The sequence below is a fragment of the Miscanthus floridulus genome, chromosome 4, assembly GCF_019320115.1.
Source record: "Miscanthus floridulus cultivar M001 chromosome 4, ASM1932011v1, whole genome shotgun sequence".
Lineage (NCBI taxonomy): Eukaryota > Viridiplantae > Streptophyta > Magnoliopsida > Poales > Poaceae > Miscanthus > Miscanthus floridulus.
In genome coordinates, this window is record NC_089583.1 from 71,929,949 (window position 1) to 71,983,660 (window position 53,712).

The window sequence follows — 53,712 nt, forward strand, 5'->3', positions numbered from 1 at the left end:
TGACCATTTTCTTCCATGGACTCCTCCTCGGATTCTTCTATCTCTTTGGGCTCCTCAAACATGGGCCCCTCTTCATCTCTTCGTCCATGGGCTCATCTTCCATCATGTCCTCCAAAGGTTCCCCCATGGGCACCTCCACAGGCGATTCCTCCTCCATGCTCCTCAGGGCTTCCACCAGATGTGCAGGAACGCGCTTGCCCAATGTGAATCTTGTGGGGTGTCAGCTTGGTGCAGGCCATCTATAAGATTGAAAAGGTTGAGTATTAGAATAAGATAATTTTTGCAATAGATAAAGGATAGAATATAAGTAAAAATTTTATAGTAAATTAAAGGTAGCAAAATAAATATAATGTGATCCCAAAAACGTCCATTTCTAACTAGGTTGATCGTCCTACAGTCAGTTATAGCTCTGATACCAATTTGTCGCACTCAGTTTTGAAAAGCAAAATCAAGTACTCATATATGTGCGCCCAGGATGTCCAAACACACACATATATCACAAATTGTAATAATATCAAAGTAAAGTACTTTATTACATCGCATATCTCATCATACTGTTATTACATAGTCTTCCTCATTGGCAACATTATTACACACACAGCAGAATAACTAGACCCAATCTGCCACAGGGACTCCAACTGGTGAACATCATCCTAGTAGTCCTACACATCCTCTAAAAACTCCTCATACACATTATATGTTACCCATCCAGGATTTTCATTGAATGTAAAGCAAGTGTAAGCTCACCATGCTTAGCAAGTATATCGAAGGGATCTATGAGGCTCAAAGGCTAGACACAGTTTGACTGTGGTTCACAATTTTAGTTGTTCAAGTTTTAGCATCATGAATCACTACTTTAGTGAATGACCCCAAATCCCAAGTGATATTAATATATAATCAAGATTATATCAATTCCCTACCATCTATAGTAACCACTAATCATGAAGGATCTAGATTGCTCATATCCGTGAGCACGACTGTTATGATAGGTTAAATATTTCTACAGAAATTGTACAACTTTACCCACCGAGCCATGATTCCCAATGCCGGTGTTTGCAAAGCCCACAACACCACTACCTAGGAAGTGTGGTAGGGTTTCACTACATAACCCTTTGCTAGTCGCACTAACAAGTCATAGCTGCTAAGGTTTCAACCATCTAGCCATATGTGGCCCTCCTCTAGGAGTGGCACGCATGGTCACGGCATGGTACACACACCCTAGCAGGAAAGGAAACATACCAACTAGTCCCCCCTCTTCCCCTTATGGAAAGCTACAGACAAGCTAGTATAATCTAGTTAACAGGTTGAAGTTAGAGCTATATGACACTCGAGGTTGTACGAAACCTCCTGGGTGGCCGCTTCAGGATTAAGTCCTTATGGAGAGGCACTAGAGTACTCAACCCCATACTCTAGCCCCCTAATTGTTGCTAAAAAGCTCCATTTTATCACATTGCATAATGCCTTTAGTCATGTTTAACAATTATTTTATGTTAAGCGTTGCAGCATCTATCCAAAATGCATACCCAAACCCTAGGTAACAAGGATATGTGGTATAAGTAATAACCTAGGTAAAGTCTTTAAGGTATTTCAAATTAGACACATGCATGAATATGAATTGTAAAGTTCATAGGTACAAGGGGCCTTTTCTACACTTGCCTTCCTAAAAGTTCTCTTCTGGGTACTTGAAAGCTCTAGTTTGGTTTTGGTTAATTGATAAAACCCTAAGTGCTAACCTAGTTTATCAAAGTGATCATGAGATAGGTAGCACTATTCCAAGTAATGAAGCAATGACGAAGATCATAACAATGGTGATGGCATGATTATGATCAAAAGCTTGAGCTTGGAAAAGAAGAAAGAGAAAAACAAAAGGCTCAAGGCAAAGATATAAAATGTAGGAGCCATTTTGTTTTAGTGATCAAGACACTTAGTGAGTGTGATCACATTTAGGATAGATAGTCGTACTATTAAGAGGAGTGAAACTCGTATCGAAATGCGGTTATCAAAGTGCCACTAGATGCTCTAATTCATTGCATATGCATTTAGGATCTAGTGGAGTACTAACACCCTTGAAAATATTTGTGAAAATATGCTAACACATGTGCACAAGGTGATACACTTGGTGGTTGGCACATTTGAGCAAGGGTGAAGAAGATAGAGATGATAGAGGGTTAGTCTCGCTGTTTTACAATTGACCGGACGCTGGTCTCAGGGGGACCGGCGCGTCCGATCAGGCATGGCAGTGATAACCTGGTGTCGACCATGTGACCGGACGTTGGGCCTCTGACTGACCAGACACTAGAAGGATGCATCCGGTCAGAGCTGACATAGCTGCACAGATGTTAGGGTAACTGACCGGACATTGGATGTGTCCGATCAAGGTTGACCGAACATGTCCGGTCAAGTTTTGCCGTCTTTGGGAGCTTACTAGAAATGACCAGACTCTGAGTGTTCAGCGTCCGGTCACTTATGGCAGAGCATCCGATCATGTCATGACCATTGAGATCAGATGATTCCTATTGAACACAGGATGACACGTGGCCGCCATCGGGCGACCGGACGCTGAGCCCTGCGTTTGGTCAGTAGGACCGGAGCATCTGGTCACCTCGATCAGTGCCCAGTGAAGGGGTACAATGGCTTTATTTCATGGGGGCTTCTATTTAAGCCACATGGCCGGCTCTAGCTCACTCTCTTGCACATTTTCATTGACATAGCAACCTTGTGAGCTTAGTCAAAGCTCTCTCACTCATCTCCATCATTGATCTATCATCTTTGTGAGATTGGGAGAGAATCCAAGTGCATTGCTTGAGTGATTGCATCTAGAGGCACTTTGTATTCGTGTTGCGTTGTAGATTTCTCTTGTTACTCTTGGTGGTTGCCACCACCTAGACGACTTGGTGTAGCGGTGGAGGATCAGCATGAGTTGGTGATTGTTTGTGGCCGTCTCCGGTGATTGTGAGGGGAGTTGTACCTTCCCCGGTGGAGTGCCAAAAGGTAACTCTAGTAAATTGCTCATGTCATTGAGTTACCTCACTTGTGGGTAGGTTCTTGCGGTGTCCAATCGTGTGGACGAGGTTTGTGCAACACCTCTTAGCTACGAACCCACCAAGTGTTGGTCGACACAACAGGGACATAGCGTGTTGGCAAGCACATGAACCTCAGGCGAAAATCGGTTGTCTCTTGTCATTTGTATTCTCCCGGTGATTGACGTAATATTCATCTTGTGATTGGTTCACTCCTCTACACAGCAGTATAATCACCCTACTCACTCATTTATATTCTTGCAAACTAGTTGTGGCAAGCTCTTTAGTGTAATTATAATTGAGAGCTTGCTTTGTTATTTTATGTTCTTCTAGTGGAGCTCTTTAGAGTAGCAAGTTTGAGAGCTCTTAGTGAGTAGTAACATTGCAAGTTGTATGACTAGTAATCATTGCAACTAGAATTGTTGGATAGGTGGCTTGCAACCCTTGTAGAGCTAGAGCAAGTTTGCATTTTGCTATTTGTCATACTAATCAAATTGCTCTAGTTGATTTGTAGATTTTTAAATAGGCTATTCACCCCCCTCTAGCCATATTAGGACATTTCAAGTGGTATCAGAGCCATGGTCACCATTTGATTGAAGGCTTAACAACCTCGATGTCAAATTATGGCTCAAGTTGTGTTCAACCATGTGGGGGGCAAACCACCTTTCTTTGATGGCACATCCTATGGTTATTGGAAGAGAAAGATGAGAATGTATCTTGGTTCAATAAATGATCAAGTATGGGATGTGACCGAGAATGACTATGCTATCATTGATCCCGATGATCCCACCAACCAAGACAAGATCAACAAGCAATGTAACACAATGGCTCTCAACACCATATACAATGCTATTGATTCCAAGGTGTTTGAGCAAATCAAAGATTGTGAAAGAGCAAATGAGGTGTGGAGGAGATTGGAGGAAACATATGAGGGCACACCGGTGGTAAAGAGTGCCAAGTTGTACATCCTCAAGGACAAGTTGACAAGTTTCAAGATGAAGGATGATGAGAGCATTCTAGAGATGTTCCATCGATTGCAAGTCATTGTCAACGACTTGAAGGTATTGGGAGAGAAGATCAAGGATGATGATGTCTCTCATCGATTCTTGATGTGCTTACCTCCAAGATTTGAGATGTTGAGATTGCTCATCATAAGAGGAGGATTGAAGGACATTACCCCCAACCAAGTACTAGGTGATGTCATGACATAAGAGACATGCCGTGTGGAAAGGGAGGGGGATGACAAGGAGGACAAGAAGGAAGAAGAGGACAAGAAGAAGAAGAGTGTAGCATTTAAGGCTAGCTCATCATCATCCAAGAACAAGGGCAAGTCTAAGAAAGAATCAAGTGATGATGATGATATTAGTGATATTGAAGCTATGGCTCTCTTTGTCTGTAAGATGGGAAAATTCATGAAGAAGAAGGGCTATGGTGCAAGAAAGAGAAGAGATCACACCAAGAGCAAAGTGTATGTGAGAAGATGCTACAATTGCAAGAGCCCCAATCATGTTGTAGCAAATTGTCCCTACAATAGTGATAATGATGAAGATGAGAAGAAGAAGCACAAGAAAGATAAAAATGAAAAGAAGGAGAAGAAGGAGAAGAGAATGACCTTCCAAAACAAGAAGAAGGGTGGAGGCTATGTAGTCACTTGGGATAGTGATGGTTCCTCGGATGGTGATAGCTCTAGTGATGATGACAAGAAATCTATCAAGAGAGCACTAGCAAGTATCGCCATCAACAAGAAGCTCTCCATCTTCGACACTCCATCGACATGCCTCATGGCAAAGCCTACCAAGGTAAAGTATGATGTGAGTGATGATGATGAATGTGAAAGTGACTCCTATAGGAATGATAATGATGATGAGGATGAGGATGAGGAGTACACCAAGGAGGAGCTCTTGGACATGTGTGAGCAAGTGCACGCTTGTAATGAGATGAAGAGAAAGGAGTGCAAAGAATTGCGCAAGAAAGTTAAATTTCTTGAGCAATCCTTTGATGAGCTCAATGCCACTCATGAGAGGCTAATGGAAGCCCATGAGAAGCTTGGCAAAGCTCACTTCAAGCTTAAAAAGGCTCACTCCTCTCTCATTGAGCAAGTCAAGGTGGAGGAAGCCAAGAAGGAGCAAGTGATCATATCATATGATGTGGGACTAACATATGATCTTATTGATGAATCTATTTTTGTTGCTCCCACTAACACTTCTTGTAGCACTACCACTTCTACTTCACCTTTGAATGATGGTCTCACTTGTGAAACCTCACTAATGGTGGAAAATAAGACCCTCAAGAAGGAGGTGAATGAGCTCACTCGTGCCTTAGGCAATGCCTATGGTGGAGATGCCCGCTTGCTAAAGTGCTTGGGTAGCCAAAGGTTTTCTCTCAACAAAGAGGGATTAGGCTATACCCCCAAGAAAGGCAAGGCGGCCTTTGTCACTCCCAAAGTTAGCTTTGTGAAGGGCATGGTCGGTTTTGCAATAGATGCAAGCAAGTTGGGCATATAGAGCAAAATTGCACGACTAACAAGAACAAGCTACCTAATATATCCTCAATCAAATTTGATTCTTGTTACATGCTTTATAAGGGTGCTAATGGTGTGAATATTAAGTTCATTGGTACACTAATTGTGGGCCCAAAGAAGAAGGCCATTTGGGTACCAAAGACCTTGGTAACTAACCTTCAAGGACCCAAGCAAGTTTGGGTACCTAAAAGGAATTGATCTTCTTTTGTAGGTCAATTATAAAGCCGGAGGAAGGCATTGGGTGCTTGATAGTGGGTGCACACAACACATGACTGGTGATCCAAGAATGTTCAATTCAATCAATGAAAACAAGAGCAATGGATTTGATAGTATCACATTTGGTGACAATGGCAAAGGCAAGGTCAAAGGGCTTGGTAAGATTGCAATATCCAATGACTTGAGCATTTCCAATGTGCTACTAGTAGAGAGCTTGAACTTTAACCTTTTGTTGGTAGCTCAATTGTGTGATCTTGGCTTCAAGTGCATATTTGGTGTGGATGATGTAGAGATCATAAGTGTAGATGGCTCTAACTTGATATTCAAAGGATTTAGATATGAGAATCTATACTTAGTTGATTTCAATGCTAGAGAAGCTCAATTGACAACATGTTTGATCACTAAGTCTAGCATGGGTTGGCTATGGCATAGAAGGCTTGGTCATGTTGGAATGAAACAATTGAACAAGTTGATTAAGCATAACTTAGTTAGAGGTTTGAAAGATGTCACATTTGAGAAGGATAAGCTATGTAGTGCATGTTAAGCCGGAAAACAAGTTGGTAACACACATCCTAAGAAGAGCATGATGAGCACATCTAAGGCATTTGAGTTGATGCACATGGACTTGTTTGGACCAACCACATACACTAGCATTGGTGGAAACAAATATGGATTTGTAATTGTGGATGATTTCACTAGATATACATGGGTCTTCTTTCTTGTTGACAAGAGTGATGTGTTTGCAATATTCAAATCTTTTGTCAAGGGTATTCACAATGAGTTTGAAACAACAATCAAAAAAGTTAGAAGTGACAATGGAAGTGAGTTCAAGAACACAAGAATTGATGAGTTGTGTGATGAATTTGGAATTAGACATCAATTCTCGGCCAAGTACACTCCTCAATCAAATGAGTTAATTGAAAGGAAGAATAGAACTTTGATTGACATGGCAAGATCAATGTTGAGTGAGTACAATGTGAGTCATTCATTTTGGGCCGAAGCAATCAACACGGCTTGCTACTATAGCAACCGACTCTATTGTCACCCCATGATGGAGAAGACACCTTATGAGCTTTTGAATGGAAGAAAGCCAAACATAGCATACTTTCAAGTATTTGGTTGTAAATGTTATATATTGAAGAAATGCACTAGATTGAGCAAGTTTGAAAAGAAATGTGATGAAGGTTTCTTGCTTGGTTACTCCACAACTAGCAAGGCCTATAGAGTTTGGAATTTAGCTAGTGGTACTCTTGAAGAGGTTCATGATGTGGAGTTTGATGAAACAAATGGTTCCTAAGAAGAAGATGAGAATCTAGATGATGTGAAAGGCACTCAATTGGTCAAGGCAATGAAAAACATGGATATTGATGAGTTAAGGCCTAGAGTGGTGATTGATGTTGAAGATGACAAGAATCAAGTGCTCTCTAACTCAAATGTGCAAGCTAGTGGTTCTCATGATCAAATCCAAGCAAGCACTAGTGATGGCAATGTGCAAGATCAACAAGTGGCTAGTTCATCATCTCAACCAAGTGATCAATCAAATGCTAGCAATCAAGTGCAAGTGCTTCAACCAACCAATGTTGCAAGAGATCATCCATTGGACACTATCATTGGTGATATTTTAAGAGGAGTGCAAACAAGATCAAGATTGGCTTCATTTTGTGAGCATTTCTCATTTGTGTCATCCATTGAACCTAAGAAGATAGATGAAGCTTTGAAGGATATCGATTGGGTCAATGCTATGCATGAAGAGCTAAATAACTTTACAAGAAACCAAGTATGGAAGTTAGTTGAGAGGCCTAAGGATCATAATGTGATTGGAACCAAGTGGGTCTTTCGAAACAAGCAAGATCAAGATGGGATAGTAATAAGGAACAAAGCAAGATTAGTGGCTCAAGGTTAAACTCAAGTTGAAGGTCTTGACTTTGGAGAAACATATGCCCCGGTTACAAGATTGGAAGCAATTAGGATCTTGCTAGCCTATGCTTGTGCCCACAACATCAAGTTGTACCAAATGGATGTGAAGAGTGCATTTCTCAATGGGTACATCAATGAGCTTGTATATGTTGAGCAACCTCCTGGTTTTGAAGATGAGAAGAAACCCAACCATGTTTACAAGTTGAGAAAGGCTTTGTATGGATTGAAACAAGCACCAAGAGCATGGTATGAGAGATTGAGGGATTTCCTACTCTCTAAGGGATTCAAGATGGGAAAGGTTGACACCACTCTCTACACCAAGAAGCTTGGAAATGATTTGTTTGTAATGTAAATCTATGTTGATGATATCATATTTAGGTCAACAAATCAAGATTTTTGTGAGGAATTTGGCAAGATGATGGCAAGTGAGTTTGAGATGTCTATGATTGGAGAGCTAAGTTACTTCCTTGGTCTTCAAATCAAGCAATGAAGAATGGCACATTTGTGAGTCAAGGCAAGTATATCAAGGACATGCTCAAGAAGTTTGGAATGGATGATAGTAAAGCTATTAGTACACCAATGGGGACAAGTGGAAGCTTGGATAGTGATGCTGGTGGCAATATGGTGGATCAAAAGATGTATCAGTCTATGATTGGAAGCCTACTCTATGTGACCGCATCAAGGCCGGATGTGATGTTTAGTGTATGCATGTGTGCTAGATTCCAAGCCTCACCTAGAGAAAGTCATTTGAAAGCAACAAAGAGAATATTGAGGTACTTGAAGCATACACAACATGTTGGATTATGGTATCCCAAAGGAGCAAGATTTGAGTTGATTGGATATTCGGACTCTAATTATGCGGGATGCAAAGTTGAGAGAAAGAGCACATCGGGCACATGTCAACTATTGGGAAGATCACTTGTATCTTGGTCATCAAAGAAGCAAAATAGTGTAGCACTTTCAACCGCCTAAGCGGAGTACATTTCAGTCGGTAGTTGTTGTGCTCAATTACTTTGGATGAAGGCTACTTTGAGTGATTTTGGAATTAAAATCAAGCAAGTGCCATTGCTATGTGACAATGAAAGTGCCATCAAACTCACAAACAACCCGGTTCAACACTCAAGAACAAAGCATATAGATGTCCGTCATCACCTCATACGAGATCACCAACAAAAAGGGGACATTTACATAGAGAGTGTGGGCACCGAAGATCAACTTGCTGACATATTCACCAAGCCACTTGATGAGAAGAGGTTTTGCAAGCTAAGGAATGAATTGAACATACTTGACTTCACCAATATGTGTTGATGCACCCCCAATTTATATGACATGCCTCTCCTTTGAGCAATTCAAGGTAAAAGTTGATTGGCATAGCATACATCCTTGCTAAGGACATGTTTAGTGCATCTAGATATATTTCACATTTGAATAGGCTCATTCATAAAAATAAATGAATTTGATGCTTGTGTGGTACCACTATTGCTTGTATGCTTAAAATGATCTAGTGGTAGCATATGACATGTTTGTGGGCTTATAAACCTAGTGTTTGATCTAGAAAATAAGCTATAAGTGTTTAACTCAACATGGTACAAGATAACCCTTATTTGGAGGTGTGAAGAAGCTTGTCCTTGGATCAAACCGAGTTAAATATCTTTTGCAAGTGATCTAGATTGAACCAAATTGAAAAATGATCCTCATTTCACATGGTTTCTCCCCAACCTATCTATAATTTGAACCTATCTACACTTTAAGCCTTTGTGGTCATTGATGACAAAGGGAGAGAGAAACAAAGATAAGTGATAGGGGGAGAAATAGTGTAGAGAGATAAGATATGACAAAGGAAGGGGATCCATTAATTAATTTTGAGCATACAAATAGGGGGAGCAAGCTCATGGACTTGTATGGTGCATTTGAATGTGCATTTCATATGTTTGCTTGCATGGCACAAGTTTAAAATTTCAATATCCATGCTTGTGTGGTGTGTGTGCTAGTTGTAGGTTTGAATGATAAAATGAAAAACTAGCATGCATAGGATATCTAATGATTTCATTTCCAAGTATTTACAAGTGGTATCTAGCTATCAAGTGGTATCTAGCTAAAGTAACTAGACTCATGTTCATTCTATGGAAACTAGACCCTTACTTGTAATGTTGATTTCATGGGGTATTCTAGTTTTTGTGTATGTCTAGTTACTAATGGTGCTAAGGATGGTATAATGGTGCACTCCGATTGGTATCATGCTTCAAAGGTCCATCTCTTATACCTTAGCATCATTTGGTAGAAATTGTATCCTATATTTCCTATCTAAGCATATGTGCAAAGCTACAATCCAAACTCTTAGCACATATGTAGGGGGAGCAATTGCTACCATATGGACTTCATGAAACTTGTCCATATCCTTTACACATGGTAAATATGCTTGGGCAAGCAACAAGGATTCAAATGAACTTTAATCCATATCTTTGTATAAGGGTTGTCATCAATTACCAAAAAGGGGGAGATTGAAAGCTCTAGTTTGGTTTTGGTTAATTAATGAAACCCTAAGTGCTAACCTAGTTTATCAAAGTGATCATGAGATAGGTAGCACTATTCCAAGTAATGAAGCAATGACGAAGATCATGACAATGGTGATGGCATGATTATGATCAAAAGCTTGAGCTTGGAAAAGAAGAAAGAGAAAAACAAAAGGCTCAAGGCAAAGGTATAAAATGTAGGAGCCATTTTGTTTTAGTGATCAAGACACTTAGTGAGTGTGATCACATTTAGGATAGATAGTCATACTATTAAGAGGAGTGAAACTCGTATCGAAATGCGGTTATCAAAGTGCCACTAGATGCTCTAATTCATTGCATATGCATTTAGGATCTAGTGGAGTACTAACAACCTTCAAAATATTTGTGAAAATATGCTAACACATGTGCACAAGGTGATACACTTGGTGGTTGGCACATTTGAGCAAGGGTGAAGAAGATAAAGATGATAGAGGATCAGTCTCGCTGTTTTACAACTGATAGGACGCTGGTCTTAGGGGGACCGGCACGTCCAGTCAGGCGTGGCAGTGATAACCTGGCATTAGTCATGTGACCGGATGCTAGGCCTCTGACTGACCGGACGCTGGAAGGATGCATCCGGTCAGAGCTGACGTAGCTACACAGATGTTAGGGTAACTGACCGGACGCTGGATGTGTCTGGTCAAGGTTGACTGGACGCGTCCGGTCAAGTTTTGCCATCTTTGGGAGCTTGCTGGAAATGATCGGACTCTGAGTGTTCGGCGTCCGGTCACTTATGGTAGAGTGTCTGGTCATGTCATGACCGTTGAGATCAAACGACTCCTGTTGAACACAGGATGACACGTGGCCGCCATCGGGCGACTAGACGCTGAGCCCTACGTCCAGTCAGTAGGACCAGAGCGTCCAGTCACCCCGATCAATGCCCAGTGAAGGGGTACAACGGCTCTATTTCATGGAGGCTTCTATTTAAGCCCCATGGCCAGCTCTAGCTCACTCTCTTGCACATTTTCATTGACATAGCAACCTTGTGAGCTTAGTCAAAGCCCTCCCACTCATCTCCATCATTGATCCATCATCTTTGTGAGATTGGGAGAGAATCTAAGTGCATTGCTTGAGTGATTGCATCTAGAGGCACTTTGCATTCGTGTTGCGCTATGGATTTCGCTTGTTACTCTTGGTGGTTGCCACCACCTAGATGGCTTGGTGCAGCGGTGGAGGATCAGCACGAGTTGGTGATTGTTCGTGGCCATCTCCGGTGATTGTGAGGGGAGTTGTACCTTCTTCGGCGGAGTGCCGAAAGGTAACTCTAGTAAATTGCTCATGTCATTGAGTTACCTCACTTGTGGGTAGGTTCTTGTGGTATCCAATCGTGTGGATGAGGTTTGTGCAACACCAATTAGCCGCCGAACCACCAAGTGTTGGTCGACACAACAGGGACGTAGCGTGTTGGCAAGCACGTGAACCTCGGGAGAAAATCGGTTGTCTCTTGTCATTTGCATTCTCCTGGTGATTGACGTAATATGCATCTTGTGATTGGTTCACTCCTCTACATGGTGTTATAATCACCCTACTCATTCATTTATATTCTTGCAAACTAGTTGTGGCAAGCTCTTTAGTGTAATTAGAATTTAGAGCTTGCTTTGTTATTTTAAGTTCTTCTAGTGGAGCTCTTTAGAGTAGCAAGTTTGAGAGCTCTTAGTGAGTAGTAACATTGCAAGTTGTGTGACTAGTAATCATTGCAACTAGAATTGTTGGATAGGTGGCTTGCAACCCTTGTAGAGCTAGAGCAAGTTTGCATTTCGCTATTTGTCATACTAATCAAATTGCTCTAGTTGATTTGTAGAATTTTAAATAGGCTATTCACCCCCCCTCTAGCCATATTAGGACCTTTTAGTACTGCTGATCCTCTTGCTGGTCCTCAGTCACCATGAACTGCTCACCCTCTAAACGTGTTCCAATTCACCAATCAAGCATCCAATCCAATCATTACATGCATACAAATAGACTTCTATTAGAACAGTACACCAAATAGTAGAAATATAGATTAAAAAGCTTATAAATCTATTCTACGTACTGCTACGAACACGTGAGTGAAAGAATCACTCAAATCGGACTTAAAACGCAAAAGTTATGCATGAAATAAGGTTCAATGGCATTTCTGTAAATAAACTAAACTCAAATTTGAATTTAAACTAATAAAATCTGAATTTGAATGATTTATGGATGGCGCGCATTATTACCGAAAACTATAGGGTCTAAAATGAATAAAAATAGGACTGAAAAACAATTCATTTGAACTGAACTAGACCGCGGGTTGATTCTCTGGAAACCGAGGGGCTAATCTGCAAAATGTGCACGACTGACCGTGGGTGGACTACGTGGTTGCTGACTGGACAGCCATGTGTCAGCGTGTGAGTGGCGTGGTGCACCACGTGTGTGTGGGCGCGCGCTGACGCGGCGCTGTGGACTGAGTCCACGTTCTGCGGTGGACCGGTTACACACCGAAGCAGTGCATTTTAATCCTGGCCATTCATCCAAGATCTGATGGTGAGGAGTGAACGGGATACCTCCCGTCACCTGCTCTATGCCTCCGGCGAGCCCACCATGGCCAGCGGCGAGCCGTGCGCCACGGCGAACGCCGATACGGCATTACGGACCTCCCCGAGTCAAACCGAGCACACAGACGTGTAGCGCGAGGTCTCACGGACTCAACAGAGCACAAATCTAGGGTGGGGAATGTGTCGGAGCGACGGTCCTGGGGCAGCGCCATGGCCGGCGTGACTGGAACTCACCGATACGGTGTTCCCGGGCATCATTCAACGAACAGAGAGCACAGGTATGTGGAGGAGCTCATTACGAGGTGGAAGGAAGTGGTCGCGGCATCTGGGAGGGCACCAAAGGTATGGGTCGACGGCGGCGGCGACTGGAGAGAGAAGATGGGTGCGAGTTAGGGAAATCCGAGCGACGGTTGACCAAAATGAGGAATTTGGGGTACCTACGGACGTGGGGGAGTACGGCGGAGCTCCAGGAGGCGTCGACGACGGCGATTGAGCTTGGGAACGGTGGATTGCACATCGGCGGTGAGAGCTTGAGCACGGACGGGAAAAGGAGAGAGGGAGGGGTCTGGCTTGGGGTTTTATAGGCGAGCGGGGCGCTGCAGTAGAAGGAAGGGAGCGGGAGGCGGGCGATTTTGGATGCCATCTAGGCGGGCGCGGTGACCCAGCGAGAGCGGCTGCCTCTGATGGCAAGCACACCATCACCGGTGAGACGGGGAACAAAGGTAGCATGGGTGGCTAACAGGTGGGTCATGTGTCGCAGCGAGAGGAAGGGAGAGAGCGGGCATGGGCATGACGCGGGGCAGGCCGATGCAGGCCGCAACGCTGAGCTGGGCCGCACGATGAGCAGCAGGCCAGGCTGGTTGCCAACGTGCGGGAGGAGAAGGAAGGGAGGGGAGGCATTGGCTGGGCCACCAGCAGGCCAGGCTAGTTGCCAATGCGGGAAAAGAAAAAGAAGGACTAGGCCGGTTCCGGAGTTGGGCTAGAAAGAAAGTTTTTCAAAATCAAATCCTTTTATATTTCTAGTTTTCAAATCCAAGCCAAATTCAAATGAAATTTGAATTCAACTTCAAACAACCTAGCCCTACACTAAACCAAAAATAGTATGCTTCGGCATGAATGCAACAAACATATTTTTAGACATTATAGTTAATTTTAATTAACCAAAATTTCTTATTTGGCCTAGGTTAAAAATACATAGAAAATCAAATAAATGCTCAAAGTTAATTACTAATTTGCAAATGATATTTTAGGGTGTTACATTGTTTTGGAGAAGCACTTCTTTAGCTGCGGTGGGATTCTCCGGATCGGCTATCTCAATTTTGGTCTCCACCACCTTTCACACTCTTCTATTGATTGACTTGATATGAGTGGTCATCTTTGACTTCCAATATGGATAATTTGTGCCATCAAATTCGGGTGGCTTCATGGTGTTGTTGATTTGAGTCATTTTGACACCGAAGGTTGTTAAGACTCAAATCACGGTGACCACGGCTCCGATACCACTTGAAAGGTCCTAATGGCTAGAGAGGGGTGAATAGCCTATAAAAGTTTCTACAATAACACTATGCAAAGCGGTTAGACAAATATGAGACAAAGCGAATGTTGCGCTAGCCTACTAAGAATGCAAGCCACCTACCATAATTCTAGTTGCTATTGTCTATAAGCACTCAACGGCTATGTCACTACACTAAATTAGTGAGCTCTCAAAGACTAACTAAAGAGCCTCACTAACCACTAGACACGACCCTTGCTTGCCCTCGAAACTAGCTACACCAAAGGGCCAAGCTACACTAAGAAATGTAAATGCGCGGGAAGGATGGAGTATTATACCGCCGTGTAGAGGAATGAGCCAATCAATCACAAGAATGAATACCAATGTGGATCAATCACCTCGAAATCAAATGATGACACAATATTTTTTTACCAAGGTTCACTTGCATGCCGGGAAGCTAGTCCTCATTGTGGTGATTCACTCACTTGGAGGTTCACACGCTAATTAGCATCACACGCCAAACCCTTAATAGGGTGCCGCACAACCAACACAAGAAGAGGATCACACAAGCCACGTGCAATCCACTAGAGTTGCCTTTTGTGATCTTCCATGAGGAAGGCACAAGAACCCCTCACAATGTGGACAATCGGAGTCGACAACAATCACCATTAGCCACTCAACGATCCATCAATCACTGGGCCATCTAGGTGTCAGCAAACACCAAGAGTAACAAGAACTCCACTAGCCCAAATCGCCCAACTAGTGCCACAAGATGCTAGAACACTAAGCAATGCACTAGAGGCTCTCCAATCTCACTCAAGATGATGAAATCAAGTGTGCAAGTGAGTGGAGTGGTGTGCTCAGCTCTCAAAGGGTGTATGAAGTTGTTAGAAGTGCCAAGAGAGTGGCCAAGGCTGGCCACTATCTCTATTTATAAGCTCACAAGCAAATAGAGCCATTACCTCTTTGAGTCAGCTTCTGCGGGGTCATCGGACATATCAGTGTGGCACCAGACATGGGGCGGCGGTGCCCCTCCAACGGTCATTGGGGAACCGGATAGGCGGCGGTGGCACCGAACAGGGGGTGGCGGTGCCACCTCGGCCAACACCCCGAAAACCATGCTCTCTGGAAAAATGGGGCGGTGCACTGCCATGGGGTGGCGGTGACTGTGGCGGTGCCCAATTCTAGAACCCTTGCTCTCTGTTGAAAAGGGGTGGTGCCACCGAACAGGGGTGGCGGTGCCCCCGATGGTGCACCGTCGCACCTGGGGCGGTGTACACCGTCACTGGCGGTGCCAGCCCCAGCTCCATCCCTTCTTAGCCACGTCCAGGTGGGCACTGCCCTAGGGGTGGCGGTGCCACCGGACAAGGGGTGGCAGTGCCCCCAGAACACCTCCCTCTTGGCCTCCTTTGCCAGTCACCACCACAGGGGTGGTGGTGCACCGTCACAAGGGTGGCGGTGCCCTCGGGGCAGCAACACAAGCCCGGCTACGCCTCCTTTTCTTCACCTTTTTCAACACCTTTGCAAATGTGCTAACACTCCAAGTGTTTTACCGTAACGTGCAAGTGTGTTAGCATTTTCACAAATATTTTTCAAAGGTTAATCACTTCTCACCGAATGTGCACTAGGCCTAAAATACAACGCAAGTATTTCAACACCTAGTGGCACTAGATGATCGAGTTGTTCGATAAGAGCTCCCCTCTTAATAGTTCGACCATCTATCCTAAATGTGATCTCACTCGCTAAGTGTCTCAATCACTAAACCAAAAAACTCCTATTAAGTTTCACCTTTGCCTTGAGCTTTTTTTCTTTCTTCTTTTCCAAGTCCAAGCACTTGATCATCATGGTCACCACACCATCATCATGATCTTCACCATTGCTCCATCATTTAGAATAGTGCTACCTATCTCATGATCACTTTGATAAACTAGGTTAGCATTTAGGGTTTCATCAATTCACCAAAACCAAACTAGGGCTTTCACGGCCGTTTCCCGCATGCGCTTGCATAGCCTGCCCCCTATCCGCTAATATGCCCCGTCCGCCTCTATTCGACCCGCCCCCATCTGTTTGCCCCACACTGCAGGCGCACCCCGCCCTGTCGTGCCCCTGACCGCCAGCCCCCAACGCGCTGCGCACCATATCCGCTGGCTCGCCGCACCCCATTCCCCGGTGTCCGTGCAGTGCCACCATCACTCTCCGCGCCCCTTGACTCTCCAAACAACATGAAACACGTGCAACATGAAAACACTTGAATGCAACATGCATCTGAAACAAATAAAACATCTGGAACATACACTTGCAACATATGTGTGAAAACATATGCAACATCTAAATAGAACACTTGCAACTTGCAATATGAAAACACTTACTGCAATGGAAGACTGGAACAGATGAAACATTTGAAATATATTATTGCAACATATGTGTCAAGCATATGCAACATGCAGATCAAAATGCTTGCAACATAGGTGTGGAACAGAGAAACATTTTGAACAAACTCTTGCAACATGTCTCTAAAACACTTGCAACATTGCAACATGTGCAACATCCCCGATCTACGTTTGCAACATCCATATGAAAGAACTGCAACATACCTCTGAAACGTTCGAAACACTTGAAACATATATTTGCAACAAAGGGGAGGAGGAACGCCTGTGCTAGTCAATTCCGACCGTCGGGGTGGGGGCCGATGGCTAGTGGCGGCGCGCGAGCACCACTAGCATCCAGCACCAGTGGCGCGCGAGCACCACCGCCACCAGCACCAGGCTTAGCTCGGCCCGGGCGGGTGACGCACGTGACGGGCGGAGCGAGCACTACAAAGCACCAAAGCGCGCGATGGGGCGCGAGCTAGCGGTGGCAAATGGGGCGCGCGGCAGTAGCGAGGGGGGGTGTCGGCGTCTAGACGGGGCAGCCGCAAGGCGCTGCAACAGGAGAGGAGGAAGCGAAAGGGATAAGGTTGGGTGATTTTTTTTTAATAAACTCGTTGGCAGAGCGAGCGGCGGGGTAAAAGCGCAAGCAACGAGACGGTGAGCCTGTGGGAGCGTCCGACGATTTGCTCATGTCAGACGTAAGAGGCGTAGCATTACCATTTGAAAAGTAACTTTTGGAAGTCTTCGCCCAAACAAACAAGCCTATGCATGTGAGCAGTGAACTCCGCTCAGCTGGGTGACAAATCACAAATACAAATGCATTACTAGGAAATTCTTGATTTTAAAATCTCTCCTTAATTAATCTCAAATGGAATTTTCGGTCCCAAACAGAGCCCTTATTGTTTGGTATCCACATTTTGTTTATTACGAAATGCATTTCGCATTTGCAGACCAAAGTACATACATTCCTATCGCAAAGAGTAGTTACTACTAGTAGTAACTATATAAGCCTGTACAAGTATCATGATCATGAGAGCATCCCTTTTTAACAATTCGTTTCATCAATCAACCAAACAAAAGCTGCAGACCAGCTACAATTGCAATCCAGCAGCTGCACTGCATGCGCCCCGTCTCAAAACCCATGCGCGGTTTGCACCCTCCAGATCGGACATTCCGATTCTGAGCGAGAGAGTGATCGATATCATCATATCTTCATGTTGGCGTACATGATGAACTGGAGCTCCTTGACGCAGTCCTGCATGGCGGGGCGGCCGGCGCTGTCGAAGCAGACGCAGCGCGCGGCGAGCGCGGCGAACATGGACACGGACTCCACCGTGTAGGAGCCCTTGGGCATGTCCCGGTCCACCACCTTGCGCAGCTTCTTGCGGTCGCCCACCACCTGGTGGATCCCCACGATGAGGTTCTGCTCCTGCGGCCCCTGGCTGAGGTCGATGGCTCGCCGCCCCGTCAGCAGCTCCAGCAGCACCACGCCGAAGGCGTACACGTCGCTCTGCAGCGTCAGCTTCCCTGTCTGGAAAGGAAAGAAACTCTCATTTGCAGTGGCATGGCAATGGCATGCAGGAACCTGATGAGCGTAATGTGAAGGATCATTCTTGATTCATGACCGAGTACTATACCAGCGCGTATTCGGGGTCGAAGTAGCCGAACGTGCCCAGCACCCTGGTGGTCGTGTGCAGGTCCTGGTCCTGCTGCAGCAGCTTGGCGAGCCCGAAATCCGAGATCTGTATCCGGCCGCCGGCGTGCAGTGAAATGCAGAGCAGAGGTGGTGAGCTTTCATGGTTCCGTTTGAGCAGCAGAGCAGAGCAGAGATTGCCGTGTCCGGAACTGCTACGTGTCTACGTACCTTTGCCTCGTAGTGCTCGGTGAGGAGGATGTTGCTGGACTTGAAGTCCCTGTGGACGACGGGGACGCCGACGGCCGTGCTGGAGTGCAGGTAGGCCAGCGCCCGCGCTGCGCCCAGCGCGATCCGCAGGCGCAGCGGCCAGTCCATCCTCACCTCCCCAATGCCTGAAGAAAAAGAATGTCGTCAGACTCAGAGTGTCACCTCTGAACATCAATCATCCTGGCACACCTCTGAATACTGTGGATGGTGTCACCGTACCATTGAGGATGTCCTGGAGGTTGCCTCTGGGCATGAACTCGTAGACGACGAACCGGTGCTTGCCGTCGGCGCAGTAGCCGATGAGCGTGACCAGGTTGGGGTGATCTAGCCTGCTCAGGATGTCGATCTCCACCCGGAACTCGCGCTCGCCGTCGGCCTGCTTCGAAGTGGGCAGGTCCATCTTCTTGATGGCAACGATCTTCACGTTGAGCACAGCAGAGTTCAATCATATACGGTCGTCAGATGCAACTTCATGCATGTAATTCATGAATTACTGAAACTAGTGAACTAAGACGATCTCAAAACTGGTGTATTGTTTGTTGGTCATATGCTCAGAACTTCAGTTTCAAGTTTTGTCTCGAGAAGAATCAAATGATGAGTGACACAATTTGACCGATGGTTGCCACATTGTTTTCTTCATAAGTGGATGTTAAGACGAAATATCACACCACTCTGATAGCCTGATCTTCGCTACCTGCTGACGTATCACATCCAGGTCAGCTGACTATCTATCGCCTTCAAAATTTAATGATATGCCAACAAATACATGCAATGCAACAACAAGAAAGAGCTTCTCTTCCAAACTTGAATCATTGGACAAAAACTCAATTATCTGAAATGCTTCTCATCAAAGCTAGTACAGTTCTAAAGGACACATTGACATCAACACCGGAGCTTAACCAAACAAGTACGTTAGCGTGCGTCTGAGAATAAGCCCGCGCCGACAAGAGAGAGAGAGAGAGAGAGAGAGAGAGAGAGAGAGAGAGAGAGAGAGAGAGAGAAGGATTGGTGAAAAGCAAGCAAGCAAGCACCTGGCCATCCTTGAGGACGCCTCTGTAAACCCGGCCGAAGCCGCCCTTGCCGACGAGGTTGCGGTCGCTGAACATGTTGGTGGCCTCCTCCATCTCCTTGAGCGTGAACACCATCGTGCAGCTGCGTTTCTTGGGCGGTGGCTGATGCTCCTTCGCCTGCCATAGCTCGGCCGGCTTGTACACCCCTGCAGAGTGCAGAGGAGGTCCGTTCAGATCACCAGAATTCGATGTAGGCCACAGGGCAGGGCATCAACTAGTAGTCAAGTGAAATTATTATATTCCGATCTTTCGAAAAAAAATGATTATATTCCTGCATGCTTTGCTTGCTAATGCTAACTCATATCATCATAGGAGAAACGATAGGAAACTCAGAAGGGCTAATTAATTCGATTAAACGAGAGAAAAAGAAGAGTTGTGCTCACAGGGATTTAACTGATCCAGTGATCTGCTTCTTCGCCTCTTGTTCCACGATGAAACTATGTTGAACATCTTAAAGCCTCCTAGCTCCATTTGAGCTGAAGGCTAATGATGGAACTACGGACGCCAAGCAACCTTTCGTGTTTCGTCACACTTTCTGACGATGCATCTATCCAGTTCTTCTTCTTCTTCCAAGATACCTTCCCGTGATGAACAACCGAGATATATTCCTTGCTCTGGCCGTTGGCACGCACAGAGGACTAGTACACTTTATGAGCAAAGCACATGTCCTGGAGGAACTGGAAACACCACTGCAAGTATCACGGCACGGGACCCAGTTGGCGATTCAGTTGGAGATCAAAAAAGAAGAACACAGGATGAACGAGCAAAGATCAGAAGGCTGACCTGATCTGATTGAGAAGCCACGGTGCGAAGCCGGCAAGCCGCCGCGTCGTCTACGGCCGGAGAATCTGGTCTGAACAGTGGATGGACAGGATCACAAGCAAGGATGGATGAATGTTGAGAGAGGACGTACAGGAACGCACGGAGGTTCAGTACAGCACAGGCATGCAGGCAGCGAGCGATGGGATCAAGGGTAAAGAAGGCCAGAAGGGGACGGTCTCTTGGGAGGCAAGGACGACGACGAGACGCGCCACCTAAGGCGTTGGCCAAGAAGTAAAGGGAGGACAAGGCGAAGCGAGCAGGCGTGGGCGACCAAGGCATTGGCAACTAGCAAGGCATGAGTGGATACGGAGGCATGGAGCGTGCTTTGGGGCCAAGAAATGCCCAAACAGACGACAGGTTATTGCAGTTGGAGCAAATTAACAAGCTTGTAGCTTTGCGAGAAGCGGAAATGCATTGAGTTTGAATGACAAGTGGGAGGGAGATGAAGCCTGTTTGGTTGGTGCTGTGGGATAGGTTTTTGGGCACAAATTCTGCCGAAATGGTGCGTGGCGACGTAGACGTCTGGAGGGAGAGAAATGGACGCGGTGATAGCGACAAGGAATGAGAAAGAGGAGGAAGGAGCGGTGGCGGTGGTTGCAATGTAGCCGTTATCAGGAAGCTGTCAAGCTCCAGTAATGATGAATTTCTTTTGTGCCGAACCAACCCCACAATTAATCCAGGTGATCGATCTCTTCTTTGGTTTTCAATCCGTCCACGACTTTTCAAATGAAACCGCGAACCGGCCAACGGAAGGAGATGAAGATGATACACATTAGTTAATAAAGAATATATATACATATACCTACAGCTTCAAGGGTAATTAATCAGAAGAATATATTGTGATAGGGTCAACATCTAGATAATGATCTGACATCCGATCAGTGTTGCAACGGGAGAGGCGAGCGGTTGATGGGATAATCCAAATCCAGGCTGATTTTGACGCGGTGAAGTGAAACGGACGATCAGTCGTCTTTAGTGGGGCAAGTTTGTTTCGCAAGCGTTTCTTTGGTTGGAGATCGGTCCTCTGACTCTGAAGTTTTGTGATGGCGACTGGTTAGTTCGAGATTGCAGGGGGGCGGTGAAGTTGTAGGTGAGGTGGTTGCTTCTGCCTTCTGCGTGTAGGTCGGTCTGGCTGACGAACAAATGACCAAACTCGCCACTCGTTAAGGTTGCAGTGTGAGGATTGAGGGGAGGACCTGTTATTAACACAACCGGAGTAGCTACATTACGCACAAGGTGCACGTTCGTATGCCCAGAATTCAAAAGCATCAGATCTGGCCTATGTCACCAGATTGGACTTATTGTTGGGCCCGGCATCTTCGGCACGGGTGAGCCGACCGATCACCGTCATTGCCGACCACACACACTACAGCTGGAGGTAGAAGAAGGAAAGGAGAACAGAGCGCGCACACACAGTACAAGTATCAGCATTGGCCGGAGCTCTGCAGAGGAGATGGCAAAACTAAATTCGTTCACTTTACTGAGTTACAGTGGGAAACTATATATACAACTCTACCCATCTAATCCTAGTACACAGATATTCTAGGCTGTCAAGCAGCTACAGTGACTAGATGTGACAGCATGGCTGACTTTTGCGCCCGCCCCTGCTGTGGCTATAGTACGGCAAGGAGCCTTTCGGCGCCTGCCACAGCAGCGGCTACAGTGCAGCAGCAGGAAGCCTTTCGACGTCTGCCCCTGCTGTGCGTTCACACAGGGGAGCAGTAGATTATTTAACAATTATTCCCCTAATCCTGCTGCTAACCCTAGAACTCCCTTCATGTCGATCATCTTCTTCAGCTCCGTGAACCGAAGACGGCCGAGCGGCATGGTGAGGACGTCTGGGAGTTGCTGACCAGTTTCGACGAACTCGATGACGATCTACTCTCCATCGACACAGTTCCTGAGGAAGTGGAACTTATCGTCGATGTGCTTGCTCTGGTCGTGGAGAACCGGATTTTTCGCGAGGGCGATGGTGGGCGGATTGTCTACCATCAGTGCTGGTGGGTGAGCTTCCACATCGGTCAGCTCGCCCAGCAGCCGGCGTAGCCACACAGCTTGGCACGCCGCTGTGGCCGCCGCCACGTACTCTGCCTCGCACGTGGACAACGCCACCACCTTCTATTTCAGCGATAGCCATGAGATTGGAGCCAACCCGAGGAAGACGAGCATGCCAGAGGTGCTGCGCCGTCCGTCGATGTCCCCCACCATGTCTGCATCGCTGAACACAGTGAGCCACAGCCAACTTCCGCTGATCTTGGGGAAGACGATCCTCTGATCCACCGTCCCCTTGACGTAGTGCAGCAGCCGCTTCACCGCAGCCCAGTGATCCTCTCGGGAATCCTCCATGAAGCGGCTGACGTAGCCCACAGCGAACGCAATGTCCAGCCTCGTGTGGACTAGAAAGCAGACCGTCGATGATGCTTCGGTAGAGTGTTGCATCTACCTTCACCGCGGTACTGGCCTTCGTCAGCTCCAGCCACTCCTCCATCGGAGTCACGCACGGCTTGCACTCAGCCAAGCCGCTCCACTCCAATAGCTTCAAGGCATACGCACTCTTACTGAGCGTGAGCGTCTCCTTCCCCTGTCTCACATCGATGTTGGGTAGTAGGAGAGCGCGACGAGATCGCTCATTCGAAAACAAACTGCCATCTCACGCTTAAAGCTATCAATGTCCTCCGTACGCGCGCTGGTGACGATCAAGTTGTCCACATATGCGCCAACAACGAGCTCCTCCTTCCCCCGTCGCCGCGTGTAGAGCGTGTCCTCGGTTGCACACCGCGTGAACCCAAGCTCGCCCAGCGTGGCGTCAAGCTTGGCGTTCCACGCTCGCGAGGCCTACCGTAGCCCATAGAGCACCTCGCGCAGTCGGAACACCCTGTGCTCCGCTCCCTTGATGGCGAAACCCGAGGTTGCCCAACGAAAACCGTCTCCGTCAGGTCACCATTGAGGAAGGTCGATTTTACGTCCAGGTGATGGACGCGCCAGTCCTTCGCTGCTGCCAAAGCTAGCAACAGTCGGATAGACTCCATGCACGCTACCGGCTTAAAGACTTCCTCCAAGTCGATGCCCTCACGCTGGACAAAGCCTCGGGCGACGAGGCGTGCCTTATGCTTGACAATGGCGCCGTGCTCGTCCTGCTTAATCTTGTACACCCACTTCAGGCCGATCGGACGGCATCCTGGAGGTGGATCGACTACCTCCCAAGTCTCGTTTTCCTCTATCGCCTTCATCTCCTCCAGCATCGCCTGTCGCCAATTTGCATCGCGTTCGGCTAGCGCGAATGTGGGTGGTTCCTCTACACTAACGAGAAGCAGCTCTAGGTCATTAAGCAGCCGACCCACCAGGACTGAGGACCCTGTACCACCGACGATGTCATCCAGCCTGTGGAACTGCACCTCCTCACCATCCTGGAAGGCATCCACGAACTCAGTGATGTCGCTTGGAGGTGAGGCGAACTCGATTGGCGTCGATGGAGTCCCATGTTCGGCTAGAGTGGTCAACACAGCACATGGAGGGCTCGGCACCCCGGCTGCAGTGCTCAGCACTACTCCTGGACCGCTCGTCATCACTCCTACAGTGGTCAGCACCCCTCTCAGAGTGCTCGGCACTCGTCTTGGAGTGGTCGGCACCACAGCAAGACCTCTTGGCTTCGCTACGGGAGCATTCGGCACCCGTCCTAGAGTGGTCGACACCATTGCAGGACTGCTCGGCACCACTCCTAAAGTGCTCAGCACCCCTCCCTGTCGTAGAACCGACCAATTTATAAGAGCACAAATACAATGGCAGCCCGCAAGCGGTCGCACTGTCATACTTGAGCCCATATAAACCCGGTAGTCTGTTGAGTATCACGACGGATCTCGATAAACGATCCACAAACAACCAAGATCGTACATGATTCAATATACATGTCACATATTACATAAAGTTCATAGATACATTTCCATCATCAGAGTATGAAATAGAGTTATTACAAACTAAGTTTGATAGATAATAGCGGAAGCAAATTAAGTTCGAAAGCAGCATTTACCAACATAGTTTAATACCGTGCCAACGTATGATCACAGTCCACAAAAGCATATAGAGGGATTAGTGAAGAAGGCTACCCAAGGCTTACTCATCATCCACAGCGGGATAGAAGCAACTCTTGCAATATCCATGATATACTGTGCCATCTGCAACAAGGGGAATATAACCCTGAGTACGAGAAGGTACTCAGCTAGACTTACCCGTCACAAACCAGAAATAAATTGACTCCAAGGATTATGCAAGGCTGTATAAGTGGAGATAGCTTGACAACATTTTACATGAAAAGCGCTTAACTCAGTTATACAATTATAATTCTGTTAACAAGTTAGTTATAACTATCCATCTCTAAATCAGCAACTATCATGTGCCAAACATGTGATACATCATTTTAAGAGCATACAATAGTAACCATAGCAGGTATAGTAATTCCATGTTTATTCGAACCATTATATTCCATAATACAATTACTACAATGTTGGGGCTAGCTAAGTTTCTCACTATCCGGGAGAGACGGCGATTCGAATCGATTTCAACCAGCTGAGAACTTATCCCTAACACAAACCTAGGTGGATCAGATCAATGGTCACCTTAGGTCACCTTTGGTACAACTCAAGTACCTATATCTCACATGTGACAGAAAAGCACCCGACTTCTACCGGTCTAAGCATGGCTAAGCATATATTCGATCCTGGACCTACACCGGGTTAAAGGAGTATTTCTGGACAAGGAAATTATATGCATCAAGTGTTTCCAATCAACTCTTATAACCTAATGCATCAATCATAAAGGACTCGAGTAATATTTTATAAAATATTGGGAGACTTAGAATGCTCTGGGGCTTGCCTTTCAGAAAAGAAGTGGGGCGGTGGTCAGGGCACTCCGGAAGCTCTTCTAGGGTCTGCTCCTCTTCTTCGGGAGCTATGGCTTGAGGAATCTCCTGCTGGTCCTTTTCCTCTCCTTCGTTGAACTCCAGCAACGTTATCTCCTCTGTCGATCCTAGATGCATGAATATAGCATAAGATATTGTGAATGCATATATACTGACAAGTATAGTATGATGACCCATGATGAATGCATTCTTGTAAGTATTCTTAATAGCATGGTGTTAAAGTAATAACAAGTGCATGACATTTTACTGAGTATGTGCATATCTCTTCTTGATTACTTAATCAAACACTTCAACAATTCATTTACTACACCATAAAATAGTAGCTACTTGTTTTACTCATAACTGAAGTTCTGCTTATCCAAATGCTATGATCTTAGACTTTCTGGAAATCTTATAAAATTGCCTACAACTCTTATTTAATCATCAAAAGCTAATTCACATTCTATCCTAACCAAAACAAGCAATCAATCTAGTGCTGTCCAGAAATTCCAGAGAGCGAGTATTTCGGAATACTAACTTTAAACGGCTATAACTCCTAAACCCTTTGGCCTATTGTCCTAAAATTTTAACACAAGATATATGAAGAAGTTACCTACAACTTTGTTATTAACCATTTTTATAGCAAACATTATTTGTACTATGCAACATACCAAACCACAGAATCTGTCCGAAAACCCTTCTCACCTGAATTATAAAGCAACGATATTTTTACTGCATATAACCATTCCAAATTTGACCTCACCAAGCATACCAACAGTTTAAGGACATCAAATAAACTCAAGAAAACATAATGTCCAATCCCAAACTAATCATTTAAATGCTTTTATCAAATTAACTAGATAATTAGGTTAAATAATAAATATATACCCAATGTGCATAATAAATTCTTAGAAAATTACAGTGGACTCCTAATGCTCACAATAGGCTACTGTGAAAATTTCATACCATTTACACATGTATAACTTCCTATGCAAAAATGATAAGCTAGCAAGGGTTAATTTAGTGGAAATAGTAAACCCTATAGAAAAGTGTCAAGCAACAGATTATATATTTTTTCTAGCTTCATATAAGTGCCATACACTGTACAAAAATTTGCATAGCAATATATTACAAATTTTTATCCCTACAAATTCCCTTAGAAAATACCATTTATTAATAAATAAATAGAAAGACCATTTTTAAATCAAGTTTACAGCAACTTATTATTTTTTCTAACTAGAGCATGTCAATACAAAACCCACAAAATTGGAATCACAATTTTAGGAGTTTTCTAGCTCAAGATATCAAATTTACAAAATTGTAAACATACACAAAGCATTTATCTAAATGCATTTTAATCCTTAATAAAAAACATTAGAAAATGTACCTATCATATTTTTATAAAATACTACACTTCCTAAGGAACACTGCAAAATTTGGTTCACAAGATTTGGATCTCTACAACTCCACTTATTATTTTTCAAAGTTTGCATCAAATCTGAAAATAAATGAACTATCCTTCTCAACCGAGTCACTGACAGCTGGGGCCCTCGGGTCAGTCGACCCCACACGTCAGCGATGGCAAAAACAGAGCGTGGCGCAGGACAACCGGAGTTCGTCGACGGTGACCCTCTCCGACGATGGCACCGACACCAGAGTGACCCCCAAGACCTCCCGCACCGATTGAGCTACTAAGCTGGACCTATTGCCGGCGCTAATGACGACGGCGGTGTCAATGGCGGCACGGCGGTGTGGATCGACGGCGATATGCCAGAGGTGACCCCGACGACTCGATCTAAGGCTCGGCCAAGCATCTACAAGCTACGGCGAAGCTATCGCACCAACTATTACGGTGAATGGCTATCGGAGGCAGCATGGCCACGACGACACAGTATGGCAGCGAAGCAACGGCGAGGTCAAATGCGGCACAGAAGCCTTACCGTGCGTGGATAGCAAGCAATGCGAGCGTGGTGAGACGGTGGGATCATGGTGGAGTGGCTACGGTGGTGGAGAAGCAATACGGTGCAAGCTGCGGGCCGGCAAGGTGACGGCGACGAGCTGCGCTGTGCTGAGCTGCTGTGCTGCTATGGGAAAATGAAGGAGGAGGAGGCAGAGAGTGAAATGAGAGCGCGGGGAGGGAGCGGGCGAGTGCGGGGCATGATGTAGTGCGCTCTGGCCTGATGTGGCCACGCTGGGCAGGACGCCAGCAACGCGTGGCCTCATTTCCCCCACGCGGCGTTCATGCTCTAGCGCTGGTCAACCACTGTTGGTCACCATCAGAGCCCAAAACTGAGTCTGACGACGCGATTTGCCAGCGATCAAACTCTTAATCCGTAGCTCCTTAGTGCAAACCAACTGAACAAAACTTGTAGCCCTAAGTACCAGCTACAATTCTTATTAAAGGACCACATGCTAATTCTCAACCAATACCGAGTAAAGTCAACCCAAAGTTGAGCTTGTCAAACTGTCAGTGAAGCATGACTTAGCAAAAATTGGAAGTGTTGAAAACAGTGCAAAGCTGATTTTTGTGAGCCAATTCCAAGCGTGTTAGGAGCTAAACTAATCTATGACCCAAAAATAAAAGTTGTTCCCCTCATCAAATACTACAACTTTGCTTTAGTGACCACATCCATGCAAGGTCTCTATGACATAGTTCAAACTAGGTCAAACCTACTACATTCAAATGATGGTAGACACTTAAACTATGACCTAGTGACCAAATTAGCCCTAGCCAAGAATACCAAAGTTGTTCCTAATGACATTACAAACATATTTAAGCTATTCCTAGGGTCACACAATCATTTCATACACTGGTTACACATAAAGTTTCTAGGTCAACATACATAGCATCACTTAAGGACTTGATCATGCAAAGTGACCTTCATGAACATTGTTCCACTAGTCATCCTAAGTGTAGTTAAGATGTTTTAGTGACTCACATCAACCATTTACATGTATTCACTCATGATCATATGCATATATACAAGGAAACATAAAATAACAAGCATGTTTCATATGTTTCAATCACATGTTTCAATTATAAAAGCTTATATATGAATGCTCGATGCTCATGCTCATGCAATGCAATTCAAATTATGCAAGTCTAACACCTAGGGTGTTACACTCCTGAAGTGCTCGGCACTGTCCCAGGAGTGCTCGGCTCTGTTGCTGGAGTCGTCGGCACCTCCTCTCCAGCGTCTCCACCACCGTGGATGACCAAGTGCTCGACGACAAAGGTGTTGGTGAAGCCGCCAGCTTCCCCCGTGCCCAGACTGTTCTAGTCCTAGGCCACCTTCTCGTTGAACATGATGTCATGTGAGACAACCACCTTGCCTCCGCGTGGGTCGTAGAGCCGGTATGCCTTAGTACCTTCCGTGTAGCCTTGGAGCGCCATCGGTGTGCTCCTGTCGTCCAGCTTGGTGAGGACCAACTTCGTCTTCCTGACATGGCCGATGCAGCTGAATGTCCAGAGGAAGGACATGCTCGGCTTGCGCCCATACCAGGCTTCGAACGGTGCCATGCCCTTCAAGGCCTTTGTGGGTGCGTGGTTGAGGATGAACACCATTGTGGTCACTGCCTCACTCCAGAACCTTGCCGGCATGCTCTTGGCCTTCATCATAGATCAAGCCATGCCAACCACCGTCTGGTTCCGTCACTCCACCACACCATTCTGTTGTGGCGAGTATAGTGCGGTGTGATGTTGCACCCACCCAGACCCATGCAGTACACAGCGAACTCCATCGAAGTGAATTCGCCGCCACGATCAGTCCATAGCACGCATAGCTTCTTGCCGCTCTCTGCCTCCATGCACGCCTTGAACTTCTTGATCGCCTCCACCATCTCGCCCTTGCTCATCAGGAGTTGTAGCCATATATAGCGACTGCAATCATCCACGAGCAGAAGGAACTACCATTGACCACCATTTGTGGCTAGCGTGATTGACCCACAGAGATCGCCATGGACGAGCTCGAGAGTGTCCACCGCACGATACTTGGCCGCCTTTGAGAACGGTAGCCTCTTTTGTTTCCTGGCCAGGCAGCTATCGCATAGCTCGCCTACGTGCTTGATGTGGGCAGCCCTCAGACCATCTTCTCCAGCCGACCAAGTGCGTCAAAGCTGAGATGGCCGAACCGAGCATGCCACAGCCACGGCTCCTCGGTGTGTCATGCTGCTAGGCACACCAACTGCTCCACCTTCAAGTCAAGCAGGTACAGCCAGTTCTAGAACCTCTTCACCTCAGCAAGAAGGCGCTGCTCTCAGTCCCTGATCCTGAGAACATCGTCTTTGATCAGTACCTCGCTGTCGTGCTCATCCAGCTAGCCAATGCTGATGATGTTTGAACGCAGCTATGGAATGTAATATACATCCATCAGCGCGTGGTGCTCATCATTCTGGCACCTAAAGATGATGGTGCCACACCCTCGGATAGCCACCCTTGAGCCGTCACCGAACTTCACCGTGCCGATCACGTTGCCATCAAGCTCGGAGAAGGCTTCCTTGGAGCCCGTCATGTGGTTGCTGGCGCCGGAGTCTAGGTACCACCGCTGCTTCTGCTCGATGTCCACATGTCCGAGGTGGACTTGGCTGCGTGGTTCATTGAGGTTGACAGCCTTCATAGCCTTACCAAGCCCATCCACTGCCATCACCTCTCCCTTCTCCTTCGCCTCAACATCGTGCAGTGCACAGAATGTCACCATCAGGAGAGTGGCCTCATCATCCTCATCAGCCTGCACTAAATGAGCCTCAGTATTCTTCTCTTATTTGTGATTTGGGCACTCCTTTGTCCAATGGCCCATCTTCCCACAGCGCCGGTAGGCATTGGGGTTGACCTTCTTCTTCTTCTACTCCAAAGAAACCTTGTCGCGGCGCTTGCCATCGCCATCGCGGCTGGAGGAGGCTTCCTGATGAGGACATCATTTCTTCATCACAAACAAGCCAATGAGAGGAGGTCCATCATAGGCGTCCAATTCATCTTTCTCATGGTGGAGGCCCAGTCCAACTGAAGTTGGAGCCCATCTCGGGTTTCAGGACCAGTCTACCTTAAACTAGTCACCCAAGACGCATCCGGACTCCGTTTTCGATGATCGATATATGGTTAGAAAGATAATTTGATAAGAAATCCAATGCATGTGGTCTCACGTCAAAAGCCCTTCGAAATCAATAGGAATCGTTAAAACAAGTCAGCGTCCAGAATCTGCCAGAGTGCTATGACACTGTCTTTTGGTCTGTTGGACCGTGTATCATGTTTGGACCCATTAGGGGGCGTGTCTAGGGGGGTGATGCCTAAGACTCTATAATTAGCAGTCGTCGCTCTCCTTAGGGTTTGGGTTTTATTTAGTTCTTGATTTTCTCATGAAACAGACATCGTTTTGTTGCAACTGTGCCACCAAGGCTGCTTGCTATGAACCAGGGCCCCAGTTCTTGATCTTGTTCACCTATGATGATTAGTCCTTTCAAATAAAGACTTGAACTCCTTCTTGTTATCATAAGCCTCATATTTATTTGCAATTTCAGATTGTGTTCATCTCGTTCTTGATTGTGTTCTCGATTCGCTTGCAGAAAAGCCTTCTCGGCGAGGTCAATCGCATTCGCATGGTTGATAACCAATGGAGCAGTGGTGTAACAGTTACGGGGGTCCAAATCAGACTTGGTTCAAAGCCTAGATCATGAATGTTGAGTCTACACTAATCGACGCTATCATACCTTTCAGAAGATTGGGCCTAGTCTACATCACTTTCCCAGACTTCTTCTCCTTCATCCGGGCAGCCCACTCCTCCTCTATCAGCAGCAGCTTGCCGCTATCCGTCATTGCTGTGGCCTGCTCCTTGCGCTCATCCATCGCACACAGATGGCCTGTCACATCCTCAATGGTGAGGGTGGACAAGTCTAGCATCGTCTCTATGGAGAGAGCAATCTGGATGTACTTCGCCGGCACGGAGTGGAGGTACTTGGAGACCGCCTCTTCTTCATTGATGGTGACACTGTGGCTCTTTAACTTGCTGATAAGCATTTACAGACGGAGGGAGAAGTCCTCCACTGACTCACCATCCTTGAACTTGAGGTTGGCATACTCCTGCTTCAGCAGCTGGGCCGTTGCCTTTTTGCGCGATCGGAACCGACGCGCATCGCCGCAATAGCCTCCCACGCCTCCTTAGTAGAGTTCTTTGCCCCCAACAGCTCCCTGTACTCCGCTAGCACAGCAGCGAGGATAACCTCCAATGCTAACATATTGTCTTCTTTATTATCGGTGCCCTTATCAATAGCATTCTAGAGCCGTCGGGCTCTGAGCTTGACCTGATGGTCACCGCCCACTCATCATAGTTGGTGCGAGTCAGCGTTGGCCAACTGGTGTGAAAGGTCCTTGTTTGGTTTTGGTAATTGAGTGACAACTTAGGTGGACTAATTGTGTTTATGTGAGATACACAGGTGATTAGTCCACATGTACATGTGTGTGAGCAACATATTCCATGAAGGTGAAAATGGCTTGGAGATGTTGCAAAGCTCACACATGTGATGATGAAGGAGCTTAAATGCACATGAGACATGACATTGAGTCATGTGATCAAGGTGGAGAAGATCAAGACAAGACTTGGCTTGATGGACCGGTTGCAAGCGTGAAGGGCAAGTCGAAGGCTTTGGAGTGATGGACCGCATGGCGGTGAAGCTTGAGCAAGACTTGGCGCCGATGGACGATGGCAACGGTGAAGAGCAAGTGGAGTCAAGATCGATGAACCAATATGATCACGTGATGATATGAAGTGGATCATATCATTGTTGATCATGTTGGTGCATGTGTTGCATCAACATTGGAGGAGATGGAATGGAATGCGCAAGGCAAAGGTATAACCTAGGGCATTTCATTTCACTGGTCATAGGTGTGTAGAGAAGTTTATGACCGGGTTTATGATAGATGGTCGTACTATCAAGAGGGGCAAACTTATTTGCATATCAGTCATCTAGTGCCACTCGAGTGATCTAACTTTGCATCGTCGCTAGGATCGAGTGGCGTGGCAAGTTGAGTGGCTAACATCCTTTGGGAAATGATTGTGAAAATGCTAACACACATACACATGGTGGTGTACACTTGGTGGTGTTGGCATATTTACAAAGGAGGTGGTGTTTGCAGGGTTGAGATGGGTTCGGCAGGATTCGGCGCTTTCGGGAAAATAGAATGCCTATTTTCTATTGCGCCGGATGCAAGTTCTTGTGGTTGGCACATTGGAGCAAGGGTGAAGAAGTTAGAAGTGAAAACGAGTTGATCACGAAGACGCTGGCATCGGTCAACTGACCGGACGCTGGGTCTGAAAGCACCAGACGCTGGCAGGGTGCGTTCGGTCAGGCTGACGTACGGTGACGCAGAAGCTGGAGTGTGACCGGACGCTAGGCTGCGTCCAATCACATGCGATCGGACGCATCCGGTCAAAGAAATACGCCTCGGGTACCTTACTGGAAACGACCGGACGCTGGGGTCCAGCGTCCGGTCAGTTGAAGCTGCTGCGTCCGGTCAGGACAAGTGACCGTTGGAATTGGGACACATGGCCGTCTGTGGGCGACCGGACGCTGAGGTCCAGCGTCCGGTCAACACGACCGGAGCGTCCGATCGGCCCGATTTTTGCCCAGTGAAGGGGTAACGGCTAGTTTAGCCCTTGGGGCTATAAATAGAAGTGGCCTTCGGCCATGGCTGGTGCTGAGCACCTAAGGGGACGTAGTGTCCATGCTTGTGAGTGCTTGGGAGCCCTCCATCACATATACTTGATAGTGATCATTCGATTGTGTGAGTGAGCGATTCTAGTGCGATTGCATCATGAGGTTGCATCGAGTGGCACTAGGTGATCGAGTTGCAAGCCGGTGGTGCTTGTTACTCTTGGAGGTTGCCACCTCCTAGACGGCTTGGTGGTGGTCTCTGTCGAAGCGCGCAAGAAGCTTGTGCGGTGCTCCGGAGAAGTGCTTGTGAGGGGCATTGTGCTCGCCACGCGGGAGCCGCGAAGAGCAACTCTAGTAAAGCGTGTCATTGAGCTACCCTCACTCAAGGGGTAGGTTCTTGCGGCGCCCGACGTGCGGGCTTAGCGGGTGATGCTAATTAGCCGCCAAACCACCAAGTGAGCAGTCGACACAATGGGGACTAGCGTGTTGGCAAACACGTGAACCTCGGGAGAAAAATCATCGTGTCAACCTTGTTCTTCCCGTTGGTTTGCATCCCCATTACACAAGCTTGCAATTACTTTTATACATATTAAGCTTGTGTAGTTGCTCTTGTAATTAGATAGCTTGTGTAGCTTGCTAATTACCTTCTTGCTTGTGTAGCATAGAAGTAGCTCCCTTGCGTGGCTAATTTGGTTTTAGTAACTTTGTTAGTCACATTGCTTAGTTTGTGTAGCTAAGTATTTGCGCTCTCTAATTAGGCATTGGTTGCCTTGTTATTGAGCATTGCTAGTGAGCTTTGTTAGCTTTGTGCTTTTGCTTACTAGCATGTGTAGGAGCTCTCTTGTTGCTTAAAATACTAGTGGCATAGGTTTGTGTAACCTTGCTCCTAGAATTGTTTAGGAGAGCTCTAACTAGCCCGACACCTTTGTTGCATAATTGTTATTTTTGCAAGGTGCTAGTGAACATATATAGTGGGGTATAGTCTTGGCTAGACCGATAGTTTTAATTCCGCATTTATATCGGTTAGCCGACGCGATTAAGTTTTAGAAAAGACTATTCACCCCCCCCCCCCTCTAGTCGCCATCTCGACCCTTTCGTGGTGCCGCTGACCTTCCGCACCGTGTGCACAACGACCTCCTGTCGTGGCTAGGCAGCCATAGCAGCGCCGCTGCTGTCGCCCATCTCCAAACCATCCGTCGTCGCCAGTGGTTAGTCCGACGACGACGCTTGTACGGCTCTGATACCACTTGTTGGGCCTAGGATCTTCGGTACGGGTGAACCAATCACTCACCATCGTTGCCAACCACACACACTACGGCTGGAGGTAGAAGAAGTGAGGGAGAACAGAGCGCGCGCACACACACAGCACAAGCACCAGCGTTGGCCGGAGCTCTACAGAGGAGATGGCAAAACTGAACTCGCTCACTTTACTAAGTTGTAGTAGAAAGCTATATATATAACTCTACCCATCTAATCCTAGTACACAGATATGTCAGGCCGCCATGCTGCTACAGTGACTAGATGTAACAGCAGGGCTGATTTTTGCGCTTGTCCCTGCTATGGCTACAGTGCGGCAGGGGAGCCTTTCGACGCCTGCCCCTGCAGCGGCTACATTGCGGCAGCAGGAAATCTTTCGACGCCTATCCCTGCCATGTGTTTATAGGAGCAGCATATCACTTAACACTTATGACTTATTATCGGTTAAATTATCTAGCAGAGCAGCATATCACTTAACACTTATGACTTATTATCGGTTAAATTATCTAGCAGTTCACATTTAGGTCAGCAAAACGCTGCACTTGCACTGATTGCAGAGAGTTTATCAACATGGACTACGGACGGTATTTCATCAGCAGGGATTAGCACTACGTGAAAAACGATTTGTAGCAACAGAGCAAATTTTTTGTAGGGGCGGCTGGTGATAAAGCCGCCCCTACAGTGACGTGCTGAGGAGCCCAGAGACCAGCCGCCCCTACAAATAGAACAGCGGGAGTGGCTGGTGATACGAGCCGCCCCTACAAATGAGTCTGATTTGTAGGGGCGGCTCACTCACCAGCCGCCCCTGGTGTTGGTATTTGTAGGGGCGGCTGGTGATTGAACCGCCCCTACAAAGGCCCGACGTACACCAAACCAAAATATCAGCCCTCCTCTCTCTCTCTCCGTCTCGACTCTTCCTTCCCCTCCCTCTCTCTCTCTCTCTCCCTCGCTCGGCGTCCCGCGTCGCACCCTCCCTCTCCTCCGAGCCCCTCCTCCGTCTCTCCCCCACGCCGCCCCTCCCTCCTCCCCACCTCTCGTTCTCTCCTCCCTCTTCCGCCTGCCCCCCTCTCACGAGTCGCGCCCGCCCAGATCTAGGGTTCCATCCGCGGCAAGATGAGCAGCCCCCATGGCGGCCTCGACGACCAGATCGAGCGGCTCATGCAGTGCAAGCCGCTCGCTGAGCCCGAGGTAACGCCTTCTCCGTCACTCTCCTCTCAGTTCGAGGTGCTTTTTCACCAGATCTGGCGGAATTGTGGGGCCGGGGGACGGGTCCCGGAGGAGATCTAGTCTCCGGATGCGTTGCGATGCTGGTTGGCGCGGAAATGGCTGGCGGGGGCGTTTGATTTGCTCTGGCTGGCGCTGGGCCTAGGCGGTTGCCAGCTGGGGATGTGGTTGTGAGCTAAGCGGGACGCTACTTTTTTTTTTTTTAAGCTGAAGAAAAAAAAAAGTTTTTTTAGCCCCCCTCTGGCGTTTCTGACGTTGAATTAATTTCTCTGCTTCAACTGAAAACAATTGATTGCTTTGGCTGGGATGGGAGGTTCTGATCCAGTGCAATTTATGTTTCAGGTCAGAGCTCTGTGTGAGAAGGCAAAGGAGATTCTCATGGAGGAAAGCAATGTTCAGGTTCGCTGTTTTGATTGCTTTGGCTTAAGTTATCAGCAATTTCATTGTGTGACCAATTGATATATTATCTTGTTTGGGACAGCTTAACTTTTCTTCATATCTAGCTTAAGCTTTGACCCGGCCCAATTAGCAATAAAAAAATGGTTTAAGTTCCCAGCTCACACTCTATGCCACCTTGCACAATCTAAATTTGTGTTTTGCTAACTAAATGCATAAATTTGTGACACCTTATACCACGTCTTCATTCCTGATGTTATGACACCTTATATTGCGTCTTCGTTCCTGATGAAAGATTCCTGAACCTACCTTTTTTAAGCTTTTTATAAAAAATGTCATAGTGGTGGGAAAGAAACACCTTCTGAACCTTCTGAACTGTATAGCTTTAACCAACATTTGAACACCAGGAGATAAGATGGATGCTTTCAGATAATCTATGCTGTTTAGATGCTGGATTCACAGATGCAGCTCTTATTTGGTCATGTTATTTGACTTTGGACGATTGGTTTTGTCACCATTGTTGCAGCCTGTAAAGAGTCCTGTTACTATATGCGGTGATATCCATGGACAATTTCATGATCTTGCTGAACTCTTCCGAATTGGTGGAAAGGTACCTCACTATTTTCTGTTCATCTGCTTCTGTCACTTCTCCGATTTAATAAAGAAACATGTTAAAATTTCAGTATCTTGAAACTTTCACTTTTACCAGTGTCCAGATACGAACTACCTGTTTATGGGAGATTATGTTGACCGTGGTTACTACTCTGTCGAAACTGTCACAGTAAGTGTAAACTCACATGTCTTTATGTTAGCACCATCAGCATATTCATCTACCCATAGTGATCATGAGCAGTATAGGTGTGTAGTGTGCACTCTACTGAAAAGCTGATCATATCTGCCTTTTGTTGTTCCTACTTCAAATCTCTAAATTGCAGAACTTTACTAATTCTTGGCACTAATTTTATCCACTGCAAACAAACAGCTTTTGGTGGCTTTAAAAGTTCGATATCCTCAGAGGATCACCATTCTCAGAGGAAACCATGAAAGCCGACAGGTATACAATTTCTTGTTTCACAAATTGTTCATGTTTTCTTGCTGCATCACTCCATTCTCTGTTATCAGCGGTACAAATTAAAGTTTTTAGTGAAATTATTTGCAGATTACTCAAGTTTATGGGTTCTATGACCAATGCTTAAGGAAGTGAGTGTCTTCTCTTAGGTTACTGTACATACTTTTTCTTTTCTTTTTTTAAATTCTGATATCACTAAGCAGGACTTTGGAAGTACTAGTAAAGGGCTTAATGATTGCTTCACTGTCAAATCACTATGTTTTGTCCTTGAAAACTAGTGCATTCTGGAAAATTGTTGGTTAGAATAGAACACACCTAAGGATAATATTTCTGCTGGGCCCAGCTAGTATTTAAAGACATCCATATCCTACATTGCATGCCTGCAGCTTATGTCTGAAGATGAATGAGGTTATTCAAAGTTTTATATTTAGTGCACCTAATTATTGCTACCGCTGTGGGAACATGGCATCAATCCTAGAAGTGGATGATTGCAGGGAGCATACTTTCATCCAGGTAATAACTCAAGTGATCTTTTTATCCAATTACATGAGCAATTGTCTAAAAGAAAAGAAAATGTTACCCTCACTTCAAGCGGGACAAAATAATTGAATTGATGAGATTGAATCGCATTGAGAAGATAGTTCAGAGGACGCCTGAAAACAGTACCAGGAAATCAAGTTCAAACTCTAAATTTATTCACGTATAAGCTTTATTTCGACTGGTACTTATACTTGCTTAGTACAAATATAGTACATATAAGCTTTGGTTTCAGTATTTTGTTATGAATTCTAGCCAAAATTCTGGATTTACTGTTTTTACACTTTATATAAAATATTCTCGTCTTTTCATGTTCTGTTGATCTACAGAAACTGTACAGTGAATCTTTTACTACTTGTAGTCCATAGGTCTCAATTGATTTGCTCTGAAATATTACTATACGAATTTAGTGATCTTGTCCACCACACTATGGGCTTGTTTGGCAGGGCTCCTCTCTGGCTCCGGCTCCGGCTCCTCCAGAGGAGCCCTGCCAAACGTTTTCTTGGAGGAGCCGTTTTTCAGTAAAAAACAGAGGAGCCGGAGCCGTTTTGGAGGAGCCACAATTTGTGGCTCCTCCAAAACGACTCCGGCTCCTCCGGAGGAGCCCCTCGGGAGGAGCCGTGCCAAACAAGCCCTAACCATCCTTCTTCACTGGCCAGGCTGGTCGCAATAATGTTCTTCTTGCAGTACCTGCTTTTCTCTATGCTATCAACAACTATTTGAAGTTCATAATGCAGATAAAGCATCTTTTTAAGCACACCCGTGGTCAGAACATGGTGTACTTAGTAATTTCTATACATTCCTATAGTGGTTTAAGGCAAAGATGATGCAATCTGCCTTACTTTGTATTTCTATTTTTTTCTTAGTCTGAGTTCTTTGTGTGCGGCTATGGTATGTTTGACGAAATTATGAAAATTCCCTTTCCATATAAAAATGGTTTGCTCCATATGTAAATATATCTGACATAGTTAAAGTTCATATGGTTTTGAGGTAGAACAAGGTTGGTTAGTTTACTTGTTTATCTTTAATGCTAATTGAAAAATATATGTTCTGGTCGAATTTGAATTGTAAATTTAAATTTTTTTGGCGAAAAAAATGATTTGTAGGGACGGTTAGTACTGTAGCCGCCCCTACAAATCGATTTGTAGGGGCGGCTGATGTTCCCAGACCGCCCCTATAAATCAATTTATAGGGACGACTACAGTACCAACCGCCCCTACAAATCAACAATTTGTAGCCACCCTTTTATAGGAGCGGCTAGCAAAACCGTCCCTACAGAGCGTTACCAGCCGCCCCTAGAAAGGTTTTTCTACGTAGTGTAGGGAACCTACCGAGTACTGACTGGCTACTCTCTCTCTCCTTTTTTTTTTTTTTTACTGACTGGCTACTGACCAAGCGGAAGCAGCATCCGGCTTGGCCTTGGCCCACCAAGGTTGCCATCACTTATCACTAGGTGCAAACAGTCGGATATCTATGGCTATGAATATAGATAAAGCATATTTCTCGAATTCAATTTTAATATATACATGATTTGAGTATTTAGATACACATACAATATCGGATATCAAATATCCAAATTCAGATACGGACGCATCTAAACTCCTATAAATAGATTCAAACGAGAAATATCTTTACCATTTGCACTCTTTTTATCACCCAACTCCACCACACTACTACAGCCGCGCAACCGCCACACCCCATCCACCCTTGATGATCTCTAGTGCCCACAAGACTTTGCCATATTGCCTCTCTAGACAACCGTCGTTGCCAACCAATCCATCTACCTCCTGTCTTACAAACTTAATAATACAACATACCGCTAACTTTCCATCTAAATTATCCACATTTACTATTATAAAGATGATTATCTAAATTATAACCTCTGTCATTATGAAAAGGTAACCTAAAATACCCATACATACACGGTGTGTGTTATGCATTCCACATATACACGCAAGTTGGGAATGCTAAGCCTATAAATTTCCATGATTTAACAACTATGAAAAAGATATGTAGTAATATGTAATCAAAATCTATCACAATTGGATAAATATTAGAGGGTATTGTACATGTCAGAAAATAAATAAATGACAATGATTAAATATAAAAAAAATCCATGAACTATGAAACCATATTTATTCATAAATTTCTTATACTTATGTACCTCAAAATTGTTAGCCGTTACAGGAGCTATCAGGTTTATGACTAGAATGATGTTATGTAGTTGGTGCAATATGTACCTCAATAAAATTGATCATAGTCTTTAGAATTGTCCAGTATTGTTATCTAGATACGAAAATCACAAAAATCACATATAAATGTCTAAACTTGGTAATTATACCCCCGCACGACACATACACCACGCACCCTAATAAGTGCTAACACTACCCCTATGTGGCACAGTGACTATCACAGAGAGGAAGAGAGATAAGAGGAAAGAGATAGGGGCACATAGCTAACAGCATGCCACATGTTAGGTTTTGTGTGTTTGTTTAGGTAGCGTTTGGTTGGGAGATAAGGTAGAGTGGGATGGTCTTGTCTCTAGTTTGTGGGATGGGACGATTTTATTTTCTGTTTGGTTGAGAAAGGATGGGGACAACCCCATTTTCTGTTTGGTTTAGAGACATCAAAAGTAGGATGAGCCACTGATAAGTAGGGCCCATCTGTCAGTTTTCTTTTTCTTTTTCTTCCTTCTCTTATCCCTCTCGTCCTCAACCGCAGACCAACACCACCAGGCTCGCGTGGCTCCGCACGGCCGCACCGCCTCCACCGCGTCCTGTTGCCCCGCGCTAGCGAGCTTGGCCACGCACCACCCCACCGGCAAACCTGGCTGTGGGCTGCCCGGCGCCTCCTCCTCTGCGGTGGCGGCGGTGGCAAGGCCGACCCCAGAGCTCGCACGGGTCCGCGCGGCTTGTCGGGGGCGGAGCTCGCCAGTGCCGGGCATGGCGGCGCCAGGGGCGGAGCTCGCCCCATGGCCGCACGCTAGGGCTGGGGCAGAGCTCGTGCTCCCATAGCCGCATGCCGCGCCGAGGCTCAGGGTGAATCTGCGCCCAGCTCTTCCCCTCCGTGTCCGACGACGAGCTCGCTTTCTTCATCAACTCCGACGTACGGCATGTCCTCTTCTTCATCAGGCTTCTCTTCTTCGTCTCCACGCTCGAGCTCCTCTTCTTTCTCACGGGCTCGCTCGTCCCATGGGGATGACCCCATCCGCCAAATCTGAGGGGAAGAGCTCGCCCCCAGATTCCATGGAATATCCTAGGTGGGATGTGCTTGACTCTGATTGTCCCCAAACCAAACACCTAAAATCTGGGTTCATCCCACCCCATCCCATCTCATCCTAGCTTGGAACCAAACACTACCTTAGTTAACATGCCACGTAAGCAACTCATCACTGATTAGCTAATTAGAGTGCCATTAGCAAGGTCAGAATATATAGATATGCATTTTGAAAGTTTTGTGCAAGACAATCACCTTTTTATGAAAATGGGCCCATTCGCTCCGCTGAAAAAAAAAGACGAAACACTGTTCCGACTAATTTGTTGTGAGAGAAAAACACTGTTCTAGCTAAAAAAACAAGTAGAAAAAGACGGATTATAAGAGAAGCGAACAGGGCCAATGAAAAATAAGCACGCCCGAAATGAAAAAAGTTGCATTCCAAATTTGCAGAATCTATGTCATGCATCTGTTATCTAGAGTCAGTCTTAAGAGTGTCAATTTGGTTGATTCGGGTACAAATTACAAAAGAATTTAAACACTGATCACCAAAATACACGCATTCCAGAAAGCTCTGGACAGAGTGACGATCGACGGTGGAGAGAGAAGTTTTGCTGAGGCCCGGTTGGCAAGTTTGACACCACAAGCAGACCATTGGCGCGCCCCACTAACTCCAACATCCCTCCGCCCTCGGATCTCAATCCAACAGTGGGCATGCCCTCTCCTCACTAGCTGAAGAGCGGCGGCAGCAAGGCTCTGCAAACCCGAAGCGCAGCGCCGCCGCTGTTGCAAAAGGCGCCTCTTTTTTTTTTCTTCTTCTTGTTTCTCCTCCACCCCGGCGACGCAATTCGGAATGGAGAAGGGCAGTGGAGGCAGCGCTCCGCCGCCGCCGCCGCTCCACATGGAGGACTTCCAGCTGGAGGGGAAGAAGCCCGTCAAGAACCCCTTTGTGCCCATCGGTATGTACGCGTCTCCGGCCTCTCTCTCTCTCGTTGACGCCAGCGGACCTACCTAGTCCCTTTTCGCACTGAGGACGGGGAGAGTACCTGCCCCGGATGCAGGGTCGTCGGATGTAATCCGTGCGGGGTTCAGGTTTTGGATTGGTAGGGTGGGGTGGGGTGGGGTGGGGGATCTAGCTCTGTTGTTTCCTATGAGTAGGACCGTGTTTTTTCTGTTTTGGATTGCTTATGGCGGCACTAGACTGATGGAGGCGCTACTGCAGGAATTAAGTTGTGACAACTGTCATGAAATTAGATATCTGTTGTTTGATTTGCTACTGCTACATACATAATAATCCATATAGGCTGGGTTGCAATTTGTCTATTCGTTTTACTTCTTTTGCGTAGCATGCATTCTTATTTGCATTGATCAGTAACTGCACTATGTGGGCTGGGCAGGAGAAAACGAAATTTGAGATGGTAGCAATTTGCCTTGCATGAAATTTTGTCCCTGTTTTGTATGCATATGGTGGTCGAAATTTTCTGCCTTATCAGTAATCAAATAGTGCATAGGTATTCACCCTGTAAAATGTGGCCATAAAGGATTGCTTTGTTGATGATAGGGGTAGACAAACTGTGGAATAGACCTAGGTTTCTATGGATGGTTATTCGTAAGCACATTTACATCCATTTTCATGTACCTCTATGAATGAATGATAATAGCTGAGTTGCTTATGTGTGCATTCTAGGACAATCAATATTTGTTATTCTCGATGCACGTTATGGTGATCTAATATAGGCTTTGGTGGAATAAAGTTAGTTGACTAGATCCAAATCAGTGACTAGTTTGAAGATGTCTGGTGCTGTTATTGGTTAATTGAACTTTCTTCTTTTATATAATACTAGCAAACATGTCCGTGCAACATAACGTACAGTTTGACCAATTAGACTCTTATCCCTAATTCATCACGTACTACTACTATTAGTAAAACTGGCCAGGACTCTTATGCTCTGGGGAGTGGGAGGGACTGACAAACTGGGAGAGGGTGATGGACCTTGGAGGAAGGATTTTCTCCTTTTAATATTAGGTATAGATTTATTGCCAGCAAGATCTTCTTCATCTTATAATGAATTTTGCAGGTTACTCAATGAGTTTCTAAAGCAGTCGAAAGTAATAAAGGTAGCTTACGTGTGTGTGAGTGGGTGGGGGTGGGGGGGGGGGGTGCCGGGGGGCTCATGACAGTGAGGGAGGCGAACGTGTGGCGCTGCCGCGCTGGTGGCTAGTGGCAAGTGATAGGTGGGCCTCAACCCAAGCAGGGAGAGGAGGTGTGCGGGGAGTTTAAATGGGACTTCTCACTAATTCAGGTGCTGTTAACTAATCGAATGGTTTTGTTAATATTTCAAAAATGGTTTGTAAAGTATTTTGCTTCTTGGTTGGGTGTATGAGAACACTAGCTATTGTGTGACCAATAGACTGTTTGATGGAAACAAAAATGAGGTAGCTAGGTTAGCTCAGGGTAACCTGTAACCGTTTGAGATGGGGATGAGGAACTTTCATCTGGTTTAGCCGTTTAGGGGACATACTGTGGTGATTCTTGAGTTTGTAGCATAAATAATGGATGTTGGAGTCAGGACATGTGGCACCCCCATGAGCAACACTTCAAGAGTTGAATTTGATGATGCCCTTACAAATAATAGTAAGAGCATAAAGAATGGAGGCTGGATTCAGGATGTTCTGAAAATTTCAGCCTCTTTGGCATAACTATCCATCAGCTTCAAGATAATTCATGAAGTATGGGCCAATGTCCTTGAAGTATTTAGATTTATTATATTAGGAAGTCTTATTAAGTCTTTGATTTGTTCTGAGTTTATCATCCTTGCTTTGCTAGTTCTCATTTCGAAATCTCAGACCATTCAATAACATATTTTACTGCACTTTCTGGATCTACCAACCATAGGGTTTTGTGTGTGTGTGACAATTTTACTTTATATATAGTTACCAATGAAACTTTCTGTCATGCTGTAATGAAGCAGAAACTTGACTTGGCACTCGCTGCTAAAATTTTAATTTATTAGTAATGTTTGGATTGGATGCCTTAAGCTTAATCACTTGACGACTAAATTCTTATAATGTTCGCATCTTTTTTCAGGTGCACTGGTTACTGCTGGAGTTCTGACAGCTGGTCTGATCAGTTTCCGATATGGGAACTCTCAGCTGGGTCAGAAACTGATGAGGGCACGTGTAGTTGCTCAAGGCGCTACAGTTGCTCTGATGATTGGCAGTGCTTACTACTACGGTGATGAAATCAAGCTGTTCAAGAAAGGGTCAAGCCCATGATCTTCCATGAATATTGCTGCTTTTTTGGTGTATGGAGGAATGTCTTGTATACGCTGAAATTTCACCTGGACCCTGCTGTTCGCCCCTTTTGACATCATTTTGGCCTGACATGTGATAGCTAACAAGAAATCGCTGTTGGTCCGATCGGCAGGCTTGAAAATAAATAATTTGTTTGTTGATTAGGTTATGCATCAATTGCTACATGTTTGTACAAGTGCGTTCTGTTGTCTGGCAACCAGCAGCTGAGGTGACCATCTTGCAATTCTTGCTGACCTAAATTTGAAATGTGATAATATCAATTGCATGATATATAGCTGAGGCGCATTGGTCATGGTAGTCTACTAACTGTACCATAGATACAAAAGTGTGCTGTGTGCTTTTGTGGTCCTCGCAATTCTTGAGTTTGTGTGTCCAAACTCTACAGCTGATCTTGACACCCTCAGATGATAGTGGTAGGGTAGGAGACAGGAAGCATGATCAGTTATCCAAAATTAACGTTTGCTTTTGGGAGCTTGGAACGTTGGATACAAAAGGGCGAAAGGTCCGCTCGTTCAGCAAATCAGCATCAACATCAAAAGGGTACATCGATACGGAGACCGAACAGCCAAATTTGTATACACGTTGCAAATAAGAATCAACATCAAAAGGATATATTGTTCTGCAGCACTACTTCAGCAGTACTTTTCAGCAAATAAACTGTGTTTTCCTCTCACAACAAATTAGCATAAGCTAAAATTCAGCGAAAACGAACAAGGTCATCGTTCGTTCACCGTTCGGATATTCCTTACACGTTGCAAACTCGTCAGTATATTTCTCACACGTTGCAAAATGTGGTGGAACAATCTGGGATCAACTTCAACAGAGATGAGCAACCGAGCACCCAGAGATCAGTCTCTATCATCCCCCAGCTTCACGATGTAAATGAGTTCATTTGCTGTGTCCGGAGGTCATGTTATAGCTTGCTTGTATGATACTCCATCCCGAAAAGAACATAAATCTCGTTTTTTGATGAGTCAATCAGTCCAAATTAAACTAAATATACATAAAATTTATTAATATTTATGATTCATAATAAATATCATTAAATCATAAAATTGTAGTCTACCACACAATCTCCAACATTTCAAATTCTGAAACTTTGTACAAAGTATAAATCAGGCAGGAGCTTGCTATTTTCTCATTGAGACTTGGGAGCAAAGTGCACACATGAATCTCAGATTGTAACTTGTAAGGTGCTGAAACTGCCATTACAGATCACAGCCTCAAAGAGCATAAGTACATAAATACAACAAAAAATTATGCCCCTATACTTTGTTCCAAGAGCACTTAATGCTGAAGTGCTTAAAATGATGATGCAACACCCTCCAATTAGAAAGTTCCGTCTGCCCCCTTGTAAGCACGACAGTATCATGGTGAAAGTGTGAAACACATTTTCTGTTTGCAAAAATCTCAGCAAAGTGGCCTTACGATCTGGACAATCCATCCTTTTTTGGATACTGCGTACTAAATCACCCAGAATGTGCAGTGCTTGCTGAACAACACTAGCTGTTTTCCAAAATATCACAAAGTCTGCGAGCTTCTTCCAAAGGATCTACTGGGAAAACTTCTTCTATCCAAAGCATCCGCATGTTCTGTATTGGAACAGGGAGCTCCACATTAAACCCATTTATATCATCTGGGTCTAGAGCTGATGTGATAACATTCTGCAAAAAATGTGGAGTTCATCAAATAGCATATATTTAAGAAAATTCAAGTATATTACTGATAAGCATAAGGCCTGGCCAACCAATGCAGCAATTTTCTAGTCATTATGAAACTAGAAATTAGAAAACACATAAAGAAAAGGAAAATTAGGTGTATATCTCATGAGACAAATCAAATCACTGTAGAAATGTACTACAAATCACCTGGCTAATGACGCAAATAGCAAATATTTTGTTACAGAACAATTCAAAGGCTGGTAGAATAATGTCAAGTTTTTCTATCTAATATAGCCGTACGGTATTAATATAAAAATATTTTATTAGCTCCAATGATATATGTGCTAGATAATGGATCCAAACTCAAACATGCTTTGACAACCAATGTATAGATAAACTCACCAGAGATCCCTTCCAACAAGCATTAAGGACAATAAATTTCAGAAGTTTGTCTTCCAAGCGATTTAAGACTTTGTCCGAAACAGAAGATGCATCCAAATCTCGGCAAGAGAAATCAGGAGGAATTCCACAGTTCTTTACGGTAACGCTTGTGTGCTTCTTCAACATTTTTTCAAGGCAGCATCCAATAGTGTATTGTAAATTTGTGCTGTTTCCTCCTTTTGAAAGCTTTAAATTAAAAGAAGCATCCAGATGTGCAATTTCCTGCAGTCTAAGCAATAATTCTGCCCTAGCATCATCAGCCCAGCCACAGCACAGGGATGATCCATCATCTGCAAAAAGCATAGGTAATATAACAAGATTAATAAATACATGTGCACTATACAAATTAGAACTGTAAAACATCCCTGTGTATCATTGAAACTATTTCGAATTTGAGTATGATGTATGATATTCTGTAGCTTAAACAGAAAAAATACTGCATATCTTACCAAGGATAAAACCAGCTAGCTGAACTCTTACATTTGGAGTTTCACCATGATTAGTCGGTTTGTTCAATACCAGCACAAGGACAGTTGCTACCTGGAAGAAAGATGATGACATCAGATGATAAATTCAAAATGAGTAAAGCAAAAGATAAAATTGAGCTAGCAACCAAAGAATACATCTGACCAACAGGACCCTGAAAGATTCAAATGTAGTACATCTGTAACATGTAGAGTGAACTTTGAGCAGAAAGCAACCTACCCTGCAGTGAAATTGCATGGGTCTACTGTCTGTAAAATACTTCTGATGAAAGAACAAGCACGGTGAAGCTGTGCTAAGTGAATCATCTTTTAACCAGTTAGACTTTGGTGACGAAATAACACTTTGTTCAGTAAAGTTAGCATGGCTGATGGAGCTAACCTCAATGTATGTCTCGGAGGTTAACAATAATCCATGCCTGCAGCCAGAAAACAGAGAATATAAGAAACAACCAGATAGAGAATGCAATTGCATATTTATAAGTAAATGTACCCTGAAGTTCAGCTTTAAACATTAAACCTGACATTATGTAAAAAGAATGTGATCCCAAGCAATTAGTACGGTGAGTTACTGTAAATTGTAAGGATTGACAAAAGTAGACTCATACTTTGTTGTTGTCGTTGATGTTGTGACAAAAGTAGACTCATAAAAATTAGGATGCAACTAAGTTAATTGACATGTTTATCCATGTGGAGTATAACATGTAAGCAGGGCTCACTAGTACTCACACTCACTTAAGCTGCATAATTTACCTCTACAACTAAAGATATAACTATCGGTTAGCTAGTCAGTTCGCTCAACTCGTTCTATTCAGTGTACCACCAAACTACCATTTTTTACAAAGCAAGCAAGGATAGACATCAGGTTCCTAGTCAGATCACAAGGTAAAAGCTACAATGCTGCATATGGGTAAATAGGGGTCTTTTGCTGCAAGGATCCTAACAAAACAATGGAAGAAACAATTAAAGAAAATCAGAAGAAAGGAAGGAGCAAACTGTTTCAAACGGACGCGATGGAATGTCACTGTTGCCCCTGGTCCTATGCCAACAGTAGAATGTTTATTTGAGTATCCACGGATATATACCTGCAAAGGATTGCCATGAAATGGAATATCAAACTAACAACTACGCACTTAATAAAAAAAAATGTAACCCGGTTATTTACCGCGTGATTATTATCAGCAATATGGATACATAGACTGTACTTCTCATTACCAGGAACACATCTTTCCCACTTACAGACAAGTGAATGTATATTTTCTACTTTTCCCTGTACTGATACTAATAAATCTCCATGAACCACTTCTTTAGTTTTGAAGTTAGCAGACACAGAAGCATCTTTAGGCATCATAATATCAACACATGATGACACACTTAAAACTTCACTGGACGGAGCACACAGCCCATTCAATACATGACATACGGTGTTATATTCTTCCATCTTTTTGCTTATTGCCTCACAAGAAAAATCCAAATGGAAATAAGAATTACGGTAAAAGTCATTCCAAGGCTGAACTAATCTTAGCTCATCATGGATGACATTTCTGGAAAATAGCCCATCCATCTTCACTGAAGTACTCCCTCCGTCCCCAAAAGAATGCAATTCTAGAACAGTGTCACGTTTTAGTATATCAAGTTTAACCAATTATAGATAAAAAAGTATAAATATTTATAATATAAAATAAATATCATTAGATTAATTACGAAATGTATTTTCATAATAAATTGATTTGGGGCCATAAATATGAATAATATTTATTAGAAACTTGGTCAAACATGAATCACTTAAAGTGGCACGCAACCCATAGTTGCATCCTTTTGGGGACAGAGGTAGTACCTCCAATAGATTGATCCCCAGTTGACCCCTTGATGTTTACATTACCATCAATGGTAATGGCAAAGCTCCAAAGTCTATCTTGAGAATCTATCGAGACTTTACCACCTCGCACACATCCACAACTTCCCATGGTGCAAGTAAAACCTCCACTGGAACATTGGAGAATATAGGAACCATTGATTCGCGGTAACTGCATATTAATGTGGTTATGTAGAATTTAGAGATACGCTATAGAAACACAGCTAAATGTGGAGGTGACAATGAAATAATGAGAAAATAGACTTCTTCATCAAAACTATACCTGATATTTCATAAAACTTCCTGCCTTGAACTCCAACAAAATCCTTGTTTCTTTTAGAACAGTACCTTCTGATCCAGAGGAACCGGTAGACACCAGAGTACCACAAAGATTGGTGCTACCAAAGCTTAGCGAACATGGAATATTACATGATTTTGCCATAGAGGCTCCAGAATTACCTACTAAAGTAGAGTGTGACATTATAAAGCCCTCAGCATCCTCAAGAAATTCACCATGCCCAATAAACTTCAAAACATATGGAAGTATTACAGCTTCAGCATACAGGGACCCTGACATGCTTTGACATTGAATCTGAAATGGAAAATCGAAAAGACAGACACTATTTTGGGGCATGGTTATGCTAAAAATCTCATGATTATTGACATATGAAAAACGACTCACGTTGCTGTTCACAGGAAATATGTGGGACAATTTCAGCAGATGAAACAACCTGGTCCTATAATTAATATAAGAAGGAATACTCAAGGAAGGGCCAATATGAATTAATTCCCTCCACTGAACTATAACATAAATATTGAGGTGCTGTAATCTTTTTTTGTAAGGAAGCTTCTGAAACACAGCTTTACAGGACAGGGGATCAGCAACATCATAATGATCTCTGTAAGCCACTGGGCCTTCAAGGGCTAGTTTGTAATCGACGATCTAAATGGCAAAATGAAAACAAGGTTTAATATATACAGCCAAAAGATAAAATGGCAACTTTACTGTTCTGTGAATTTTGTTCAGCGTATAGCAGGAGATAATAGTATACCAAAATCACGACTTATTGTGAAAGAAAACGGAAAGTTCCATTGTATTAGATGTGAAAATCAGAAAAACAACTCAATATCTTCTTGTGAAATCAGACTCATACGAACATTTCTTCTACATATTTCCATTTGAGTGCAAAGAAATATGAAATACTCCCTCCGTTCCAAATTATAAGTTGTTTAGACTTTTTGGGTACATCCATTTTGCTATGCATCTAGATATAATAATATGTCTAGATACATAGCAAAATGGATGAACCAAAAAAAGTCAAAGCGACTTATAATTTGGAACGGAGGGCGTAATAAATATCATCCTAACATAGCAGCATGAACTTTACAAAAAGCGAGGCAACCAAGAATGGATGCCACTTGTAGGTGAGAAGATCATTATGGCAAACAGAATCATGAAGGTTCTACATTGTACAGACAATATTGCCTCCCAGCAAAAAACTTCCGGCAGGTCTAAATAGACCATCTTTGTTTTTTGAGAAAACAGTAGGGGTAAAAAACCACTACGTATTATAAAATTACTACTAAAAGAGTTAAAGATGCAAACAAATAGAAGATCAAACCAGAAACAAACAAGGAAATGAAAAAGATCAAAACAACTACACAAAAGCATCTTGCCATTGCTTTAATAACTGGGAAATGCTTATTTCTTGGCTCGATGGTTAACCAGAGAAAATTCCTTAAAAATAGATTTGCACTGCTGGGTTCTCGGCTTAACTACCCTGAAGAAGTCATTTCTTGAAGCCCCAAATACCCCATCACATGAGAATGATGATCTCCATGTAGAATGGAACTCCCAACTGCCTTTTGAAACCCTCCGATTCATAGAAGGGGAGGTCCATATTTTTTTCTTCTGAGAATATTATAATACTGAGCCTGTCTTTTAGGTAGGAGCAGCCAAAAGTAAGGGCAATGGTGATTTTGCCCTTACTTTTTAAACTTTGTAATTTTGCCCTCGCGATTTTAAAACGAAGCCTCCGTTTACCCCTTGTTTGTGACACCGTTAAATCTGAGTGAATTAAATGGCCAAAAAATAGAAAATAAAAGATACCCACGCAAAAAGACAAGATTGCCCTCTTCTTATCTTTCTCTCCTGACTGACTTCCTCTGTTCCTCACCGGTTCCTCTTTTGGGTCGGTCACTGAAACACCTCGAGGGCTAGGGTTAGCACCAGTGAGCAACCAGCGCAAGCTCGGCCCGGCGGCGGCGGACTGCGGCGCACGGGAGGCCACCGGCGGGCGCACGGAGGTGCGTGGGAGTCCCCCAGCAGGCGCGCGGGAGTTCCCGGCGGGCACGCGAAGGTGCTGGGGCAGCCCCCGGCGGGCGTGAGGCAGCGTGCAGGACGCGAGCACGACGAGTGCGCGGGACTGCTTGTGGACAGCCGGGCAAGCTCACGTGGGACGCGACTACGGCGAGCGCGCAGGGGCTCCTGCGGTGGTCGCACGCGGCATGCGGATGGCCGGTCGGGCTCGCGTTGGATGTGTACGGCAGGCGACCGGACGGGCGAATGTGCATGGCAGGTGGCCAGGCGAACACAGCAGGGGTCCTTGCAGGCAGGCGGCAGCTCGTGCTCTTTTGGGGAATAGCTTCTAGTTCGTGTTCCGTTAGCTTCTAGTGATGACGCCCAAGAGGTGTTCGACGAATTGGCAGCAAGGTTTGCTCTCCATCCCTTGTTGCCTGCATAGTACGCCAAGGATGCCATGTTTCTACAGTGCTCACCGAGGTATGATCCCAGATGCTTCAGCACCTTCTCGACCAAATTCATCAAGAAAAGTTCCCTGTCCGATCTAGTCTCCAGAGGAAGCATGAGCAGGAAATTGAGGACTTCCACAACTAGTGATGATTGGAGTGATGTCTGATCTAAAAATTGTTGAGTTTTGTACTCATTGAATTGTATAATTATGTATCAAAATTACCAAATTGCTGATCTAAAAATAGGGGTAAAAACATAAATATCAAAATAAAACAGGGGTAAAAACGCATGGGCAAAGTTGTCCTTTTGTCCAAAAGTTAACACCGTTAGGTGGACTTCACGGAATAGGGGTAAAGTCTTCCTTCGTTTTGAAATCGCAGGGGTAAAATCACAAAGTTAAAAAAAAAGGGCAAAATCACCATTTAGCTTCAAAACAAGGGTGGAAACACTTAAGCCCCAAGAAAATTTTGTATTTGCGTTGACAGGACTTACTCCAAAGCCACTTAAAACTGGATGCATCTCAAAATGTCCAATTAAAGACTTCTACGCCCGGGCTGATGTATAAAGATAAGAAGCACAAGTGTGTGTCCACCAACCAGTTTCATATGCCCGGCTTATCCCCTGTACCCCTAGTTTCAAAGCTTGTAGCTGGGCATATGCTTATCTTTAGCAAAAGAGTGAAGTTTCAGATAAGTCTGACAGGTGAGTCTTCCTTTACATAGATCTCAAAGTAAACAGATTTTACCATCTTCAATGATTACTGTTGCAATTCCCTTATAAGTGTCCAGAAGCTTCAAAATGTCCCTACACCAAATTGCCAAAATGAACCCTTATTTATGACTCAGCAACTTACCGCTTCGGTATTTTTTCCCCCAAACTCATTCAATCCATGGGGTATCTTATTGAAGAATTTGTGCAAACTTTTTCATCAGCAAAGCATCATTTTGTGTCCTCAAGTTTATAACCGCTAAACCACCTTCATCCCTGGGCTTGCATACCATGAATCAAGTAGCTTTTGGTGGAGTAAACTTATCCGCACGTTCCATCACTGTTAGTGCGTTGTGAATGTGCACACGAAGAAGGTTGGGAATGAGGCAAAGACTGAGTTAGTTAACTGCAGCCAACCTGCCTGTTAAAGATAGATGGATGTAATTGTGAGTCTTCACTCACATCTAGTGACCAATTGCAAGAAATCTTCCATTTTTGGGTTTGTAATTCCCAAAGGAAGTCCCAAATACGTGGAAGGTATAGTGCCTCTGGAGCAAGCAGAAGCTTTTGCAAGGATATCAAATTTGGCAGCCTCCACATTTATTGAATGCATTACTGACTTTGAGTAATTTACTTTGGATCCTGAAGAATCAGCAAAAGGTGTTGAGCAAGGGTTCCAAGATAAAAAGGTGTCAACTATACTACACCCTTCAATGATTATAAGTGTATCATCAGCATACCGATTGATGGGAAAATCTGCATTTGAGGAGACTGGAATTGGGAGATTTAAGAACCCTTGATTCTTTGCTTTATTCAAGATGGTATGGAGCAAGTTAGTAGCTTACACAGATAAGAGGGGAGAGAGTGTGTATCCTTGCCTCACACCTAGCAATGAAAAGTTTTTCCGGCTACACTATTTGATAGCATGTAGAAGTTCCTGAGTTGTTGTAGAAGTTCCTGAGTTGAAAATGAGCGGCAAAAATTCCCTAATCCCTGATACCTCATTATTCTCATCATAGCTAACCAATTCTTTTTTGGATTGGTGGCGAACAGGTCTGTAGCCTAGTGGTCACAGGAGCCTTAGTAACACCTCCCCTGTGGGAGCGAATTTAAACAGGTCCGGGTTAAAAAAACACCCCTTGTTGTGTTCACTACTCGTTCTTCTCAAGAAGTAACCGTGGGAGATGGGAGGACGTGGCTTGGGGTCTCGGCGGCGAGCGCGCGACGCCGTCCTGAAGGCCGGCGTCGAACACCGAGCGGCAATGGGTTAGGAGCGGAAGAGGTTAGATCAATCTCCAGCTTGCCTTTCATTATTCCATCTTTTAGGCTATATAACCGAGTGTTCCATACTTTTCTAACTGACTAACAAACTCAAGTGAATAATAAACGTGAATCTGAGATCCTAAACTCAAGGTACTGCTGGAGCCCGTGGCCGTGACCACCATGCAGCCGCATGTCCTCCGCGAACGTCGCTTGGCCCGTTTAGCCACGGCTCCGCTTGCGACGCTGGTAGACGCGGCCCACCATAACATCACTCCCGCCGTCGACAAACAGCTCGTCCGCGAGCTGGAAGTCCGGGTAGGCCGCGCGGAACTCCTCCACCGGCTCCCAGGTGGCGTCAGCTTCCGGCAGCCCTGCCCACTGGATGAGCACGTGCCACACCCCGCGACGCAGCTGAGCACGCATGGCACGTTCGGGAACCTCCAGAAGCTGACCGTTGCGCAGGGGAGGCAGCGCCGGAGTGGTTGTCGGAGGCACACCATGGAAGGGCTTCAAGACGCTTACGTGGAAGACGTCGTGGATGTGGGCGTCGTCTGGTAGTTGTAGGCGGTAGGCGACGTCGCCGATGCGCTCCCGCACCTGGAA

The 53,712-nt window shown here is 45.0% G+C and overlaps 4 protein-coding genes across 4 annotated transcripts; 2 read left to right on the forward strand and 2 right to left on the reverse strand.

Moving 5' to 3' along the window:
- Positions 1 to 17,461: 17,461 nt before the first annotated feature.
- On the reverse strand, positions 17,462 to 20,788 carry LOC136551710 (probable serine/threonine-protein kinase PBL28). The gene is made up of 7 exons (XM_066543250.1): positions 20,360 to 20,788; positions 19,960 to 20,265; positions 19,538 to 19,722; positions 18,726 to 18,924; positions 18,468 to 18,631; positions 18,241 to 18,345; positions 17,462 to 18,134 (listed from the first exon to the last, which is right to left on the reverse strand). The coding sequence occupies exons 2-7, from the start codon at positions 20,045 to 20,047 to the stop codon at positions 17,808 to 17,810; spliced, it is 1,068 nt and encodes a 355-aa protein (XP_066399347.1). The 5' UTR covers positions 20,048 to 20,265; positions 20,360 to 20,788; the 3' UTR covers positions 17,462 to 17,807.
- Positions 20,789 to 35,268: 14,480 nt separating this feature from the next.
- Positions 35,269 to 37,046, forward strand: LOC136551711 (serine/threonine-protein phosphatase PP2A-2 catalytic subunit-like). The gene is made up of 6 exons (XM_066543251.1): positions 35,269 to 35,381; positions 35,760 to 35,816; positions 36,340 to 36,423; positions 36,523 to 36,594; positions 36,796 to 36,867; positions 36,973 to 37,046. The coding sequence occupies exons 1-6, from the start codon at positions 35,307 to 35,309 to the stop codon at positions 37,015 to 37,017; spliced, it is 405 nt and encodes a 134-aa protein (XP_066399348.1). The 5' UTR covers positions 35,269 to 35,306; the 3' UTR covers positions 37,018 to 37,046.
- Positions 37,047 to 41,384: 4,338 nt separating this feature from the next.
- Positions 41,385 to 44,170, forward strand: LOC136551712 (RING-H2 finger protein ATL48-like). The gene is made up of 2 exons (XM_066543253.1): positions 41,385 to 41,591; positions 43,721 to 44,170. The coding sequence occupies exons 1-2, from the start codon at positions 41,486 to 41,488 to the stop codon at positions 43,906 to 43,908; spliced, it is 294 nt and encodes a 97-aa protein (XP_066399350.1). The 5' UTR covers positions 41,385 to 41,485; the 3' UTR covers positions 43,909 to 44,170.
- Positions 44,171 to 44,964: 794 nt separating this feature from the next.
- LOC136551713 (CST complex subunit CTC1-like) lies at positions 44,965 to 49,211 on the reverse strand. Its single transcript, XM_066543254.1, has 8 exons — positions 48,670 to 49,211; positions 48,369 to 48,558; positions 47,697 to 48,136; positions 47,528 to 47,616; positions 46,914 to 46,950; positions 46,499 to 46,589; positions 46,011 to 46,339; positions 44,965 to 45,611 (listed from the first exon to the last, which is right to left on the reverse strand). Exons 1-8 carry the CDS (start codon positions 49,018 to 49,020, stop codon positions 45,450 to 45,452), a joined length of 1,689 nt encoding a protein of 562 aa, XP_066399351.1. The 5' UTR covers positions 49,021 to 49,211; the 3' UTR covers positions 44,965 to 45,449.
- Positions 49,212 to 53,712: the final 4,501 nt, after the last annotated feature.

Bases quoted from the DNA above. Each gene is read 5' to 3' on its own strand.
- LOC136551711 (XM_066543251.1), top strand. From the start codon at position 35,307: ATGAGCAGCCCCCATGGCGGCCTCGACGACCAGATCGAGCGGCTCATG. The intron at 35,817-36,339 runs GTTCGCTGTTTT...CCATTGTTGCAG, and splicing joins TGGAGGAAAGCAATGTTCAG to CCTGTAAAGAGTCCTGTTAC. The intron at 36,424-36,522 runs GTACCTCACTAT...CACTTTTACCAG, and splicing joins TCTTCCGAATTGGTGGAAAG to TGTCCAGATACGAACTACCT.
- LOC136551712 (XM_066543253.1), top strand. From the start codon at position 41,486: ATGGAGAAGGGCAGTGGAGGCAGCGCTCCGCCGCCGCCGCCGCTCCAC. The intron at 41,592-43,720 runs GTATGTACGCGT...ATCTTTTTTCAG, and splicing joins GAACCCCTTTGTGCCCATCG to GTGCACTGGTTACTGCTGGA.
- LOC136551713 (XM_066543254.1), bottom strand. From the start codon at position 49,020: ATGCCCCAAAATAGTGTCTGTCTTTTCGATTTTCCATTTCAGATTCAA. The intron at 48,559-48,669 runs GTATAGTTTTGA...ATTAATATGCAG, and splicing joins GAAGTTTTATGAAATATCAG to TTACCGCGAATCAATGGTTC. The intron at 46,590-46,913 runs GTTAGCTCCATC...TCTTTCTTCCAG, and splicing joins CCTCCGAGACATACATTGAG to GTAGCAACTGTCCTTGTGCT.
- LOC136551710 (XM_066543250.1), bottom strand. From the start codon at position 20,047: ATGGAGCTAGGAGGCTTTAAGATGTTCAACATAGTTTCATCGTGGAAC. The intron at 19,723-19,959 runs GTGAGCACAACT...TGCACTCTGCAG, and splicing joins ACTGGATCAGTTAAATCCCT to GGGTGTACAAGCCGGCCGAG. The intron at 18,632-18,725 runs GTACGGTGACAC...CTTTTTCTTCAG, and splicing joins CCTCCAGGACATCCTCAATG to GCATTGGGGAGGTGAGGATG.